The sequence below is a fragment of the Bos indicus genome, chromosome 11 (genome assembly GCF_029378745.1).
Source record: "Bos indicus isolate NIAB-ARS_2022 breed Sahiwal x Tharparkar chromosome 11, NIAB-ARS_B.indTharparkar_mat_pri_1.0, whole genome shotgun sequence".
Lineage (NCBI taxonomy): Eukaryota > Metazoa > Chordata > Mammalia > Artiodactyla > Bovidae > Bos > Bos indicus.
This window is the reverse complement of record NC_091770.1, coordinates 47,753,605-47,806,914: the sequence shown is the minus strand read 5'-3', so window position 1 is coordinate 47,806,914 and position 53,310 is coordinate 47,753,605. Positions and strand designations below refer to the sequence as shown.

General features: G+C 45.0%; 1 protein-coding gene and 1 long non-coding RNA gene across 2 annotated transcripts; one reads left to right on the top strand and one right to left on the bottom strand.

Moving 5' to 3' along the window:
- Positions 1-21,227: 21,227 nt before the first annotated feature.
- Positions 21,228-41,038, bottom strand: CD8B (CD8 subunit beta). Its single transcript, XM_019970291.2, has 6 exons — positions 40,893-41,038; positions 37,018-37,374; positions 30,857-30,949; positions 27,409-27,498; positions 25,403-25,439; positions 21,228-21,960 (listed from the first exon to the last, which is right to left on the bottom strand). Exons 1-6 carry the CDS (start codon positions 40,933-40,935, stop codon positions 21,948-21,950), a joined length of 633 nt encoding a protein of 210 aa, XP_019825850.1. The 5' UTR covers positions 40,936-41,038; the 3' UTR covers positions 21,228-21,947.
- On the top strand, positions 40,843-52,593 carry LOC139185779 (uncharacterized). Its single transcript, XR_011569279.1, has 2 exons — positions 40,843-40,982; positions 51,713-52,593. It is a non-coding gene; the product is annotated as an uncharacterized lncRNA (long non-coding RNA).
- Positions 52,594-53,310: the final 717 nt, after the last annotated feature.

Here is a 53,310-nt window from a genome sequence, read left to right as displayed (position 1 = left end):
TCAGGAAGATCCCCTGGAGAAGGGAATGGCAACCCATTCCAGTATTCTTGCCTGGAGAATTCCATGGACAGAGGAGTCTGGTGGGCTACAGTCCATGGGGTTGCAAAGAGTCAGACACGACTGAGCTACTAACAGAGACAAGATACCCTTCAGTTCAGTCAGGTCAGTTCATTTGCTTAGTCATGTCTGACTCTGTGATCCCATGGACAGCAGCACACTAGGCTTCCCTGTCCATCATAGGAAACAAATGCATAGGAAACAAATGCATATTACTAAGTAAAAGAGTCAAATATGAGAAGGTTCCAACTATATGACATTTTGGAAAAGACAGAACTATAGAGACAGTGGAGGAGGCAATGGCACCCCACTCCAGTACTCTTGCCTGGAAAATCCCATGGACAGAGGAGCCTGGTAGGCTGCAGTCCATGGGGTCACGAAGAGTCGGACACGACTGAGCGACTTCACTTTCACTTTTCACTTTAATGCATTGGAGAAGGAAATGGCAACCTACTCCAGTATTCTTGCCTGGAGAATCCCAGGGACGGGGGAGCCTGGTGGGCTGCCGTCGATGGGGTCGCACAGAGTTGGACACGACTGACTCGACTTGCTGCAGCAGCAGCAGCAGCAGCGTAGAGACAGTAGAAAGACTAGTGGTTGGCAGGGGTTAAGGGAAGGGAGAAAATTAAGGGAAGGGAGAGATAAACAGGAGCACAGAGGATTTTTAGCGTAATGAAATTACTCTACATGACATTATAATGATGGACATATGCTATTACACATTTGTCCAAACCTATAGAATGTTCAACACCAACAGTGAATCCTAATGTAAACTATGGACTTTGGATGACAATGTTGTGTCCTTGTAGGTTCATTAATTGTAACAAATACACCACTCTGGTAAGGGATGTTGATGAGAGGAGAGGCTAGTCTTGTGTCGGGGCAGCGAGTATGTGGGAAATCCCTGTACCTTTTCAATTTTGCTGTGAACCTAAAGTTGCTCTAAAAATATAAAGGCTTTGAAAAATGTGGCAGTCTTCTAATACCAAATCATATCAATACTGAAAAAAATATTTCCCACCCATAACTCACCAGGGGGAAGAAATAATACCTATTGTGGATGAAAGTGGTGTAGAATTGGAACTTGTTGATGGTCTAAAAAGGAATTGATACCAAGTATTAAAAACTATAAAAAATAATTATACCCATATGCCCAGTAATTCCAATCTGGAAAAATTCTCCAGATTGTATATAATCTTAGACTTGGTACAATAGGATATGAACAGAGATGTTAAAGGTTGAAAACAACTGGAATATTCAAAAATAAAGGGTCATTAGGTAAACTGCGATAATCTGTTGATACAATTTTAAGCATTAAAATTATGAATCATAATTATAAAATTGTATAAGAATACGAAACTGCTTATAGTATAAAGACATATATAATGAATAAAAACATATAAAAATATAAATGTATATACATATGTATAAATATACACATATATACATAAAATATACATATGTATAAAAATATGTATATATGTTGAATGAAAACATATACTCAGTATAGAACACAAACTTGTGCATGCTCAGTCATGCCTGACTCTTTGCTACCCCATGGACAAGGGCTCCCCAGGCTCCTCTGTCCATGGGATTTTCCAGGCAAGAATTCTAGAGTGGGTTGCCATTTCCTTCTCCAGAGGATCTTCCTGACCCAGAGATCGAACCTGAGTCTCTTGCGTCTCCTGCATTAGCAAGCAGATTCTTTACCCCTGGGAAGCCCATACTCAGCATGATTAAAACTAAAAAATGAAAATACATCATGATGTATTTTAGATGAAAATACATCAAGATGCTTCTTCCTCACTCCTTTTTTCTAGTTTCAAAGTCTCTGCCATGTATAGTACCATGATTGTATTACTTTTACAAATGGAAGACTTAAAAATAACTCACTTCCCTTCTTGGGAAGAGATGCTCAGCACAAAGCCACACTCCACCCTGAAACAGCCTTCAGAACTGGGCTTCTGTCTTTTGGGGGCTTAATCAGATAGTACACGTGTTGCTTTTGCTCCATATTGTCTGTGTCATTTATTCATATGTTGTTTCAGAATTTTCCAGTTTAGTATATTTATGTCTTTCCCACAACTATTATAAATTTTAAAAATTGTGGCAAAGTGTATATAACAAAATCTACCACGTTAACTGTTTCAGTGTACAGTTCAGTGGTGGTGAGTACATTCACACTGAAACATTGGCAGCACCGATCTTCAGAACTTTCTCATATTCCTGTTGAACACTAACCTCCCAGAGCTTCTCCAGTGGCTCAAGGGTAAAGAATCCACCTGCTAATGCAGGGTTCAATCCCTGGGTCAGGAAGATCCCCTGGAGAAGAAAATGGCAACCCACTCCAGTATTTTTGCCTGGGAAACCCCACGGACAGAGGAGCCTGGTGGGCTACAGCCCGTAGAGTCACAAAGGAATTGGACAAGACTTAGCAACTAAACAACAACTAATCTCCCTCCCCTCACCGTTCTACTTTCTGTCTCCATGAATTTGACTACTCTAGGAACCTCATATATGTGAATCATGTAATATTTATCATATTCCACAATCATTTTTTAAAAATCCCCAATCATTTTCAAAGCTCAGACCAAGTCTCTGATTTATTTTCATTTTAAACATATTGCATCTTTGCTCCTTTATGTAAATACTGTAGTGCTATGCAGAGCACTGAGCAACTGCTCAAGAAACACGTGTGGTCTTTGCCTCAAAGGCTGACAGTGTAGTGGGGCAGAGAGAACAGGAAAAACACAGAAAGACAGAACAGAAGTACACTGAGTGTATTTAGTTGCTCAGTCGTGTCAATACTTTGACCCCATGGACTGTAGCCCTCCAGGCTCCTATGTCCATGGGATTTCCCAGGCAAGAATACTGGTGTGGGTTGCCATGCCTTCCTCCAGGGATCTTCCTGACCCAAGGAGCAAACGTGCAGCTCCATTTCCTATGTCTCTTTCATTCCAGGCAGATTGTTTATGCGCTGAGCCATGTGGAGACAGTGAATTTTGGGGGGGAGCTTTATAGAAAACCTAAGTGTTGTAGGATGAGTGGGGGAGGTGTCCCCTAGGATGAGGGGAGGAAAAGAGGAGCCCTGGGGTGTTCAGGCAGAGGGAGGGGAGCACAGAGTGTGAGGAGGAAGCGGTCTTTGTGCAGTGTGTGTGTATATGTGTGTATGTGTGTAGGGGTCCTGGGGGTGATGACCTGGGGTACTGGGGGAACAGTGGTATATTCTAGGTGTGGTGGGAGTTTTGAGGAAGAGGCCCAGATGAGAAGTGCCCTGGGCTGGGCCAAGTGCACAGCCAAGACTAGGAACAAATGCCACTACTTTGTGTGGGGCGTTCATGCTGCCACACCATGTACCTGCATGACATCTGGGTCCAGGTACCTGGGAACCCCTTTTCTCGGACACCAAGGCTGAGGCACAGATGAGTGCAGTCTCTCACCCGGCATGGCCTTGAGCCTGGAATCACCACTTTGTTCCACACCCTCATTTACTGCTGAGTGGTTGTGGGTATAGTAACTGATGTAGGGCCGGGAGGTTGTTCTAATTTGTAGGAGTGAAAACAGGCTTAGGGACCAAAAGCCACCTTTCCCAAGGTCGAGCAGCAAGTGAGTGAAGACTGAATAAGTGATTGGATGAAGGATCAAATGAAAAGAGAAAAGAAAAATCGTATCCCCTCATCCCTCATTCCCTCACTGCCCCCTTCCCTCCCAGGGTCATGGGGGGTGCGGTTCATCACTCCACTGTGGGGTGGAGTCGACAGAGGGAGGCCTGTGGGGAGAGGAGAGGAGAGGAAGGGAGAGCAGGGTCCACCATAGGGGGTGAAAAGAAGATTCTGGATTCTTCAGAGTATGCTTGGCGTGCTTTCTCTTGCTTCTTACCTACAGTCTCATCTAGACCTTACTTACTGTAAATGCAACGTTATGTTCTGTTTTTCCATTGTGAAAGAAAGTGAAAATGTTAATCACTAACGTCCGACTCTTTGTGGCCCCATGGGCTCTAGCCCACCAGGCTCCTCTGTCCATGGGATTGTTCAGGCAAGAATACTGGAGTGGGTTGCCATTCTCTTCTCCAGGGTATCTTCCCAACCCAGGGATGGAACCCAGGTCTCCTGCATTGCATGCAGATTGTTTATTGTCTGAGCCACCAGGGAAGCCCATTGGTTATTTGCATGAACACTCTGAGTCTCTTAAAAATATCTTTATGACAGTTGAGTGTTGAATAATTGTCTGCCAAGGAAATGGACCACAATGTACTAAAATGTTCTCTTAGCATCAATTATTTGTGTTGTTTTTATATTTCTGAAACATGTGAACCATGTTACTAGTATTAAATAAAGCTAATAATACCGAGAGCAGTCTCTTTCCTGAGGATTGAGCTCCAGTCTGGGTTTCAAAAGTCTGAGTGGTTTCTTTGGGCGCTGTCGGTTTGGACCTTCCAAGGTGCTAAGGCATCTGTGGGCCTGCCACAGAGGACAGAGCCGGGACATGGCATCTGTGCTTATAAGTGAACTTGTTCGTCTTACCAAACAGCTGCTGGAGGGGAAGGGGCCGCCCTACATAACGTCCCCACATAAAAGAGACGGGTGTGCAGGTGGGACCCTGGGTGGCAGCAACTCCACCTGACTCCCCTTGCTCGTGTGTGGGCGGCAATGGCCTGCCTTGAGCATCCCCCACTCCCCACCCAAGCACTCCTTGGGTCATTCCTTTTAACTCCCCTTGGGAAAAAGTCCAGGGTACAGGGAACTTTGCGCATTTTAATCCGACCTCATCTGAAGTGCAGCCGCAGGGTCCCTAACTGTCACAGCAAACCCCAGGCATGCAAAGACAGAGGCCTGTGGCTGGCCTGCGGTCGCTGTGATCAGCCATGATCACGCTGCCGTCAGAACGTGGTGGGTGCTCTGTTCTAGTGGATGATGCCCTGAGGCTCTGGGGCAGACCCTGACCTGGGAGCCTGGGCTCCAGCCCGCTCAGCCTCCTGCTTACTGGCTGATGCCCATGGGCCAGACCCCTCTGGGAAGAAAGCAACAGAAAATATATAGGAGAAGAAAAGTACTATGACCAATCTTGGTGCTGCCTCTAAGCCTGAGTACTCAGCAGACCATAAGTGAGGCGTGGGAGCTTTCCAGAAAGGACCACCTCCGTGGGGGTCAGCTTACCTCCTGCCCATCCACTGTCACCCTCTACTGCCCTTACTGTGTCAGGCCGAGTGACTCAGCATGTGTCTGTCAGCTACCTGCAAAGTCACACCGAGAACAGCCACGACCCTGCCCTCAGGGAGGGGACGCTGATCGGTCATGAACAGGAGCACGTACCTGCATGGGTGGACGTCACTGGCTGGAGCTCTTGGAGGAAACATCCAAGACAGCTCGCCCAAACTCTGATAGCTCTGTAGAGCCAGCAGGCTGAGGCACTCATGTTTTTAGGTAGTTTTTTAGGAAGTCTCATTTATCTTATACTGATGTGCCCTTGAAACCCCGGGAGGAAATGTGGTCTTGTGGGGAGTGGCGGTGCTGGTAGCCTGCGTTGTCTTCTGAGCTCTGCCACTAGCTGTTGGAAGAGTCCATCTGGGCCACAGGAGTGAAGAGGCGGTCACACCTGCCCCCTGCTTAGCTAGCTCACCACCCTGGTGGTGTGGCAGGGTGATGGAGATATCTCCTCCCAATCAACAAAACAAAGAGTGACTCTAAAATGGTGATTTTCTTGCAAACAATGGAATATTCAGAGAATCTGACATGTGTGGGCTTGTTAGTGAAGAGGAAACAAGGGCCACGGATCAACTCATATTGATACCATTGAAAGCGCTGGGCCAGGGGAACACCAACAAATGTGTTGGAAAAGCAAAGGACCCGGGAAGGGTGGCTATACTTCCTTAAGTACAGGTGGGTGCATTGCTTAAGCCCTACTACATGGAAAGAACCCCAACTCACCTTCTCAACCTTCTCTGTATGGGTAGCTTACTGGGTCACTGCTGGGTGTGAAGTGTGGCGATTAAAAATACTCACTTCCTAAAATGGAGAGCAGGTTCAAGATTATTCTTTGATATAATAAAGTATCACTTGCGTTGCTGTTGGCTTCCTTGTGTGGGCTGGAAAGCGATGGAGTGACAGCGGGCACACTGGGAATCGCTATGGAGATGGTCACATGTGGATATAGCTGTGAATTTTGAGGGGTTCTTGAAGAATGCAGGGTCTTCCTTTGAGAAAAAAGGAATTCCGTCAGTGGAATTGTTGCAGAAAGGGGGACCCAGGGCCCAAAGGAGGCTCTTGTCTAACACTTGGAAGTGAATTGTCTGAGGAGACACATGTGCAGGCAAAGCCAGAGACTTTATTGGGAAGGGGCACCCCTGGGTGGAGAGCAGCAGGGTAAGGGAACCAGGAGAACTGCTCTGCCACACGGCTCACAGTCTCGGGTTTTACGGTGGTGGGATTGGTTTCCTGGTTGTCTCTGGCCAATCATTCTGACTCAGGGTCCTTCCTGGGGGTGCACATATTGCTCAGCCAAGATGGATTCCAGTGAGAAGGATTCTGGGAGATGGTAGGACATGTGGCATCTCCTTTGACCTTTCTCAAATTCTTACTGTTTGTGGTGGCTTGTTACTTCTGTCCTTATCAGGATCTCTTGTCATAAAATAACTTACAAAAATGGTTACTTTGGTGCCTGGCCAGGATGGGCAGTTTCAGTCAGTGTGTTTACCCAGCAGAATTAGTTAAATGGGAGCTGGGCTGCCCAGAGAATGTGAGATCCATGTCACAGAAAATATTTAAATGGAAGGTGGACGAACTCTTGGCAAGGTTGTTGTAAAGGGTGTTCAAGTATTGGGTTGCTGAAAAGATCTGTTTGGGGTTTTCTGTAACACCTTATGGCCAATCCAATATTATTTTGGAAGCTGAATTCTATGGGCTTTCAGTTCCTTTCTCAACATAGAGATCTATATCTGAAGGATCAGACTTTACCAGTTGCAAAGATTTTTGAATTTTAGTTGCAGTTGCTGCCACAAGTAAAGTAGGGAAGGAGCCCACAGTATACCTTCTATGTAGGGATCATGCATGAACTCTGGGACTTTGTATGGTGAGAAGATTGGGTAAGTTTATGCAGGACCCAAGTTTAACCACTCTTGTACTAGTCTCTGTACGTTGGGGTGGGGGACAGGACATCATACCAGGTGTCACTGGGTGGTGGTATTTGAGTAAAGTCCTTTCTTTGCCATTTACTTTCCAGCCTGGGGACTGGGTGGAGCTTGGGCTTAGCGTCCTGCTTATAAAATAGCAAGAATACGTCTGTGCGTAAGGGGTTAGTTGAGACAGTGCAGTACCAAGCACATGTATGTGTGTGTGTGTGTGTTTGCACACAGTTGTGTCAGACTCTTTGTGACCCCATGGACTGTAGCCTGCCAGGGTCCTCTGTCCATGGGATTTCCCAGGCAAGAATACTGAAGTGGGTTGCCATTTCTTCCTCCAGGGGATCTTCCCAACCCAGGGATCGAACCCACGTCTCTTGTGTCTTCTGTACTGGCAGTCACATTCTTTACCACTGAGCCACCTGGGAAGCCCCACCAAGCACATAAGTGCTTAATAAAAGTGGAGATAGTGACTGGCAGTTGAGGTCGAATCGAACGTCAGTAAACAATTTGTGAAGATGTGGGTCATCTGGTAACTTGAAACTCTAAGTGAGATTGGAGGCAGGCAACCCTCCTCTGAAAAGTAGAAATGTGTATACGAGTGTGGTCAGACCCACAGACAACTTTTAAAAATAGGTCCATAAAGTCCATAACCTTATTGATATGCTGGAAATTTTAAATTTCTTTTGATGATTTTTTTTCCCTCTCAAAGGAGATTTTTGCAGCTGTGACGGATGCTGTTTTTGAGCTCAGTTTAAAGGGTAAGATGCCTTTCTGACAGCCCTGGACTCAGAGACATGAAATCTTCAGGGTGGCTGGAGATGGTGAGTCTGTGATGTTTGCAGCCAACAAATAGGTGTGAAATTCTGTATGTTTTATAAGTATGTTTAAAATGAGTATGTTTTAAATAGGTACAGCCTGAAAAAACATTATTTTCTAATTTTTCAAAGTCATGTATCTTTTAAGAGAAAATTTAGGATATAGCAAAACAAAGAGAAGAGGAAAATTAAAATATTCATACAATTCTATGCCCAGAGATATAACCAGCAACCTCTGCTACGGCACTTTCAAGATTCTCTGTCTTAAAAATGGGACCATGTTCTGGATGCTCTGATAATTCTTCATAGCTTTTTAAAAACTTCTTTTAAGCAGTAATTTTTGTCATTATACATTCTCCTCATATATATTTTATTTATTTATTTTTTCTCCTCATATATATTTTATAAAATTAAAATTGCTTACTGTTTTGTCTGGCTATAAATGTAATACACAGATGGAAGCAATTCACATGCATAAACAAGAAGGTAAAAACCACCTGTAATCTGCCCTCCCCCCAACCCCTATAACAATCCGACTGAGCATTTTGGCACATAGTCTTTCCGAGTCTCTTTTTAATATGTCTTTTTTATACACAGATAATTCCCCTCTCCTCCAAGATTGGGTTCCGATAACATTTGATGTTCCATGAACTTCTTTTTAAATTTGAAAATACATTGGGTACAGACATAGAAAACAAACTTTCGGTTACCAAGGAGAAAAGGGAAGAGAGGGACAGATGTGAAATTTGAGATTAACAGATACAGACTACTATATATAAAATAGATAAACAACAGGACCTACAGTAGAGCACAGGGAACTATATTTAGTATCTTGTAATAACCTATAATGGCAAAGAATCTGAAAAATAATATGTATATACATATAACTGAATCACTTTGGTGTACATGTGAAACATTGTAAATCAACTCTACTTCAATAAAAAATAAAAAACAAGCAAATATATTGTGACTATCTTTCCAGTTATTAAGCATTCTTGCATAGCATCGTTTTAGGGGCTCTCTTTACAGTGTACGGATGTATTCTTTTATTCCACTGGTGGATATTTAGGTTTTTAGCATGTTTACAATATGCTTACAACAGCATGATGCATGTCTTCGCTGTTACTAATCCCTCTGTATAGCCATAATCACCTTTTCATGATATACTTCATAGAAGTGGAATTGTTGGGTCAAAAAATATAAACAGCTTATGTCTCCTGATACATGTTAACAAATTGCCCTTCACAGTGGTGGCACCCGTCTGCGTTCAGAGCCATGGAATACAACTGGGCTCATGTATCAGAATTCTTATCTATCTAGAATATTATTGTCTGCTATGATCAGGTGAAATGCATTTAAAAAATGAATTCCTATTTTTTGTTTACTTGTTTAAACAACTTCAGTCTGTATTAGAAACAAATTTGTCTTTAATTCTTGAAACAGTCACTTATTGAAACCACCTGAAATTTCTTTTGGTGCAAGATGTAAAAGGCTAAAACTTCCTTTTTCCCTAATAGTTACCAATTGTCTCAACACCCTTTATTATAGAATATTATAGAATCCATTCTCTCCCTGTGTATGTGAAGGCCACTTGTAGCATGTAATCCATGTATTCTACTGGGGTCTGTTCTTTGAATCAGTGTATTTTAATTATTGGGATTAGTAATTGTAAACCGTATGTGTCTAGTAGCTGTTACCTCCTTCAGGAGGGGGAGGCTCTCACTTTTGAGAAAGAAAACTTTCTGATTCTAAAAAGATGGTTGAGTCACATTCTTCTATCTCTGCAAAATTTTCCCTCTGTTGGGACGTAAGGATGGGAAAAACAGGCCACCACAGTGAGGAAGCAGGAATTCAGAACATGACCAATCAGTAACAAAGCTTCTGTGAAAGCTTAAGCTCCCCCAGTCCCCGGGGGTGGAGGGTCGTACAGAAAAAAAAACCTAAAGATCAGCCTCAGGGATTCTGACACTTTGAGAAGTCAGCTAGATTCGGGGACCCCGATGAGAAATTAAAAACTAAGAGTTTTTAAGTTTTTTAAGAGTTTTTAAGGGTTTTAAGGAGATCATGAAGGACAGGGAAGCCTGGTGTGCTGCAGTCCTTGGGGTCGTAAAGAGTTGGGCATCACTTAGTGACTGAACAACAACAAGAGTTTGGGGAGATGAGGGAAATTTTATTCTCCAGCTTTTAGGAAAAATAAATAACTTTTTTTTTTTTTTTTTTTTTTAATAAATAACTTTTTAAAAAGGATCAAAGAACCACGTCTCAGTAAGTCAACAACTTCATTGGACCAATATGCTCAAAATGCATCTTTTTGAACGCAGAAACTCTTGTTCAGCTACTGCAGTAACAAATTCTTTCTGTGGAAAAAAGTAAAGATGAGTGGAAATTGTGCTCTATCATCTCACCGTGCTTCTGAGCGACCTGAGTGTTCGCACCATGAACCCACAGCCGGAGCATCACAGCCCATGGGGGGAGGCGAACTGTAATTATAGATAAATTTAGAAGAGAAAATAAGTTTTCTGGAGTGACTGGAAAACTAAAGCTGGAAAGTAAGAGGTGATATCATTTGAGGATGAAGGACACAGAAACATCAAGTTTTACCAGCACAGATAAGCCGGCTTAGAGACGCTGAAGGCCAGCTGGGGCTCTGTGATGTGCCACGGCTCTGTCCCATTGCCGGTTCATCCTTTCTTATGGCTCCCTCCCTGCATATAGCTTTGTAAACTGCCCCGAATCCTTTCGGAAATTGAGCAGTGCCCGAACAAACAAAAATACTGATTTTTAGGTGCTTTCTGATGTATTGTGAAATTGAATTTTAACAGTCAAGGTAATTAAAATAAAAGAAGGGTTATTTTTGTTTTAATCTTTCATTATTGAAATGAAACTATTTCCTCAGTGCTTTTTAGCGCTTGTGCCTCATGGTGGTGGTCAGGCAGGTATCCTTCTACAGCGGTATTTATTGATAGCTCCTCATGCAATCATATATGGTCAGCTATACGTCTGTAGAAGGTTTTCTACAGGTGATTATTTGCTTTACAGAAATAGGATCCTTTGGGGTTTTTTGGCCATGCGGCATATGGGATGCTAGTTCCCTGACCAGGAATGGAACCCGTGCCCCCTGCATTGGAAGAGTAGTGTCCTAACCACTGGACCACTAGGGAAGCCCCAGCATCATATTTTAAATACACTCTGTTTTTGTTTTCTGAGGCTCCCTGGTGGTCTTGCCAGATCACTCTTGTAAGTCATTCTTTTGATGACTATGTGATATTTTAGGGTGTGGATAGATCACGATTTATTTAGTGATTCCCCACTCATTAGCTTGGGGTTGTCTCCACTTTTTATTTTGCCCCAATAAAGGAAACTGCAATAATCATCTTTATATATTTATTCTGAGGTAATGTGCTTTTACTTTATAGGAGTGCTGAGTTAGAGTATGTAATTTATATTAGACGTTACTAGATTGTTGTTATTTTTTTTCAGTCACTAAGTTGTGTCCTACTCTTTGCAGCCCCATGGACTGCAGCATTCCAGGCTTCTCTGTCCTTCACTGTCTCCTGGAATTTGCTCATATTCATGTCCATTGGGTTGGTGATGCCATCCAACCATCTCATCCTTTGTTGCCCTCTTCTCCTCCTGCCCTCAGTCTTTCCCAGCATCAGGGTCTTTTCCAGTGAGTTGGCTATTTGCATCAGGTGGCCAAAATACTGGAGCTTCAGCTTCAGCATCAGTCCTTCCAATGAGTATTCAGGGTTGATTTCCTTTGGAAATGACTGGTTTGATCTCCTTGCAGTCCAAGGGACTCTCAAGTCTTCTCCAGCACCACAATTCAAAAGCATCAATTCTTTGGCACTCAGCCTTCTTTCTGGTCCAACTCTCATGTCTGTATGTAACTACTAGATGTTACTAGATACCGCTAAACTGTTTTCTTGAAGTTTCCAGTGTTTCATGATGCTATGGGCAACGCCTCTGAGGTTGTCCACATCCTCTCCAGCAGTGAGTGGTATCCTGCATTTACATTTTCACCCAGTGACTGTTTGTACGTAGATGACAGATTTCCATTTTCTGGAAAATGTAGTATTCTTAATCATGACGGAGTCACAACTCATTCTATGAAGTTGAAATTTTGCTGTAGAGGTGATGGCAGGAGATGGAGAACAGTTTGAATTAACCCTCCTCTCATAAACACACAGATACACGCAAAGGTCTTAGTTTAGTTTGGTTAGATACTAAAGGCAGGGTAGGGAGCCAGTGGGGAGATTTTGTGTTAACATCAGCAGAGCCTGACCAGGTTCAAGTATGAGGACAGCTGTCTATTGAAAGGCCTTGTCTGTCAATAATCAGGAATATGTTCCATGGCAAATACACTGACCCACTTCACTTGCCACATACACACAGGAGCACACTCAGTCAGAAATTACATAGATGAAACCCCAATGGCATCGTTCTCTTTTCCACAGTTTAGCTCCTTACAATGCTGGCTGAGCTAACAGAGTCCTGGCACAGGAAGATGTGAACAGCCGCTGGAGCAAAGACTGGCTCTTGTTTGAGCCCCAGTGCACTTTTCTTCTTGCTTTCTTCAACCCTCCACACGACTGGGTGGGCCACCAGAGATGGGGTTCTGAGTTTCTGAGTTTGAGTAGGGTCCAGAGAAGGTCTTTCACAAAGGCCTGCTTCTTTTGTGGGAGTCATTTTTCTTTCTATCTCCCAATCTCCCTGGGCCCCCCAGGCTTGGCTGAGGCCTGAAGTGTGGTGAGGGGGCAGAGACAGGAATCACAGCACCCCTTTTGCCTGGCCTGACCCTCCCCTGACAGCAGATCTAGCCAAGCCGCCAGCTTTCTGCCCACAGGATGCTGAGGGGCTGCTGGGGGAGGGGATGTGCTGGGGAAGGGGGGCCTCTGTCACCTGCCAACACTTCAAATCTTCCCCTTTTCATTCTGCCCCCACCCAACCACAGAGACCTCCACAAATCTACTGTGAGCAGCTGCAAACCCTTCTGTCAGCGGAACACAACTCTTTTATTTTATTTTATTTATTTTTAATGTTTATTTATTTACATATTTGGCTGACCCAGGTCTTTAGTTGCAACACATAGAATCTTTTTTAAAGTTAATTTGTTTATTATAATTAGAGGCTAATTACTTTACAATATTGTAGTGGTTTTTGCCATACATCGATATGAATCAGCCACGGGTATATATGTGTCCTCCCCATTCTAAATCCCCTTCCTACCTGCCTCCCCATTCCATCCCCTTGGGTTGTCCCAGTGCACTGGCTTTGAGTGCCATTTCATGCATTGAATTTGGACTGACGATCTATTTCACATATGGTAATATACATGTTTCAGTGCTATTTTATCAAATCATCTCACCCTCACATTCTCCCACAGAGTCCAAAAGTCTGTCTTTATATTTGTGTCTCTTTTTCTGTCTCACATATAGGGTCATCATTACCATCTTTCCAAATTCCATATATGCGCGTTAATATACTGTAGTGGTGTTTTTCTTTCGATTTACTTCACTGTGTATAATAGGCTCCAGTTTCATTCACCTTATTAGAATTGACTCAAATGCTTTCTTTTTAATAGCTGAGTAATATTCCATTGTGTATATATACCACAGCTTTCTTATCCATTCATCTGCCAATGGACATCTATGTTGCTTCCATGTCCTAGCTATTGAAAACAGTGCTGTGATGAACATTGGGGTACACATGTCTCTTTCAATTCTGGTTTCCTCGGTGTTTATGCCCAGCAGTGGGATTGCTGGGTCGTATGGCAGTTCTATTTCCAGTTTTTTAAGGAATCTCCACACTGTTTCCCATAGTGGCTATACTAGTTTGCATTCCTACCAACAGTGTAAGAGGGTTCCCTTTTCTCCTCACCCTCTCCATCACTTATTGTTTGTAAACTTTTTGATAGCAGCCATTCTGACCGGCATGAGATGGTACCTCATTTTGATTTGCATTTCTCTGATAATGAGTGATGTTGAACACCTTTCATGTGTTTGTTAGCCATCTATATGTCTTCTTTGGAGAAATGTCTGTTTAGTTCTTGGGCCCATTTTTTGATTGGGTCATTTATTTTTCTGGTATTGAGCTTCATGAGCTGCTTGTATATTTTTGAGATTAATTCTTTGTCAGTTGTTTTGTTTGCTATTATTTTCTCCCATTCTGAGGCTGTCTTTTCACATTGCTTATAGTTTCCTTCATTGTGCAAAAACTTTTAAGTTTAATTAGGTCCCATTATTTATTTTTGCTTTTATTTCCATTACTCTGGGAGGTGGGTCACAGAGGATCTTGCTGTGGTTTATGTCAGAGAGTGTTCTGCCTATGTTTTCCCCTAGGAGTTTTATAGTTTCTGGTCTTACATTGAGATCTTTAATCCATTTTGAGTTTATTTTTGTGTATGGTGCTAGAAAGTGTTCTAGTTTCATTCTCTTTCAGGTGGTTGACCAGTTTTCCCAGTACCACTTTTTAAAGAGATTGTCTTTTCTCCATTGTATATTTTTGCTTCCTTTGTCAAAGATAAGATGTCCATAGGTGTGTGGATTAATCTCTGGGCTTTCTATTTTGTTCCATTGATCTATATTTCTGTCTTTACGCCAGTACCACACTGTCTTGATGACTGTAGCTTTGTAGTATGGCCTGAAGTCAGGCAGGTTGATTCCTCCAGTTCCATTCTTCTTTCTCAAGATTGCTTTGGCTATTCAAGGAATTTTGTGTTTCCATACAAATTGTGAAAGTATTTGTCCTAGTTCTCTGAAAAATACCATTGGTAGCTTGATAGGGATTGCATCGAATCTATAGATTGCTTTGGGTAGTATACTCATTTTCACTATATTGATTCTTCTGATGCATGAACATGGTATATTTCTCCATCTGTTTGGGCACACAGAATCTTTAGTTGCAGCATGTGGGATCTAGTTTCCTGACCAGGAAAAGAACCCAAGCCCCCTGCACTGGGAATGTGGAGCCTTAGCCACTGGACCACCAGAGAAGTCCCAGAACAAAGCTTTTTGTGAGGATGTGAGTCATGCCATAGCCTTGTGTTTCCATCAGCTACGTGTTTACTGGTGACTTATTTACTGTCTGTCTAGGGCCAGCTCAAAGGTGGGGGCAGTGATGCCTCAAAGGCACTCACTCTGATGTCACCCAAGTGCTAGCCTTCTTTCTGTCCCGGCCCCCAAAGATGATGTAAGCCCAGGGTTGGTGCCAAGAGTACATTAGGTGCTCAGTTAGCATCTAATAAGTTGAGTTTGTGTTCTCCAGAGGGTTTGTCGATTGTACTTGGTAGTAAACATTGAGAACATGGAGAAATTGAGTCCTTGCCACCCTGGGATGCCCAGAGATGTTGGGTGGGGGATCCAGGAGAAGAGGTGCTGGTGGGGGTTGGGGGGGGCATGTAGAGAGAGGGCAGTGCTTCTGGCCCACTGACATCAGAGCACTCTGCCTGTGGGCGCCAGAGGCCTCCTAGGTGAGCCTTCTTGTTTGTTTTTTTATTGACTTAGACTCTGGTCCCAGACCTTGGGAATATTGAGCATCTGGGCAGGTGGCAGTACAGGGCCAGAAGGCTCCCACAGTCCTTGGTCCCCTCACTCCAGGAAACGAAGGATTGGCTCCAGCCTAGAACCTCTTTTGTAGCACACATGAGTCTGGAGGGCTGGACGGTGTCACCCTGGCCACCCTTCATCCCAGCACAGGGCAGACCAGCACACAAAGGTGCTGGAGTTAATATATTTGAAGCCACAGCAAGCAGCCTAAGGAAGAGCATCATGAACTACACAGAGAGAACTGGATGATTTCTTCACATAAATGAGGGGCAGGAAGGAAGATGGTCTGCAATCAATAATATATGAACCTTGAGACTGTCATATATAGTGAAGTAAGTCAGAAAGAGTAAAACAAGTATCATTTATTAAGGCATATATATGGAATCTAGAAAAATGTTACAGATGGACCTATTTGCAAAGCAGAGATAGAGACACAGATGCAGAGAACAAATGTAAGGCTACCACGGGGGAAAGGGGTGAGATAAATTGGGAGATTGGAATTGACATGTATACACTATTGATGGGCTCAGTAGTAAAAAATACACCTACCAAGCAGGAGATGCAGGTTCAATCCCTGGGTTGGCAAGATCCCCTGGAGAAGAAAATGGCAACCCACTCCAGTATTCTTGCCTGGGAAATCCCATGGACAGAGGAGTCTGGTGGTCTACAGTTCATGGGGTCGCAAATGAGTTGGACAAGACTGAGCATCTAAACCACCACAACTGCATTATTGATACTATGTACAAAATAACTAAGCAGAATCTGCTGTATAGCGCAAGGAACTCTACTCAGTGCTCTGTAGTGACCTAAATGGGAAAGAAATCCAAAAAAGAGGGGATACATGTGTATGTATAGCTGATTCACTTTGCTGTGCAGCAGAAACTAACATGACACTGTAAAGCAACTATACTCCAATGAAAATCAATAAAAAATAATCATATATGAATTGAGATAAACTCTAAGATGGGGTGGTGGTTTAGTTGCTAAATAGTGTACAACTCTTTGTGACTCCCTGGACTGTAGCCTGCCAGGCTTCTCTGTCTATGGGATTCTCCAGGCAAGACTATTGGAGTGAATTGCCATGCCCTCCTCCAGGGGATCTTCCCAACCCAGGAATTTAACCTGAGTCTCCTGGATTGCAGGTGGATTCTTTACCAAATGAGCCACCAGGGAAGTCCTAAGATGAGGACCTGCATGTAAAAGGCAGTCAATTAATGGAAAAAAACAGGACTCCGGAGAGCCAGGGAGACCTTGCAGGGACAGAAGTGCCCTTTTCAGCACTCTTGCTTTCAGTTTGATAAGAATCACACGTGTCACACGTATTTCTGGGAATCCCAAACTCATCAGTGTTGAGGCCTCTGGTTTCCTTCTGTTGGGGTTGATGCACGGAGCTTTGCAGCGGGAGGACTCCAGGAACCAGTGACTCACAGCCACCAAGGAGTGTCGGTGACGCATCTGAGGAGGTTTCCCAAGAAGCAACAGAGGAAATCTCTTTCATCCTCCATACCTGGAAAGGCCCCTGAACATAGGGCTCTTTCTCTCTTTCCCTTTGGGGTGGTAGATTCTGATCAGGTCTGCAGCCCACACTGTGGGGCTGGGGATCACGTTCTGAAAACACGTTGCTCACTTTCTACAGGTAGAGAACAGCCGGCGGGGGTGGGGGTGGGGCTGAGTCAGGATGTAAATGAAGGGGATGTGAAAGCCTCCTTCCTCCTTTGAACTTGGCCTCCACTGGGGGAGGGGGCACACCCTTGCTTCCCACTGAGAGGACGGCGGGGAGGAAACCAGCATTGCCCCAGACCCTCCTATCTGTGGTCATTAAAGGCCAACAGCAAGATCAAGAAGGAGATACCACTGGAGCCCCCATTTCAAAGGAAAGAACAGGTTCACAGAGGTCAAATAGCCTGCTCAAGGTTATAGAGCTGGTAGAGTAAGACCCTGTTGTCCAGCCACCTCAGCGTGTATCACTGATTTCCATTGTACAGATTTTTAAAAATCATGATTTAATAACAAATCCCTCATTGATGGCTATTTAAACTGATTCCAGTTTTTTAATATTACAATCACCAGAGCCTCTTTTTAACAGAAGCTGTTTCTTTTTTCCAAGCTTTTTCTTTCTCCCCAATTATAAAAGTAATAGGTGATTGTTGTGGGAAAAAAAAAAAAAAATTCACAGACAGTAGAAATGTACAATGCAGAAATGGAAATTCCCCAGTGTAATTGCCATTAACAGTTTGGAGTCGATCTTTCCAGACCTTTTTTTATGCATATAGGAACAAACATGTCCAGAGGTCTCGATATATTATTAGAGGAAAAAAATCAAGCAAAACGATTCTATGTTCTATGTTTTATATTATACATTATATTTTTATAAGATTCCAAGTTTTGGTTTAGAAAGTACATGCAGAGGGACTTCCCTGTGGTCCAGTGACCCAGTGCAGGGGGCCTGGTTTCCATCCCTTGTCAGAGAACTAGATCCTACACGTCCCAGCTATGAGTTTACATGCTGCAACTATAAGTTTCCACATGCTGCAACTAATACCTAGCACAACCAAGTAAGTAAAAAGAAATAAATTTTTTAAAAAGATAGGAGAGAATTTTTAATAAATAAATAAAAAGTACATGGAATTTTTAATAAATTAAAAAAAAGTACATTTTGGAAGAATAAGAAACTTTAAAATACCAATTTTACACATTTCTGCAATGTTCTGTACTTGGATTTTTAGAATCTCTCTTTATAGAAGTATAATGTACATCTATTTCCATAGCTATATATGAAAGTTGAGGGCTTCCCACGTGGCTCAGTGGCAAAGAATCTGCTTGCCAATGCAGGAGATGCGGGTTCAATCCCTGAGTCAGGAATATCCCCTGGGGAAGGAAATGGCAACCCACTCCAGTATTCTTGTTTGGAAAATTCCATGGACAGAGGAGCCTGGTGGGCTATAGTCCTTGGGATCGCAAAAGAGTCAGACATGACCTAGGGACTAAGCCACAATATGAAAGTTGACATCTCATGACTATACAGCTGTATGACTTTTCACAAACTGAATATCCCCTGGGACCAGCTCCCATATGGAAAAACAAAACCTCTGCTCCCTTCTCATGATCATCCTTGCACCAAGGGTACCCATATCCTGACTTCTAACTTACATACATTTGCCTGTTTTTTTAAATCTGTGCTTGAATTTTAACAGTGACCACGTATTACATTTAAAAAGAGAATAATCTGGGACTTTCTAGGCAGTCCAGTGGTCAAGACTCTGTGCATCCACCGCAGGGGACTCAGGTTCGAGTCCTGATCGGGGAATTAAGATCCCACATGCCTCACAGTGAGGCCAAAATAAATAAATAATAAAAAGAATAATCCATACAGATGTTAAAATAGATGCAGATGTAGCGGTCATCATTTGACGGCAGTGAATAGGCATCAGTTCTTTTCTTCACAGCTACATGGAGTCCCTTGCACAGCATTTGATCTAACTGGCTCTTTTTAAGGGACATTTGGATTGATTCCAAGTTTTGGCTCACAGGCAACACTCCAAGGAACAACCTAATGCATATTTCTATGCCACATCACTTTGGGATGTGTTTCATTAAGATACATGCCGGGATGTGTTTCTTTAAGCTACACACCGACAGGTGAAACTCCTAGTCAAAAGATAGCCAAATCAAGAAACATTTTTGGATATTTTGCTGTAACAGCCCTACAGAAAGCAATAAATGCTCTGTTACTACTTCAAAACAAGAGTCAGGGGCTGAGTGCAAACCTCCTCACCGCAGCCCCCCTCACTGGCAGTCAAGTCTGTACACCTGGCTCCCAAGGCAGATGGAGCCCAGGCGGCACCGAAAACAGAGGCCCCCCTCCCCCACCCAGACCCCCAAACCTCACTCCACGAGAACGTGCAAACAACTAAACACTACCACAAAGACAGCGGCTGGGAGATGCAGTTAAATAGCAGAGCTCGGAGAGGGATGAGGCCGCTGAGGCCTGCTCTTAACTTCCTCTGCGGACGGGGTGTGACCTTCAGGGAGGGCATAGTGCACATCTGGGCCTTAGTCTCTTATTAAATAGGGCATCTCGGAGCTAAGTGAACCCTGGAGGACTCTGGTCCAGGCTTCCCTGGTGGCTCAGATGGTAAAGAGTCCACCTGCAATGAGGGAGACCCAGGTTCAATCCCTGGGTCAGGAAGATCCCCTGGAGGAGGAGATGGCAACCCACTCCAGAATTCTTGCCTGGAGAATTCCATGGACAGAGGAGCCTGGTGGGCTACAGTCTGTGGGGTTGCAAAGAGTCAGCAACGACTGAGCGACTAACACTACACTTCTAAATAGGGCATCTTGGAGGAAAGTGAACGCTGGAGGACTCGGTCTAGATTAACCCGGCCCTTTCCGCTGTACTGTCAGCCTCAGAAGACAACCTGTTCTGTTGACCTCACAGTTGGTGGGCAGAAAATGTTTGCTTCTCTTCCGCACTTCCTTCATCTAAGTCTTTCTGACTCCCGTCCACTACAACTAGACCTGCCCTGCCCTCCGACTCCACAGGAAGCCTTTCAGATGCCAGATGTTTCACTCCAGCCTGAGTCACAGTCACGTTCTGTGGCTGCCAGAGGCCTCTGCATGGAGCCTGGTTTGTCATTGCCCTTCTTAAATTACACCTCCCAGCCCAGGGCAGGCCAGGAAATGCAGGTGGGACTCTCCTCCTTTGACCTGGGTCATGTGCTTCTATTAACATGGCCAAACGTTGAATTCTTCTTTGGCCCGATGGTTCTTAAGTTGCTCAAGTGCAGGCTGGGAAACTAAGATAAGATCCAGGGCTCTTATGACTCCTCCATTCCAGCTCAGCATCTTCTCCTTGTAGCTTTCTTCTCTGACTACTGAAGCTGAGAAACAGTAAAATATTAATGGACATGCGGCAGAGACCCTGAGGTCTCTCACCTTCCCCTCTCTCTCTTTTTATTTTTTGATGTGGGTCATTTTTAAAGTCTTTATTTGGTTTGTTACATCGCTGCTTCTGTTCTATGCTTTGGTTGTTTGGCCAGAGGCATGCAGGATCCCAGCTCCCCAAATTGGGGAGACTGAACCCCTGTCTCCCGCGTTGGAAGGTGTAGTCCCAACCACTGAACCACCAGGGAAGTCCCTCTCACCTCTTCTTTGGTGCAAGTTCTCCTGCCTCATGGCCAGGCGTCCCCAGGGTTCCATGCTCAGTAGAAATGAACAGGTGCTAGTGAAAGCAGTTTTGGGGTTGGCCCTGGAGGCACCTGCTTCCTGGCTGTAGGTGCCCTGGGTGCTTCCATCCCCTCCAGGCTTTCTCTACAGCTACGAAGAGGACTACGGCATGTTTGGGGGCAAATGAGCGTGGCGCTAATGGTAAAGAACCCTCCTGCCAATGTAGGAGACGTAAGAGATGTGGATTCAATTCCAGCTTGGGAAGATCCTCTGGAGGAGGAAATGGCAACTCACTCCAGTATTCTTGCCTAGATAATCCCATGGACAGAGGAGCCTGGCAGGCTACAGTCCACAGGGTTGCAGAGTAGGACACAACTGCAGCAACTTAGCACGAACACATGAGGAGCTTGATGCAGAATGAAGCCATAGTCATTTTAACCTCATTAATTTCTTTTTAACTGAGCACCAACATCTTTGCCGCATAGATGAGCTTTTGTGCATTTACATCACAGGAGCCATCCGCATTTTTTACCCAAGACTTTATTGTTACAACAAAGACATTATCATAAAAGGAACAGTGAGCAAGAGAAGAAATATATAAACCATGGGAAGGCAGAAGTGAAAGCTGAAGAACTTCCTATTGGGAGATCAAAGGGCCTCCTGTCTCCCAGACCACAAGTTCCCAGGCCCAAAGGAGGTCCTCAGAAACTGAAGTGACGCTGAGAGCCAGATCAGCCCCTTGGAAGCCTCATTTCCAATCTGGGTCTGCTCTCAGGGGCCACCCTGTGGAAAGGGTTAGCCCCAGGAAGACTAAGGGGACCCATCCCATCACCATCCCATGAGAGATTCGGGTCTCAGTGTCATTGCCCTACCTGGGCAAAGAAATGTGGTGGCTGGACGGTCAACACAAAGTTCCCGGACCAACCCAGGCTGAGTTACAGGAGCCAGAAGTGGTGCACTGGGCGCCATTCTGGACTCAGTCGTCCAGAGCGCCTTGCAAGTAGCAGGAAGTGCCGTGGGGTTCTGAAGCCTTCTCTCTAAGATTGTCAGTGATCATGTAACAAGTAGATCCCATGCATGAGGCCCATAGAAAGAACTTGCAGTAGTTAAAAACAGGCAGCTTCTGCGGTTTCAGTGACATTTCCACGGCTGAGTGTGTCCATTCTCTCTCATTTTTCTGGATCTCGCTCATCACTGACCAATGTATTTTTGTAGCGGGACACCAGAAAACATATTCTCTGGTCACTTGTAAAACCTGAAAACAATGGGAAACGCGTGAAACCACTTATTTTCAGGCAAATGCTATTGAATTTCCTGATAAATAGCTCCTCAGGATGCAGGGCTCCAGTCCCAGTAAGTAGCCTAGGGCCAAGAGGTTTGTGTTAGAATGTTTTTAAGGCCCATCTTCGTCATTAAAGAAAAATTTTAAATGCCTGGAGAAGGAAATGGCAACCCATTCCAGTATTCTTGCCTGGGAAATCCCATGGACAGAGGAGCCTGGCAGGCTACAGTCCATAGGGTGGCAAAGAGTTGGACATAACTTACCAACTAACACTAACACTTTCACGCTCAGGATGGATTTTCTAGCTCCAAGTCACCTTCTGAGGAACTGCCTCACTTTGTACTGCTTTGGGTAAACATAAAGACTATTGTTTAAGACACACACCAAAAATTAAAATGCTTAAAAAAGTGCAGCCCTAAGAACTCTAGCTTTGAATAGTGTTACCTCTTGCGGTGCCTTCTAAGATAAGCGATTCACCTATGTGCATTAAGGGACCAGAGGAAGATGACCTGCTGACGGATGATTTTCTAAAGCCAGTTAGCAGGTGGGGAATATCTGCCCCAAACTGCAACCTGAATTTGTAACAGCTGCTCTTTGAGGCCCAAGGACTATTTCATCCACACCTGGATCATGAGAGTAAACCCAGAGGTGGTTTCCGAACTTCTTTTAGCCTCAGACCCTTTTGTTCAATGACATCTTACAGGTAAGTGTAACTATGGGCAATGGATGAGAGGAGAGCTGTTTGGAATGAAGAGGGTGAAGGGGCTTGGGTCCCCCCTAGGGCCACCCCCAGCCCCTTGCTCGCCTGACCTGATCCTCAGAACCCCTGGGTTTGCCACAGCATGAGGTCTGGCAACAGACTCCCCCTGAACTGGCATCAAATCACCAGGGGAACAAATTGAAACAAAGTGGTGGGAGGGAGGCAGAGTCACAGGCAGTACCCTGACGGGGAGACATTTTCCATAAAAGGTCACCGAAAGGAATATATGAATGAAACACACCGGAGGTCTAGGGTGAGACAAAAACTCTTAAGTTACTGTCTCCTAAATGTGGGGGCACCCCACTCCAGTACTCTTGCCTGGAAAATCCCATGGACGCAGGAGCCTGGTAGGCTGCAGTTCATGGGGTCGCTAAGGGTCAGACACGACTGAAGCGACTTCATTTTCACTTTTCACTTTCATGCACTGGAGAAGGAAATGGCAGCCCACTCCAGTGTTCTTGCCTGGAGAATCCCAGGGATGGCAGAGCCTGGTGGGCTGCCGTCTATGGGGTCGCACAGAGTTGGACACAACTGAAGCGACTTAGCAGCAGCAGCAGCAGCAAATGTGGGAGAGTTTCTAAATCTAGCACATGAAGTAAAAATTGCAGACCATCACAATGATCATCGAAGGACTTCTCTGGTAGTCCAGTGGTTAAGAATCTGCCTGCTGATACAGGGGAAAATGGGTTCGATCCCTGGTCCTGGAAGATTCCAGCTGCAAGGCAACTGAGCCTGTGCACCACAACTACTGAGCTCATACTCTAGAGCCCAGGAGCCCCAACTACTGAAGCCCACGTGCCCAGAGCTTGTGCTCTGAAGCTAGAGAAGCCACCACAATGAGAAGCCTGCACACCACAACTAAAGAAAGTCTGCTCACAGCAATAAAAACCCAGTACAGCTAAAAAAAAGAAAATTATCATCAAAAAATTATGAAATGTAGCTGGCATGTTTAAGCAACTGTATAATACAACATGTATAAATATACCCAAATACAATGTGTATGATAATGTAGAACATATAGTATAGTGAGTATATTTGAAAATTTATAATTTCAGAATATTTAAAAGTACATTGTAGTCTTCCCTGGTGGCTCAGTGGTTAAGAATTTGCCTGCCAATGCAGGAGACACAGGTTCAATCCCTGATCCAGGAAGATCCCTCTTGCCTTAGGGCAACTAAGCCCAGCGCGCCACAACTACTGAGCCTGTACTCTGGAGCCCAGGAGCTGCAACTACTGAAGGCCGAGAACCCTAGAGCCTGTGCTCCACAAGAGAAGCCACCGCAATGAGAAGCCCTGGCACCACAACTATAGAGTAGCCCCTGCTCACCTAACCTGGAAAAAAGCCTGTGTAGCAATGAAGACCCAGTATAGCCAAAAATAAGTAAATAAATAAAAATAAACATTTAAAAACTACTTTGTATGTTGCACATCTGAAACCATTATAATATTGTATGTCATTTATAATCAACAAGAAAACATTTTGTGTCTTGGTTGTTGGGCTCATAAAATCGTCTTTTGTAAGTAGCATGAGCTGGTGCTTGGACTCCAAGAATACAGGAGCTGAGCACTTGGAAGGTGTTTCCCCCGTAAGTCCTTACAATAGCCATGTGGTTGTTACTGCTGTCCCATTTTATAGATGAGGGATCAGAGGCTCAGAGAGGTGAAGTGACTTGCCTGCAGTCACAAGGATGGTGAGTAGCAGACAGAATTCAAACCAAGATCTGCTTGAATGGAGCCAAAGCTCTTGATCCTCAGTCTAGGGGCAGGAACTTTCTTTTTTTTTTCAAACACCTCTACATAGAGGGGAATGTAATTAATGAGATAGGTAGATGTGAAACTATCTGTTTTGAGGCAGAAAAATCAGTCCAAGGGCACAGCCCATGGCCAAATAGTGGTCCAGAAGCCCTTCAGTATGGAAGCAGCAAGCAGCCTTGGCTTCTGCTGGAGCTTACACAGTTCAGTGGGCCTAAAGAGCAAGCTTGTTGCCCCTGTGTCTGTGTAACTGAGCCGGTGGGTTTGCTGACTCCTGGGACCCAGGTGGGGTCAAGTCCAACACACAACACTAGCCAGGAAGGAATTCCACTGCCAGTGGGGGTCAACTGACTTGTCTTCAAGTTCCATTCTGCTCTCTACTGCCCCAAATGCTTTGAGCAGGTCTTGATCTGTAAAAATAACCCTCTTATGTCATGCAGGACCAAGTTTAATGAAATAACAGGGGGCAAAAGTTTGGGATATCCTTCTGGTTCTAACCAAGCAGGAGTTGACTGTTTATTCAATAACCTATAGTGGAAAAGAATCTGAAAAATAAAATATATATAACTGCATCACTTTGCTGTACACCTGAAACTAATCAGTTCAGTTCGGTCGCTAATGTAAATCAACCATATTGCAATTAGAAAAAAAAGAAAAGAGTTCACTGTTATCCTCAAAAAATCTAAGAGCTAAATCTTACCACACTTGACATAAACAACTAGCCAGTATTCCGTTTGCTTAGTTTCTCTCTCTGCCTGAACTCCATCACCGCATCTACTCATACAGTGTGTGAGTTTTTGAAGGTGGTGCCTGGCTGGGGCTCCTCAGATGCCTGTGAGCAGCCGCCAGGGGCTACACCCAGGGCTGCAGGCTGGGCACTTTTTCAAGACCTCAGCCACTTACTGTTTTAAGAGACGAAGCCGGGCTCTCCTCTGCAGGCCTGGAAGGAGAAAACAAAAGTGCTGGTTGACATGGGTTGTGAACTGCAGATACCAAGCCCCAGAGAGCAAGCAGAGTGATGAGAGGGACAGCCGACGCCTAGAACCACTTCTTTTGATTCCAGGCTCTGCTCCTCATGGGTTTTAACTCCTTTAATGCTAGAAGTTGAATTTTATTATCTCATTTTGCATATGGGGAAACTGATCTAGAGAGTGAGTGTGTAACTGAGTAACTTGCTTAAAATTCTGTAGCTAGTGAGGGATTGTTTGTGTGCCCTTGAATGCACCATCTTGCCCTTCACGGCAGGTCATGAAGGAGAGGCTGTACAGACAGGTGGTCTTAAACCAGAGCTTGTGGACTCTGGGGGTGTGCAAGATTTCCCCTTGGGATGTAAGAAGGAAATATGAGCATGTGTATTTTCATGTTTATCTCATCCTTTTTATTTCTGAAGAACATTTAATAATATACACAGTATTGAGTTGGCCAAAAAGTTCATTTGGGATTTCTGTAAGATGGTACAGAGAAATCTGAATGAACATTTTGTCTAATACAATATATTAAATAAATCCAGATAACATAAATGTTAATAATTTATTAAATAAATATTTATAAGTATATATTAAATATATACATACATAATATTTTAAAAATACAGTTAGTTGCAGTTAGTATTTATAATTAAAAGATTTTTTTCACTGATGAGTTCATTGAGCAAAATGTTTGCAGACCCCTGAGCTCTAATGCTTCTTAGAATGAAATAAATGGATCCTTTTTTGGGTGGCAATTATATGCAAAAGTGTGCACACTATGCATTTCCCTGTAGAGGGGGTCGATAATTGTGATCATATGTTCAAAGGGGTCTGTGACTTATAAAAGAGCCACTGACCTAGTCTACGTTCCAGTGGGCCAACCCCTCTCATTTTATAGAAGCCCAGAGAGGGTGAGTGACTTGCACAAGCCCAGAGTGGCACCAGTGAGCAGAAGAGTCAGGAGTAGAGTCTGGGGCTCTGGGCTCTTGGCCAGCTGTGCTGGCCTTCCCTGAAACTACCCTGAAAGTGAAAGTGCTAGTTTCTCAGTCAAGTCTGACTCTTTGTGATCCCATGGACTGTAGCCCACCAGGTCCTTTGTCCATGGAATTCTCCAGACAAGAACACTGGAATGGGTTGCCATTCCCTTCTCCAGCGGATCTTCCCAACCCAGGGATCGAACCCAGGTCTGCTGCATTGCAGGCAGATTCTTTACCATCTGAACCACCAGCTCGCCTAGGGGCCCGTAGACGGAGGTGGTCCTACCCCTGAAGTGGCTGAGAACAGCAAACCATCTCTGAGTTTCCCAACAGCCTCAGGGGAGGATTTCTAGTTCTGGGGAGCGAAATGCAACCCCCAGTGTAATTTCCGTGCACTGTTTCCACCCCAACTGCTCCTGGGTGTTCCTGCTGACAGAGTACACGCCCTGGGGCAGGACTTTACAAAAACAAGCTGGGGAGGTAGGTAATATGGTTACCCTGGGTAGGGCCCCTGAGCCTCAGTGGGGCCAGGGCATCTGCCCAAGTCGCTAGATCAAGGGTTGAATTCAAATCCAGGTTTGTCTGACTCCAGAGATGGGGTGGTCTCTGACTCCTGCAGCTTGGTCTCAGGCCAAGAATCACTTCTCAGACTTATCATGGGTTTGGGGTTGGAGGAGCAAACTTCCCACCAGCTGCCACCTGCCTGTTCCCCTAGAGAAGAAAGGACCCTCGGGGACACATCCAGCAGCAAAAGGAGTCACCATGAAGACCCAGGCTTGCCAGGTGGCTCAGTGATAAAGAATCTACCTGGAGAAGGAAATGGCAACCTACTCCCGTATTCTTGCCTGGGAAATTCCATAGACAGAGGAGCCTGGCAGGCCAGTCCTTGGGGTTTCAAGAGTAGAACACGACTGAGCGACTGAGCAAACACATGTACATGGCGGCCCAAGAGGGAATAACTTACAGCGCAGGTGGATGGCCACACCCAAGGACACCAGAAGAATCAGGACACCGGCCGCCAGGAGGCCGAGGATGAGCGGGGCACAGGACAGACCTGGAAAACACATGCGTGTTGAATGAACATTTGAGACGTGCAGATAAACACAAAGAAGGAAAAATCCACAGGAAGCCCCACCCACCACTCAGAGAATACCACTTTTTTCCATGCTTCATTCTAGTCTTTTCTAGGCTCTTTAAACATATTGAAATCATTTCATATATAAAACTTCAGGAAAGTGAAAGTGAAGTCGCTCAGTCGTGTCCAACTCTTTTTGACCCCAAGGACTGTAGCCCACCAGGCTCCTCCATCCATGGAATTTTCCAGGCAAGAATACTGGAGTAGGTTGCCATTTCCTTCTCCAGGGGATCTTCCCGACCTAGGGATTGAACCTGGGTCTCCCACATTGCAGGCAGATGCTTTACCGTCTGAGCCACCAGGGAAGCCCAATCTTCAGGTCCCACATCCAAATTTTAACAGTTAATAAACTCAGTAGCTACTTTTGTTCAAAATGAGATAGACAATTTGCATGCCTGGTAATGGGATTTTTATTATTTATTAAAAAAAATTTTTAATTTTAGAAGAAATAGCTGAATGTATTTTCACGGTAGCTCCTTCACAGAAGTAACTACCATTGTTAATTTGCATATACACATATGTAATTTACATAGACACATCACATATAGTTTTTTTTAATTTATTTTTAATTGGAGATAGTTGCTTTACAGTGTTGTGGAGGCTTCTGCCATACATCAACATGAGTCAGTCATAGGTGTACATAGGTCCTCTCCTTCTGGAACCTCCCTCCCACCCCTCGAGGTTATGATAACCTAGGTTGATAACCAGGTTGAGCTCCTTGTGCTATGCAGCAATTTCCCATTACCTCACACTGGTCAGAATGGCCATCACCAAAAAGTCTACAATAAATGCTGGAGAGGGTGTGGAGCAAAGGGAACCCTCTTGCGCTGTTGGTGGGAACGTAAATTGATACAACCACTATGGAGAACAGGGTGGAGATTCCCTAAAAAACTAAAAATAAAACCACTATGACCCAGCAATCCCACTGCTGGACATATACCTTGAGAAAAGCATAATTGCAAAAGACACATGTACCCCAGTGTTCATTGTAGCACATATAGTTTTAAAAATACAGAGGCTTATACAGTACAAATTGTTCTGCAACCAGGCTTTTTTCTTAAACATGCCAGCATATTCTTTGTTCTAACAGCATGTCATCTGAAGTATGGCTGTACCATGGATTATTTAGCCATTAATGTACATTTTGTTTGTTTTTTGAATTTTACAAATAAGGTGGCAGAGAACATCCAGGTTTGTTTCTCCCTGTGCAGGAGCCTACCCAAGGCAGATACTGAAAATAAGAACAACTAACCATAGACTATATCCATTTTCAATAATAACAGATACTATAAAATGCCTTCCAAAAAGGCTTCACTGAGTTCCATTCCTAATCATCAGTCATGTACCCTGCCTACTCCTGACATTATCAGAGATTTTAACTTTTGCAGAGCAGTGGGTGAAAAATAATATTTCATTTCAATTTCCTACTTGCCAATTTCAGCCTATTTTCATGTATTGACCATGTATGATTTTTCTTCTATGGAAGAAGAAAAATTTGTCCTTCTGCTCATTTTGTAAATTATGTAAACAGCAGAGTTTATATCAAATATAAACTGATACCCCAAATCTTTCTCTGATACTCTTTCTTTCCCTGTGACTGGTCCTTGTGAGTAGCAAAGCAGGCAGAATCAGGACCCATGGGTGAAAAAGGCAAGGCTGCAGACTGACACCCAAGGTTGAAAAAGAAAGAGTTTTGGATGTCAGAGAAGGGGTAGAACGTTTACTGAAGATCTGTTATGTGTCAAGTACAGTACTAACTGCAAACTTCCATCTTGTGAGGAAGGAAGGAATTACTATCATTTTTATCTCTCATTTTACAGTTCAGAAAAAATAAGATTCAAAGAAGTTCAATTACCTGCCCAAGGTGATCTGGATAGTAAAAAGCAGGGCCTGGATACAGATTCAAATCTCCTGAGTTCTACAGTCCCTGCCAGTCCCATGGCTACAGCTTTAGGGCAGGAGAGGTGGTGGGGCAGGGCGGGGTGGGGAAGGGAGGAAGGAAATGGCATGGGCTGCTCTTGGGGAGGGAACCACCATCACCAAGGCTGGCTGGTGCCACGCGGAGAGGAAAGTTTGGTGAGAGGCCCTGGGAGGTCCTTTTCCGTTCTGAGATGTGAAGCTTCTATCTGCCTCCCTCTCATCTCCATGGGTTTCCTAACCTGGATGAACCTCAGAAATGTGATGCAAAGTGAAAGAAACCAGGCATGAAAGACCATATACCATATGACTCCATTCATACGAAATGTTTAGGAGAGATGAATCTATAGCAACAGAATGTAGATTAGCAGTTGTCAGGGGCTGGGAGGGGGACAGAGATTAACTATAAACAGGCACAAGGGATCTGAGAGTTTGATGGAAACGTTCTAAAACTAGTTCATGGTGACGGTTGCATTACTTGGTAAATTTATTAAAAATCACTAAGTCGTGCACTTAAAATGGGTGAATTTTATGACATGCAGATTATGCCGGGATAAAGTTTTAAGTAATGGAGGTGGGCATAAGCTGCAGGGATGTGGAAGGTAGAAAGACCCCTTTCTTCTGGGCAGAGAGGGGTCAGGGGAGGCCTCCTGAGCTATGACCTGAGCTAGAGACCTAGACACAGCTAAAGGTCCTGGGTGAAGTGAAATCACCTCCCCAAAATGTGACTCCAGGAAAGCTGCTGCTTGCCTGTGCACCACATCTAGAGAGTAGCCTCTGTTCACCACAACTAGAGAAAAGCCTGTGCAGCATGAAAACCCAGCACAGCCAAAAAAACAAATAACAACTTAACAACAACAGAAACAAAGAAAAATGCTGCTGGGAACATCATGTGCAAGTGTTGGGCAGATAGATCCTTCATTAGGGGCGCGGGTAGCTTAGTGGTAAAAAAATCCACCTGCCAACGCAGGAGATGTAAGTTTGATCCCCGGTTGGGGAAGATCCCCTGGAGAAGGAAACAGCAACCCACTCCAGTATTCTTGCCTGGGAAAGTCCATGGACAGAGGAGCCTGTTGGGCTATAGTTCATGGGGTTGCAGAGTCAGACACAACTTAGCGACTGAGCACTGAGTCCATTAAGTTTTGTCCTGTGACGATTTACGAGTGTGTCCCCCACTAGAATATGAGCGATTGGAAAACAGCACTGCTGTCGCACTCAGCTCTCCTTTAGACTCCAGCTCAGGGCTAGAGAAACAGGCTAGAGTCCACACTTGTGAAGAGTTTATGGAAGGAAGGGAGGGAGAAAGGGAGAACGAGTGTCGGCTGTGCTTCTGAGAATCCGGAGGAATGGGAGAACTCACGTTTCTGAGTCACCCGGGTTGGGACTTGATGGCACACTTTCTTTTTAGGGCTGGTCTTCTTGGTTGGCTGGGGAGAGGTAGGAAGAACATCAACTGCAAAAATAAGCAAGACACATGTCTTAGCCAGGTAAACCGCAGGTGGACTCAGAGACAAAACTTATAACTGCATGTCTGATACTCAGGTATTAAAATCCTTCTCAGTGTTCCCTCAGAGAAGGCAATGGCACCCCACTCCAGTACTCTTGCCCGGAAAATCCCATGGACGGAGGAGCCTGGTAGGCTGCAGTCTATGGGTCGCTGAGGGTCGGACATGACTGAGCGACTTCACTTTCACTTTTCACTTTCATGCATTGGAGAAGGAAATGGCAACCCACTCCAGTGTTCTTGCCTGGAGAATCCCAGGGTCGGGGGAGCCTGGTGGGCTGCCGTCTATGGGGTGGCACAGAGTCGGACACGACTGAAGTGACTTAGCAGCAGCAGCAGCAGTGTTCCCTAGGCTGTCATGGGCTTGAAGGTCACAGATCAATGGGATTTTTGATCTAGTAATTCTCAGATAGATCTGAGGGCTCAGAGATGGAGGTCAACTTGGTGTCTTGGAGAGAGGGGCTCTGGAGCCATCCAGATATGAAAAGAGCCCCAAGACCCCTGATCAACCATTGTGTGGACTGCAAGGAGATCAAACCAGTCAATCCTAAAGGAAAACAACCCTGAATATTCATTGGAAGGACTGATGCTGAAGCTGAAGCTCCAACACTTTGGCCACCTGATTTGAAGAGCTGACTCACTGGAAAAGACCCTGATGCTGGGTCAAAGGAGAAGGAGGCAGTGAGAATGTGATTAGAGAGCATCACCATCTCAATGTACATGAATTGAGCAAACTCCAGGAGACAGAGGACAGAGGAGCCTGGTGTGCTGTAGCCGTGGGGTTGCAAAGAGTCAGACACGACTTAGCAGCTGAACAACAGTAATGACTAGGGGCAAGTCCTATCGCTTCTTTGTGAGATGACCCCCATCTCCTTTCTAAGGTGGTTGTGAGAATGACAGGGAACAGTGAGCCCAGCAAAGTGAGTGGTATGGATGGCTTCACCTCGCTGAAGATCTTGAGCTACATCTGGAGTCCCCTAGCCCTTGGCACGACCAACCCCCGAGCCCTCCTCTTTGTGCGAATGGAAGAAGCTGGAAGAAAGGAAGTGGTGCCTTTTTCTGGACAATACCAAGCAGGTTGGGAGGTTGTGTAGGTTGAGATTTTCTTCCTCAGCCTCAGTGGTTAAGAATCTGTGCTTCCACGGCAGGGGGCACAGGTTCGATCTCTGGTCAGAGAACTGAGATCCCACATGTCCTGGTGCTCAACCAAAAAAAAAAAAGCAAAAACCAAGCAAACATATGTTATCAGAGGGACCTTTAGACTAGTCTCAACCTTTAATTTCAAAGGTGAACACTAGTGATGTAAAGGACTGACCCCTACGAGGCCCCACAAAGGAAAGGGCCTGGCTGGGGTCCGCAAGTTCCTCTCCTGACTCCTGCTGGGTAACGCCTCTCTTTCATTCTAATCCACTGTCATATGACTGAAGTGGTGGGACAGGGCAGGCGGACAAGCCCACAGGGCAAAGGGAGACGCCCGAGGCTCAAGAATCCAACCCCCTGCCTCTGACAGCTGGGAAAAGACATTTCGCTGATTTTCTGCAAAATGGTAGGAGAGGGAATTGTGTGACATGTGAACTTGGACTCTGGAGTCAAGGGCTCTGGGAGGGGCAGCCAGTGTTTGATCCTTTGGGTCTGGCATCTTTCATATAAAATGTTGACTCTTTGGACCCTCACCACCCTGAGACATGGGCAGTAGAGAAATTGTGCCCCCTGTTCTGCATGATCTGGGGGGTTTCAAGAAGACCCAGCTAACCAGAATTGACCCTTACCAAGCTCCTACCTCATGCTAGCGGTTGTGCCAAGCACGTTAGCTTAAGCTTACGAACCAACAACTTTGGGGATGGGCACTAGTTTCTCCATTTTATCCCTAGAAGCCTTGGCTCAGAGGGTTGAAATAAGTTCAAGTTGCTTATTTGAACTTGCCCAAGTTCAAGAACCAATAAACAGCAGGGCCAGCATCTGAGCCGAAGAATGCCTATATTAGATTCTCGTGCCACACATTGCCTAAGGGGCAAATGTATTTTGACAAAAAGTTAAGCACGGGGACTTCCCTGGTGGTCCAGTGGTAAAGAATCTGCCCTGCAATGCAGGAATTGTGGGTTTGATCCCTGGTCAGGAAACTAAGATCCCACATGCCATGAGCAGCTAAGCCCACATGCTGCTAATACGGAGCCCGGGCTCTCTGGAGCCTGCCCCACAACTAGGGAGTCTGAGCACTGCATCAAAAGAGCCTGTGTAATGCAGCGAAGATCCCATGTGCAGCAACTAAGACCTGATGCAGCCAAACAAATAAATAAATAAATAAATTTTTAAAAGTTGAGCACCTCAGGTCATCAGGGTGTTGAAGGAAACAGTTGTAAAGGGGGAGAACGGCCTTAGCCTCATGTTCTGAAAGCCTGGGAGGAGCCCGGCCCTCAGCTGGGGTGTCTCAGCCTGGCCTTCCCTTAGCCCTTTTAGTCCTCACTGCTCCCGAACTGTTCATCTCCCTCCTTCCTACAGACTCCCCCTGGGGCAGTGGTGAGCCTGCAGGGGGCAGATCTACAGACCCCAGTGGCCTGGGGCTTTTAGGAGCTTTGTGGGGGAACTTGTTCTATTTTTTTGTTTTAAAATTTTTGGCCACACCACGCGGCATGTGGGCTCTCAGTTCCCTGACCAGGGGATTGAACCTACACCCCTGCCTTGGGAGCATGGAGTCCTAACCACTGGACCACCAGGGAAGTCCCATCTTTGGATTTTAATGTCTTCTTGCCCAGAGTCAGGAGTTCTTTATTATTCTTGAGTACCCACCCTCACCTTCCCAGGTGGCGCTAGTGGTAAAGAACTCACCTGCCAATACAGGAGACGTAAGATACGTGGGTCCGACCCCTGGGTCAGGAAGATCCCCAGGAGAAAGGCATGGCAACCCACTCCATATTCTTGCCTGAAGAATCCTCATGGAGAGAAGCCTGGCGGACTACAGTCCACAAGGTCGCAAAGAGTCGGACACGAATGAAGCGACTTAGCATGCATGCACCCAGTTCAAATCTCCCCACTTCTCTCCTCTTTGAAAGGGGCAGGACTTTTGAGTCCATGGTATCTTGAGGTGCCTGAAAAGAGCCTGTCTTCCCCCCAACACTTTCTCTACCATCCAAGTGCATGGTAAGTTGATTTAGTCGTGTCCAACCCTATGAGACCCTATGAGACCCTATGAGACCCTATGAGACCCTAAGGACTGTAGGCTGCCAGGCTCCTTTGTCCATAGGGATTCTCCAGGCAAGAATACTGGAATGGATTGCTCTGCCCTCTTCCAAGGGATCTTCCCGACCCAGGGATCAAATCCACATCCCTTATGTCTCCAGCATTGGCAGGCAGGTTCTTTACCACTAGCATCCAACAGTCCTCTTTAAACTGTCCTGAACTTCCAGCCAGAGGGTGAGCTCTTGCTCTGGAGTCCCCACACCCAGGGAGATGATACGGTTGGGAGCACGTGCTTTGGGGAGAGATTCCCATTCCCCGGGAGCCAGGCAGAGTCAGGGGGTTGGGAAGATCAAAGCCAGGACTGGGCAGGTAGTGGAGGAGGTCGGGGGAACTTCTGAAAACCAGTTTTTCTTATTTCACCATCCACCTTTCTTAGCCCCTGAAATCTCTTGAGTGGAAAGTGTGAGGCTTATAGAGACAAAAACAATAAACCAAAACAAACCCCCAAACTCAGAAGAGCCTAATGTTCAATACAAGAATCAGTTAACACCCATCCCTCCAGGGATGCCTCAGCTTCTGGTGCGAGAGTTCTCCCCATCCTCCCCACCTCCTGATTTAAGACCCAGGGCAGGAAGGGACAGTTTGGGAGTTTGGGATGGACACATACACACTGATGTATTTAAAATGGATAACCAAAAAGGACCTACTGTGCAGCACAGACAACTCTGCTCAATGTTATGTGGCAGTCTGGATGGGAGGGGAGTTTGGGGGAGAATGGATACATGTCCATGTATGGCTGAAACCCTTTGCTCTTCACCTGAAACTATCACATTGATCATTGGCTATACCCAATACAAAATAGAAAGTTAAAAAATAAAAAAGATCAGAGGCTGGTGACATGTGAAGAGGGCATCACTCTGGCTTGTGTCTTCGTAATTATGTTGCTATGTCTGCACCTCCCATGCCGAGTGGTCCAATTCGTGGGGGCCCCCTGTCACTCTCAATGCTCCAGCCTGAGAAGATCTCAGGTGAGAGGGAAGCAAGATAGTGGGAGGCCCGCTGGGGGTTGGCTTTGACTATGAGTTAATCTGGGGAGGGGGTTGAAGCCAGATGTTGGCCTTTGAGAATTCCTTTACACCTTTGATATTTTAAGCCTCACTGTCCCGCAAGGCAGCCACCTGCCACATGAGCTACAGAACACATTAACGTGGCCAGTCTGCCTCGAGATGTGCTGTGCATTTAAAACACACATTGAGCACTTAGTACGAAAAGAAAATGTAAAATATATCAGTAATTAATTGCATACTGATTTCATGCTGAAATAATAATATTGTCCATAAACTGGGTTAAACAAAATGTATTATTGAAATTAATTTCACTTGTGTCTTTTGACTTTTTTTGAATGTGGCTGCTTTCTAGAATATTTTTTTTTTTTTGCCAAGGTTTTTGGGATCCTAGTTCCCTGACCCAGGATTGAATCAGGGTCCTAGGCAGTGAAAGTGATGAGTCCTAATCACTGGACCATCAGGGAACTCCCTGCTGCTAAGTCACTTCAGTCGTGTCCGACTCTGTGCGACCCCATAGACGGCAGCCCACCAGGCTCCCCTGTCCCTGGGATTCTCCAGGCAAGAACACTGGAGTGGGTTGCCATTTCCTTCTCCAATGCATGAAAGTGAAAAGTGAAAGTGAAGTCACTCAGTCGTGTCCGACTCTTCGAGACCCCACGGATTGCAGCCCACCAGGCTCCTCCACCCATGGGATTTTCCAGGCAAGAGTACTGGAGTGGGGTGCCATTGCCTTCTCCACCGGGAACTCCCTAGAAAATTTTAAATTACATCTGTGGCTCAAAATATATTTCTACTGCACTTGCTGACTTAACTTCTGAGGAACTGCAGCTTCTAAGGGCCAGAGGGAATCAGGGAGGTCCTTAGCAGTCCCATGATACAGATGGGAAAACTGAGGCCTGGGGAGGGGAGTGACCTGCCCATGGGCACATGGTAAATTTGCAGCTGGGTCTGGGATCTAACCTCCTTGCTCCCTGCAACTCTGGGCGTGGGTTCAAGCCACGGGCCCCTATGCCAAACGTGAATGCTCTTGTTGGGTATGTCCAGGCAGCAAGAATATTCTTTCCCTGTGGGCACACTGGGAGGGGACTTCTAACAGGTGTTGGGACACGGACCAATCCAGCCTCAGCCTCAGCCTCAGATGGGCCTAGAATGCCACCCTGTTACTGGAATAAGCAGCAATGCCCCAAAGCATCTCATTTCCAATGGGAATCAAACAGCACCTGCCTCCCAGTGTGGTCGATAGCATGAAATGAAATAACTACATACAGCCTTTGCACCAGCTTGGCTCACTATTAACAGTAGTGTTTTAGAGAACGAGGCTTATGGTTGCCAGGGGAAAGGATGGGAAGGAAGGATAGCTAAGGGGAGTTTAGGATGGACACCCACTGCTATATTTAAAGTGGATGAACAACAAGGACCGACTGTACAGCACTAGCAACTCTGCTCAGTGCTATGCGGTAGCCTGGATTGGAGGGCAGCTCAGGGGAGAATGGATACATACATATGTATAGCTGAGTCCCTTCACTGTTCACCTGAAACTATCACAATATTGTTTGTTAATCGGCTATACTCCAATACAAAATAAAAAGTTTCAAATACAGCTTTCAGTCATTAAAAAAAAAAAAAAAAGACCAGTAGTGCTGTTGCTCCTGGAAGTCAACCCCTCCCTCCGAGTAGGGCTCACTGAGAATGGGAGCCATCCCAGGACATGGCACGCACTCAGCACCCAGTACGTACTCAGTGCTCATCTGCAGCACTGAGCCGGATTCTTACCCACACTCAGCTGAGTTCCCGTCCCAAAGATCAGGTTGGGTATCCCAATGATCATGCAGAAGTAGACACCACTGTCGGCAGGCTTCACATTTTGGAGCGTGAGCACATTCTGGGGGGGATTTCCATGCACAGTCAACTTCTCCGAGTCCACCTCCTTGCCATACACAGTCTTTTTGGACTCCCAGTAGGCCAGAAACTCATAGTGACTGTTAGCGCTCAGGGCCTGGCGCAGCCGCAGCCAGTAGATGCGTGTGTTAGAAGGTGAGGTTTGGGTTTTACAGGACAGCGTCACCATCTGGTTGGTCTGAACCATCAAGAATGCAGGGGTCTGCACGAGGGCCAAGCTGCCGTGCAGAGCTATAAGAAGCAGAAAGAGCAGAGACCATCAGCACCTTTTCTTGGCAGGGGTTGTGGGGTCCCAGAGTCAAACATGAGAGGAGAAGTGATGAGAGAGCCTGCCTGGTTGCAGGGCCCAGGGGCTGTGTGAAATACGGCTGGCAGTTCCAGGACTGAGAGCACCCCACCCACCAGGGTGATCATCCATCAGGCAGGTGTTCATGATGCCAGCCTGACAAAGGGGACAGGGGAAAAGTGCCACTTGTTGACTGCATGCTTCTATGCCTGGCTCTTGGCATAAATTACCCCCATCAAGCTTCAGACTTACTTTAGGATTTTTATCCCCACATGAGGAACTGAGGCCTGAAATGCCTTCTTCAAAGTCCTGCTTACAGCTAATAAGTGACCCAGGAGTCAAAGTCAAAGATGCAGTCTGAAGTCAAAGCTGGTTGCCTTCCAACTTGTTCTGTGGCCACTCTATGAAGACTTTCAAAAGGTTCCGGGTGGCCTAAGGAAACCCAGGTCAAGCTCAGAGAGGAGCTCAGAATTACTGGCCAAACACCTGGCTGCTCTAGTCAACCTATAAGAAGACCAGTCACTGTTTCCAGACAGTGACAACAACCAGCAAGGGGAACTCACTGTCCCCCACAGACACAATCCCAGCCCATTACTCCCCAAGCCAGTAATTGGTCTCTGCATCCCCATTCCCAAGTGGAGGGACAGACACCCCAGAAGAGGTGCTGGGAGTTCACTTCAGTCTCAAATGGGAAGCCCCTGCAGGTAGGGCCTTGATCAGGAGGCCCAGAGCTGAACTCACAGACCTGGCCTTGAACCCTGCCTGTGCCCCACACCAGTTGTGGCATCTCTGGCAAGCTGTGGACCCTGTCTCCTTCCTGGAAAAGGAGGGCGGTTTGATGCTGCTGTCTTGCCTACCTCCCAGGCTTGTTGTTGCTGTTTAGTGTTGTTGACTGTCTGACTTCTTTTGTGACCCCATGGACTGTAGTCCGCCAGGCTCCTCTGACCATGGGATTCTCCAGGCAGGAATACTGTACTAGCTTGCCACTTCCTTCTCCAGGGAATCTTCCCGACCCAGGGATCGAACAGGGGTCTCCTCCATTGGCAGGCAGATTCTTTACCACTGAGCCACCTCCAAGACTCAGAATGTCCAAAAAAGCACTGCAAACTGAACCTCACTGTACTCGGGTAAATCATCGTCTATGTGACACCTCTCAGCAGTTGCTACTGGAGGCAAATGAAATCTTAAGGAGAAAATTAGAAGGGGTCCTTCATGACCAAGTCCACCAAACGGAACCTGACTTGGTAAAGCTTTCATTTTAGCTGTGGGGCAGAGAAGACTCTGCAGACCAGGACCTAGATCTGGGAGCACTGAGGCCCAGAGAAGATATAGGCCTGGATGGGCAGAGGATGTTTGTGTGTGCATATGTGTGTGTGTGTGTGTGTGTGTGTACCCAAGCCTTTCTGAACCCACATTCATTAGAAAAGACCCTGATGCTGGGAGAGATTGAGGACAGAAGGAGAAGAGGATGACAGAGGATGAGATAGTTGGATGGCATCACCGATCCAATGGACATGAACTTGTGCAAACTCCGGGAGATGGTGGGGGACTGACTGCGAGGCCTGGTATGCTGCAGTCCATGGGGTCACAAAGAGTGGGACATGACTTGGTGACTGAACAACAACAAGCCCACATTCATAATCCTACTTGGGGCTCAGGCTCCTTGGCCTTGACCTTCTCTAACACTGAAGAAGCAAACTTCCGGACTCCCATCACAGATCACTCAGCCTTTACTCCCACTGAGAATGAAAAGATACCTGGGGCCCAAGTGGCTATTGAGCCTTCTCTCCTCTCCCTGAAAACCACGCTGCTTTTTTAGCAGAGTAGAGAGTCTTCATTGTTGGGGGTCATTGACCTCCAGGGGAAGACAATAAGAACCGGATAGGGATTTCCCCGGCATCCAGGGATTAAGACTCCACCCTTCCACCGCAGGGGACACAACTTGAATCCCAGTTGGGGAACTAAGATCCCGGATGCTGTGTGGTGCAGCCAAAAGTAAATAAATTTTAAAAAAGAACTGATAATGCCAATATTTATCAAACTGTGCTGAACATGATTTATGCATTATCTCATTTATTCCTCTCCAAATTTTTCGGGAGGAAATAACACCTATTTTACACATGAGGAAACAGAGGCTCAAGGAGGTTAAGGACCTACTTAAGGTCATACGGCTTCTATGTGATAGATTCAGATTTAAACCCAGGTCTGGGACCCCAGAACCTAAGCTTTGTGCCACTCTCTGAAATGAGGAAACCTGTGATCCTCTCTAGGATCCCAGTCATGAGCTCATGTGCACATAGTAGGGCCGAGAATACACAGACTCCCCAGGCCCTTCTAAGAAAGCCCCAGTGGGACCCCTCCAGAGACAGACAGTTCAGAGGGGCTTTGGGGTCTTTGTGTAGATCCTTGCCTTCGTCCTGACTCGAAGACTTCCTGGCCCAGACACACCCTGGTTTCTCTCGTGCCCACTTGCTTTTCAGCCCCTGGAGACGGAACCCCTGGCTGTGGGTGAATCCTGTGTGTGCTCCGGTCCCAGGGCCAGGCCTTGCCATACGCATGGTCTCATTTGATTCATTTCATCGTCTCAGTCACCTGGTGGTCCCACTCAGAGGGACCTGCTCTTTCTAAAATGATCCGCAGTAACTCTAGTCGCTTTGAATGGCCTAGACTAGCTTCTGCTAGAGACACCATTGAGGTCACTAGGTCACAGCCAGGCTGGCAGGCCGTGTCACCTTGGCAGGAAGACCAGTTTGGGAATTTTTGGATTAGAGAGCAAATCAACCACAAGTTAGTGGGCAGTTTGGAGTGGGGGGGGATTTCTTCTACAAGACAGACTGACTGGGCTGGCCAGAGGGACAGACTCCCTCCTCGGTTCTTGTTCCAACATTCCAACTCCATTGCTGCCTGTTCTGGAAGCTACACTGCCCACAATACCCACCCCAGGGAATATTCAGGAACCAAGTCACCCTGAGGGGGGACCCTGCCACACCTGTCTGAAAACTGGCAACAGCCTAGTATTTGGCGAACTGTCCTACAAATACTTCCCTGGAAGTAATCATAATGTGTCTATGGAACCCTGGGCCAAGAGATGGGCACCAAAGCCAGAACTGGAGCCCTGGCATATGTCCTTCCTCTCTGGACCTCCCCATCTCTCTTTTCTTCTTTTTCATCTACTTCAACTCTCCCTTTTCTCTTCCGGTCTCTGTTTTCCTAGGTTCAGGCTTTGGGGGCAGAGGTGGCCTCAGTGCAGAGGCTCCGGGGACTCCTGGGGGTAGTGGGGTCCCTGGGAGGTTTTCCATCCCCAGGGACCGAGACTGCCTCCCGGATGCCCCCGCAGATCCGGGGTCTGGGTACGGCATCTTGCGGGGACAGCTTTCCCTAAACTTCACGCCTCAGGCTCTTCCCGGGCCCAGCGCAGAGCCCTCGCATCCAGCCCCGCGCCCCCAGGGTCTCCCCGCCTTACCTGCCAGCTGCGCGGCGAGGAGGAGCCACAGCCGCGCCTGCATCTTGGCGTGCCCCGGACACCCGGTCCCGGAGGAGCTCGGCTGAGAAGGTCCGGGCGGGGCAGTTGGGGGCGGGGTGGGGGTGGAGGAGGGAGCGGGGAGCAGGGAGGGAGGGCCCTGGCCGGGGAGAGGGCGGGAGTCTGGTGTGAGGAAGGGGAGGTCTCCGCCCTCATCCTCCCCGCATTTCAAAGGTCTTGGCTGCGTTTCCAGTAGGGAGGCTCTGCCGCTGTCCCGCGCCAAGTGATCCGCGCGTGTGGGATCGCCTTCTGCCCTGGGAGGCTAGAACAGGGTCATGACTCCATGTGACTCCAGATGAAGCAGCTGAGGCTCAGAGAAGTCAGGGTGCTCAGGAGGGTCCCTCGAGAGTGCTGATGGAGCATGACCCTAACTCCGGTCACTTCCTTCCTTTTTGAGTCGTTACTTAACCCAGAGAGCCTTCTGGGTGCCCCTGGGCCAGCGGGCCCGGAGTAACCAAGACCCAGGCCCTGCCCTCAAGAGCACACACTTGAGAGGGTGAAAGAAAGCTAACTAACAGTGACACAGAGTCTGATGCTGAGAAAGGTGAGCTGGGGCGCCGGGCTGGGCCAGGGGCACATCCAGACCTTGACCTTCAGAGTCCGGAAGAGCTGAGAAAATTATCACGCTCTCTCTACCTTCCTCACACGTGTAATTCCTGTTAAAATAACACTGAAATGGGAAGTTAGCAGCTGATCAACAAAGCTTCCCTGGTGGCCCAGGTTCGATCCCTGGGTCAGGAAGATACCCTGGAGAAGAAAATGGCAACCCACTTCATTATTCTTGCTAGGGAAATCCCTTGGACAGAGGAACTTGGTGGGCTATAGTCTATGGGATTGCAAGAGTCAAACACAATTTAGTGACTAAACCACCACCGCTATACCTAGGATTATAATTGTTATGTTATGCAGTAATTCTGTATTTAACTTTTTGAGGAGTTTTTACAGCTATTTTTATAGCAGCTATGCCATTTTACATTTCTACTAACAATGTATGAGGGTTCCAGTTTCCCCACATCCTCACAAACACCTGTTACTTTCTATTCTTTTTTTTTTTTTTTTTAATATATCCATTCTAGTGGCTGTGAGGTAGCATCTTATTGTGGTTTTGATTTGCATTTTCTTAATGACTAATGATGTTAGATATCTTTTCATATGCTTCTTGGCCATTTGTATTTCTTATTTGTATGTCTATTCAAATCCTTTGCCCATTTAAAAGTTTAGGTTTTCTTTTTGTTGTTGAATTTTAAGAGCTCTTTATATACTCTGGATACTAGACTCTTCTCTGATGTATGATTTGCAACTATTACCTCCCATACTGCTAGTTGTCTTTTCCCTTAGTTAATAAGTTAATGCACAAAAGTTTCAAATTTTGATGAAGTCCAATATTTCTATTTTTCTTTTGGTCTTGTATTTGGAATCAGTTGCTGAATACAAGATCATGAAGATTTACCCTGAAATTTTCTTCTAAGAATTTTATAGTTTTAGCTCTTATAATTCAGTTATTGATCCATTTTGAGTTCACGTTTATATACAGTGTGAGGTAGGGGTCTAACTTGATTTTTTTGCAAGTGGATATCTAGTTGTTATGGTGTTATTTGTTGAAAAGACTATTCTTCCCCCATTGAATAATCTTAGTATGCTAGTTGAAAATCAGTTGACCAAAGGTATGGGATTATTTCTAGACTCTCAGTTTTGTCGCATTGATGTATATATCTACCATTATGCCAGTAACACATCGTTTTGATTACTGTAGTGTAATGGCCAATTTTATGTCAACTTGACCAGACCACAGATACCCAGATACCTGATTAAATGTTACTTCTGGGTGTGTCTGTGAAACTGTTTCTGGAAGAGAGTAGCTTGTGAATTAGTGGGCTGAGTAAAGTAGATGGTCCAACCTAGTGTGAGTGAGTAGCATCCAATGTGTCGAAAGGCTGAGTAGAACAAAAAGGTGGAGGGAAGATGGATTTGCCCTCTTTCTGCTTGTCCATCTGTGCTGAACATTGATCTTTTCTTGCCTTTAACACTCCTGGTTCTCAGGCCTTTGGACTAGAACTGAAATCTACACCATTGGCCTTCTGGCTCTCAGACCTTTCTTTAAACAACAAAACCCAATACATGTAGTTGTGTAGTAAGTTTTAAAATGGAGACATGTGAGTTGCCCAGCACTGTTCTTTTTAAATATTTGGGACCCCTTATATTTCCACATGAATTTAAGAATCAGCCTTTCCCTTTCTGCCAAAAAAAAAAAAAAAAAGATATTGAAATTTTAATTGGATTTGCCTTGAATTTGTAGATTGCTTTGGGTAGAATTGCCATTTAAACAATATTACGTTTTCCATTCCATGAATAAAGAACGTTTTTTCATTTATTAAGGTTTTCTTTATTTTCCTTTAGCATTTTATTTTTTATTTCAGTGTACAAGTGCTTCACTCTTTTGGTTAAATTTATTTTTTGGTATTTTATTTTTTTAGGTGCTATTGTAAGTTGAATTATTTTCTTCATTTCCTTTTTAGATTGCTCATTGTTGGTGTATAGAAACACGACTGATTTTTGTGTGTTGATCTTGTACCCTACAACTTTGCTTAATGTTTATTAGCTGGAATAGTTTTTTTGTGTGTGTATTCTTGGAGACTTTCTACATAAAGGATCATGCCGTATGAGAACAGAGATAGTTTTCCTTTTCAGTTTGGGTGTCTTTTATTTATTTTTCTTATCTAATTGTGCTGGTAAAACTACCGGTATAATATTGAATAGCAATGGATGAAAGCAGATAACCTTGTTTCATTTTTGATCTTAGGAGAAAGCTTTCAGACTTTCATCATTGAGTATAATGTTGGCTATGGTTTTGCCATATACGTGTTGATGAAGTTCCCATATATTGCTAGTTTTCTGAGTGTTCTTACCATCAAAGGGTATCAAATTTTGTCAAATGCTTTTTCTGTTTTCATTGAGATGATCATGTGGCTCTTTTTTCCTTTGTCCTATTAATGTGGTGTACTACATAGATTAATTTTCTTATGTTGAACCCTGCATTTCTAGGATAAATACCACTTGGTCATGATGTGTAATCTTTTTAATATGTAGTTGGGTTTGTTGTTGTTTAGTCGCTAAGTCAGGTCCTAGTCTTTTGCAGCCCCATGGACTATAGCCCGCCTGACTCCTCTGTCCGTGGAATTCTCCAGGCAAGAATACTGGAGTGGGTTGCCATTTCCTTCTCCAGGGGATCTTTCTGACCCAAGGATCAAAACTGTGTCTGCATTAGAAGGCAGATTCTTTACTGCTGAGCCACCTGAGAAGCCTGGGTTTAGCTTGCTAAGATTTTGTCAAGAATTTCTGCATCTATGTTCATAAGGGACATTTGTCTCTAGTGTGAGCTTTGTGCTAGTTCAACCACTGAGCTGCTTTGGCTTGTGAATGCTTTTAGAACTGAAGCCATTCCTGTGCTGTAGTCAATGCGGCAAAGGTATTAATGACTGTGAATCATCAAAGCTGAGCCACATTTCCAGTTTTACTCTCCAGCCTCTGCAGGCTGTGCTAACCTAGAAAAGCTTTCTTGCCCTCATGCCTTCCATTCAGCAAACAAGTAGTTTTCTCAATCGTATGCTGGAAATGATGTACAATTTCATCCTGGGGGATGATGATGTAGACTCCTGAGCTTTCTAGTCAAGAACTTTCAAGTTAAGGAGCTCTAGATGATGCGAAATACATCTGAAACAGCTCAGTGGTTATTGCCTCCTGATGAAGCAAAACTAGCGTGGATCCTCCTAGAAAGCCCTCACCATTCAGCCTAAATCTTTTCCCAGGGACTTCCTTGGTGGTCCAATGGCTAAGACTCCACACGCCCAATGCAGGGGACCTGGGTTCCATCCTTGGTCAAGGAACTAGATCCCACATGCCAAAATTAAAATATGGTGCCATCAAATAAGTAAAATATATTAAAAAAAGTAAAACGTTTCCCAACCTCCAGACACAGTTTAGATATAACTAACTATTCATAAATTCTTCCCAGATTGCCAGTTATTCCTTATTTGAATCTTAATCTTATCTCATACCGCAACATGTCAGCCTGTAAACTCTACAAGGTGTGGTTTAGGCTGGTGTTTCCCAACCATTTGTTATTCACCTCTCACTTTTATTTTTCCAGATTACGTCTTCCAGGGTTGAATTTTCTTTAAATTGACTTTTGTGTGTGTGTGTTTCCTTTATATTAAATTGACTTTTAAAAGAAAAGTTTGAGTAAATTTTTATATTTTCAAATTTTTCTTGGAATATAGTGGATTTATAATGCTGTGTTAGTTCCAGCTGTACTGAAAAGTGTATCAGTTATACATGTTTGTGTGCTCACTCAGTCATGTCCGACTCTTTGTGACCCTAAGGACTATAGCCCACCAGGCTCTGTTATCCATGGGATTCTCCAGGCAAGAATACTGGAGTGGGTTGCCATTTTCTCCTCCAGGGGATCTTCCTGACCCAGGGATTGAACCCACATCTCTTGTGTCTCCTACATTGGCAGATGGATTCTTTACCACCAGTGCCAACTGGGAAGCCCATACATATATATATATATATATCCACTCTTTTTTAGATTCTTTTTCTATATAGGTCATTTCAAAGTATTGGGAAGAGTTCCCTGTGCAGTACAGTAGTTTCTTATTAGTATCTATTTATGTATAGTTCTGTGTATATGTCAATCCCAGTCTCCCAGTTTATCCCCCGCCTGCTTTCCACACTGGTAACCATAACATTGTTTCCTACATCTGTGACTCTATTTCTTAAATTTATTAAAAAAAAATTCTACTAACAAGTACAATAAATGGAAGGTAACTGCTACATATACCATACAAACAAAAGCTGAAGTAAGCAGGGAGGTTAACAGCCCTGGAGAGAGGTGTAAAGACACACCAGCACTGAACGGAGTCTTTCTCCTTGCTGAGCAAAAGGAGAGGACGAGAACTAAACAGTGAACCACCTTCTCCCTGGGTCACTTAATGTAGTTTGAGGCTGTGTTCGTGCATCCCTTAAGGTAACATTTGGAAGCAAGGGTGGAAAGAGCACTGGGTTGGGTCTCACAGAACCTAGGTTGGAATCAATACTAGGATCTTCCACCCCATGAGGTCTTGATTTCCTCCTCTGATAAGTGGAGGTTGAGATACCAGCCTTGGGGATTTACCTGGTGGCCCACTGGTTAAGAATCCACCTTGCAATGCAGGAGACGTGTGTTTGATCCCTGGTTGGGGAACGAAGAACCCACATGCTGTGGAGCAATGCAGCTAAGCCTATACAGTACAGCACTACAACATGAGAGACCATATGCGGCACAGAAAGATCCTGAATGACACAACCAAGACATGATGCAGTTAAATAAATAACTAAATATTTTAAAAGACATCAAATTGTACACTTTAAATATGTACATGTCAATTACAGCACAACAAAATTGTTCAAACATATTCAACTTATTAAAAAAAAAAAAAAACCAACCTTACATGTCTCATTGGGTTGTCTTTAGGGACAAAGGAAATCAGAGACTTGATTTTTAATTGTTTGTTCAATTGAACTCGGAGGCTAAGTCAGGCATTCTCAGAGGGAACAGAAACCTCTGGGAGGGGGCATGTCCTGTAGACATAAGATTGATTCAGTGTTTCGGGTAGGGAGAAGGAGCTACTGGCATTTTTGTGTTGTGCATGCATGCTCAGTCATGTCTCTTTGTGACCTTATGGACTGTGGTCCGACAGGGTCCTCTGTCCATGGGATTCTCCAGGCAAGAATACTGGAGAGGGTTGCCATACCCTTCTCTAGGGGATTTTCCTGACCCAAGGTTCAAACCCATTTCTCTTGAGTCTCCTGCATTGGCAGTTGGATTCTTTACCACTGTGCCACGTGGGAAGCCTACTGGTTTTAAGCAGTTGGAAACGAAGGATACCACATGTTCTTCCCTGATAGCTCAGTTGGTAAAGAATCCACCTGCAATGCAGGAGACCCTGGTTCCATTCCTGGGTCGGGAAGATCTGCTGGAGAAGGGATAGGCTACCCACTCCAGTATTCTTGAGTTTCCCTTGTGGCTCAGCTGGTAAAGAATCTGCCTGCAATGAGGGAGATCTGGGTTAGATCCCTGGATCAGGAATATCCCCTGGAGAAGGGAAAGGCTACCCACTCCAGTATTCTGGCCTGGAGAATTCCATGGATATTGTCTATGGGGTCGAAAAGAGTCAGACAGGACTGAACAACTGTCATTCACCAAACAACAAAAAATGGATGCTCCCACAGCCTGCAAGACTCCCAGAGGTTCATCCAGATCTACTTCCAGGTGATCTACCTGCTCATCATGACCCCATCCCAGAAATGAGCTCTATTTTATACATCAGTAGAGGCTTCCTTCTCACTTTTCTTCTTTATATTTCACTTGTATTTCATCCTCTGCTTTATCTTAAGGCCTAGAACAATGACAATAATTCAATATTTTTTTCACTAAATGAATAGATAAATGCCTATTTTCTTATTGGGTTTTTACTTTTTTTTTTTAAATTAAAATGGTAGAAGATATTTGTCTTTTAGGGTTATATCATTCAGGGCCAAATCAAGAGACAAACTGTACCACTAATTTGAATAGAGAAAATTAGATATAAAGAATTTTTAACTAATAAGAGGTGGTTAACAAGAATCCTCACTGGGTTCGATCCCTGGGTTGAGAAGATCCCCTGGAGGAGGGTATGGCAACCACTCCAGTATTCTTGCCTGGAGAATCCCCATGGACAGAGGAGCCTGGTGGGCTACAGTCCATGGGGTCGTAAAGAGTTGGACACAACTGAGTGACTAAGCACAACTAAAAGAGGTATAAAAAAACTGAGGCAGGGACAGGCAAGCTTCTTGTGTAAAGGGCCAGGTGGTAGATAGTTTAGGCTTTGTGGAGTAAGAGGCACAATCAAGGATATTACGTAGCTGCTTATAAAACAACACAGAAAACAAATTTCCACCATCTTTGTAATAACCGAGTACAAGCTTTGCTAATGAAGTTCTTTAATGAGAAGAATGGGATCCACTGCTTTGGGATAACATTCTGCTACTTTGGGGTTCAAATGTGAAAATCGTCCTTAGATGGAGGGGTGTGCAAATACAAGAGAGGGCTGGATTTAACCTGCAGGCTGAAGTTTGCCCTCCCTTGATCCCTGAGGGAGGAAGAAGGTAGGAGGCACTGAAAAACGGAAGAGGGGCTCCTGTGACCCAGGTTCAGACCTCTGCAGAAAGAACATAAATGCCCCAGGCTACACAGTCGTTCAGGAACAAAGAAATATGTCAGGGTACATGGGCTGTCCCTACATCACACACGCAAAGTCAGGGAGTTGCTACCATGAAAAACTGGCAAAGCTGGGAAAAGTCCCTCCAGCTCCGTTTATGGTGTCCCTCCAGCGCCTTCTACTGGCAGAGACTAACAAGACAGCTGGCAAAGGAGACTTGTTTATAGGGTCAATTCTCAAAGAGCAAAGAAGATGCTTGGAGCTAAGAGGCAGTCATTTGATAACTGCACAGGAGATAGTAATAGAGAGTGTTGCACATATTTTTTTCCCAATCTGTTTCTTACCTTTAAAAATATTTTTTTGTTGTTGTTTCAAAGGTAAGGAGTTCCCTGGTGGTCCAGTGGCTAAGACTCCTTGCTCCCAATGCAGGGGGCCTGGGTTTGATCCCTGATTTGGAACTAGATCCCACCTGCCACAACTAAGAGTTCTTGGATGCAACTAAAGATCCCGCACGCCATAACAAAGATCAGAGATCCCAAGTGGTGCAACTAAGACCAGGTGCAGCCAAATGTCGACTTAAAAAATGCACAATGTCAGAGTTGCAGGTTAAGTTTTATTTGGGGCAAAAAGAGGATTGCAGCCCAGGAGACAGCATCTCGGATAGCTCTGAGAAACTGCTCCAAAGAGGCAGGAGGAAAAGGGGAGTATATATATGATTTTTGCTGAAGGGGGAATACATGCAATCAAGCACATATTTTTCCAGAATGTTTCTACTAGTCTCATGAAGCTTTTGCCAGTCAAGAGAAACAGTCATCACCATGAAGGATTTAAGTACTTTTCTAGATATGGGACGGAAAAGCATCTGCCCACAATGCGGGAGACCTGGTTTCAATCCCTGGGTTGGGAAGATCCCCTGGAGAAGGAAATGGCAACCCACTCCAGTATTCTTGCCTAGAAAATTCCATGGATGGAGGAGCCTGGTGGGCTACAGTCCTTGGGGTAACAAAGGGTCAGATACGACTGAGCGACATCACGACTTCACGATGACTAGATGTGGGAAGATGCAAGAATTAGGCTTATCAGTTCGGCTCCTGATAATATCTAACTATCTGAAGACCTATCCTGCTAGTTTCCCCATCCCCACACCAGCACAGAGTGCCTCATTTCTGTTCTCCACCCTGAACTCCTTTCAGAGCATGTTAAAGGTCAGCAGCCGCAGCAAAACAGGATTTACTCCTTATAGAGGTAGATGGCAAGTGCCCACGGCAAGTGCCAATTTGTAGTTGACACAAATAAATAAAAATTAAAAAAAAATATTGATCTGTTAAAAACAACAACAAACCAGTGACCCAAATGATAATCTTTCATGCTCAAGGAAATGGAGTCAGAAGAAACTCTGGTAAGAGGATTCATTTTTACTTCCTTCTCTGGAAGAAAATGGTATTTGGATTCTTTTTTACTTTTAATGATAGACTAGGATTAGTTAGTTCTAGCACCCTGATCACTAAAGAATAAATATTTTGATTAGAAACTAAAAGTTGATATAAGGAGTAAATCCTTCAGCATTGATTTCTTAAAATCTATATTCTTAACATAGTGTACCAGTCTTTCAAAAGTTTATTCCAACCCATTTCTTCTTTTGTACTCTAAAACATCTTCATTATGTTGTTTGATGAGATAGATTCACAAGAAAACAGAGATGCCCAAGGTCGATCCAACTTTCAGCCAATCAGGTCTGCCATGTGGATACTCCCGGATGTAGACCTTGCTGACTCAGGTGCCTGGCTGGGTTTCAGCTTTGAGAAAGGGACACAGCAACATGGATGGTATCATCTTGCTGGCTTACATCTATATCTTGAAACCAACTGGGTTTTATATTTGATATATTTGAACAGAGTCAGAGGTGGGGATCTAATTTTATATTCTTTGAAGTGTTGTTGCAGGAATGGGACCCCTTCTAGGGCCTGAGGTTGGGCTCTTGAATAACACTCAGAAATGAATTGTCTGAGCTGACAAAGCAAGAGACTTTACTGGGATGGGGCACCTGGGTGGTGAGCAGGAAGGTCAGGAAACCCAGGAGGACTGCTGTGCCACATGGTTCACAGTCTCGGGTTTCTGTGGTGATGGGATGAGTTTCTGAATTGTCTCTGGCCAATCACTTCCTCAGGGTCCTTCCTGGTAGCATGTGGTTCACTCAGCCAAGATGGAATCCAGAGAGAAGGATCCTCTGGAGGGAGGATGGTGAAATATATGGACTGGAGTCTCCTCTGTCCTCTGACCTTTCCCAACCTTCCGGTTGGTGGTAGCTTGTTAGTTCCAGGTTTCTTACTGGGACCTCCTGTTATAAAATAGCTCACGTAAGTGACTACTATCTTGCCTGACCAGGGATGGCTGTTTCAGTTAGTGTCTCCCCTAACAGTATGGCCAATGAATTGCTTCAGTACCATGTAATCCAGTCTTTCCAATGGATCCAAATCATTTAATATCTGGGGCCCAAATCCCATGCATCAGTAACAACCGCCAAGGATAGCTTCATCCCACAAGTCCCACTCTTGGGCGCTGTGTTTGTCAGGATGCTTCTTCTCTCTACTGGACCTTCTCCTCTCCTTCCTGGTGTCCCAATCATGGGTGCTGTTCTTTCTGTGTTTGGACTTCTCTGTGCTGCCTGGCTCCACCTTGGCCTTCCTCCTATTCTCTTTGTAGGAATCTCCATCCTCGTGGTTCTTCCTCTTCCACTCTGCCTGCTCCTCGCCACCGTGTCCTCCTTCTTCCTTTTCCCTGGATCTTCTCTTCCAGCCTCTGTCTTGATCTCTATCTTGATGGATGCTGGTGAGGTACTCTGAGATGCAGCTAGCCTCATCTTTGTGTTGTGTGGCGTGGGGACTAGTGGTCATTCCTTGCACAGGAGGCCTTGGAAACCACCAGTTATTGAAGAAATGGTCGTGTTTTTTCTGACAGTGACTAACAGGTTCCAGTCTTTGTCTGAAGTGATGACTACTGGACAGTGGGGACGAGTGGCTTTCCACTGTTTTCAGCCTTTTGGAGGAACCACAGGACTTGTGGGGCTGCCTGAAGGGGAAGCCCTGCTCCAGAACTGGAGGTCTGGGTGCTGTGTGGTCACTTTCTCTGTATGCAGAGTCTTCTGTCCCCTTTCTAAAGCAAACCTCTGGCTTTAATCCTCTGGCTCTCTGCTTTCTGATGTAATCCTGAAGTTCATGTTGAAAAGAGTCACAGGTCTTAGAATTTTCCATTATACTGACTATGGATGAATCTCTGCCAAGGAAGATGAAGAAAAACTTTCTGTTAATTGTTTTGCTATAAATGTATGCTTTTTCTTTGAAAAGATCAGGTTGTCAAATTTCTAGTGGAGATTATATTATTATAATCATGTACTATAAATACCATGTAGCTATCGGTTTTGAAAATATATGTATATTGAAAATATTTATTTTGTATATATATTTTGAAAATATTGATTTAAAAAATATATGTAGCTGTCAATACCATGTATCTCTTGATTTCCAGACAAATACCCCAATCAAAAAATGGGCAGAAGAAAGACCTTAATGGACATTTCTCCAAAGAAGACATCACACTGGTCAGAATGACCATCATTTAAAAGTTTATGGATAACAAATGCTGGCGAGGATGTGAAGAAAAGGAAATCCTCTGACACTGTTGTTGAGAGTGTAGTTGATGCAGCCACTAGGCAATGCAGTATGGAGGGTCCTCAGAAAACTAAAAGTAGAATTACCGTATGATCCTGCAATCCCACTCCTGGTCATATCCTGGACAAAACTGTCATTCAAAAAGATGCAGGCATCCCTCTGTTCCTAGCAGCACTATTTGCAATAGCCAAGACATGGAAACAACTTAACTGTCCATCAGCAGATGAGTGGAAAAAGAAGCTGTCTATATATATACAACGAAACACTGCTCATCCATTAAAAAGAACAAAATAATGCCATTTGCAGCAATACGGATGCAGCTAGAAATTATCATAGTAAGTGAAGTAAGTCATGAAAGAGAAAGACAAATACTGTATGATATCACTTATATGTGAAACCTAAAGTATGGCACCAACGAACCTAGGTACAAAACAGAAATGGACCTATAGACATAGAGATCAGACTTGTGGCTGCCAGGGCGAGATGGGGAGGGAGAGGGATGGACTGGGAGTTTGGGGTTGGTAGATGCACACTATGGCATTTAGAATGAATAAACAACAAACTCCTACTGTACAGCGTGAGGAACTATATCCAGTCTCCCGGGATAAACCATAATGGCAACGAATATTAAAAAATGAAATGTATATATGTGTAAAACTGAGTCACTTTGCTGTATAGCAGAGACTGTCACAATATTGGAAATCACTTATACATCAATAAAAACACATGTGGTTTTGACATAGACTGAGAATCATAAACTATAATGGACTAAGAAAATGTGTCCTAAAACACTGTGTAAATTTGAGGATCTGGGAATATATCGTTAAAAAGATTGTTTATTCACTTTTGGCTGTGCTGGGTCTTTGTTGCTGTCTAGTTGCAGCGAGCAGGGGCTACTATTCGTTGTGGTGCTTGGGCTTCTCACTGCAGTGGTTTCTCTTGTTGTGGAGCGAGGGCTCTCGGGTGCTCGAGCTTTAGTAATGGAGGCACTTGGGCTCAGTATTTGCAGCTCCCGGGCTCTAGAGCACAGGCTCAGTAGTTGTGGTACACAGGCTTCGTTGCTCTGAGGCATGTGGGACCTTCCCAGACCAGGGGTTGAACCCATATCTCCTGCATTGACAGGTGGATTCTTTACCACTGAGCCACCAGGGAAGCCCTGGGAATATATCATTAATGTCTAAAATTTGTCAGTGGTTATCACTAGGTTCAGGGATTATAGATGATTTCAGTTTTATTTACTTGTACTTTGTGTTTTTTGCCATAAATAACACTACTTGTATAATAAAAAAAAGAAAGTCAAGTCATTTTAAGAAAGCAGAGAGAACATCAGGCAAACAAATTATTCATAAATTCTACAAAAACAGAACTGGCTAGTCCTTGTATTACGTGCCAAGAAAGAGATAAAAGAGGTCTTCAAACATGTTCTCACACATACGCACGCACACACACACAGAC

Excerpts from the sequence above, each read along its gene's own strand:
- CD8B (XM_019970291.2), bottom strand. The coding sequence starts at position 40,935 with ATGCAGGCGCGGCTGTGGCTCCTCCTCGCCGCGCAGCTGGCAG. Across the intron at positions 37,375-40,892 it reads CCTCGCCGCGCAGCTGGCAG|CTCTGCACGGCAGCTTGGCC; the intron begins GTAAGGCGGGGA and ends TGCTTCTTATAG. Across the intron at positions 25,440-27,408 it reads TGTGGCCATCCACCTGCGCT|GCCTGCAGAGGAGAGCCCGG; the intron begins GTAAGTTATTCC and ends TTCTCCTTCCAG.